The sequence below is a fragment of the Lycium ferocissimum genome, chromosome 6, assembly GCF_029784015.1.
Source record: "Lycium ferocissimum isolate CSIRO_LF1 chromosome 6, AGI_CSIRO_Lferr_CH_V1, whole genome shotgun sequence".
In the NCBI taxonomy this organism is placed as follows: Eukaryota; Viridiplantae; Streptophyta; class Magnoliopsida; order Solanales; family Solanaceae; genus Lycium; species Lycium ferocissimum.
The window spans coordinates 48,398,749-48,470,837 of NC_081347.1; the positions used below are offsets into that span (position 1 = coordinate 48,398,749).

A 72,089-nucleotide genomic window follows, 5' to 3' on the forward strand; every position below is an offset into this window, starting at 1 on the left:
CCATGATCACACCATATTAACTAGACCTTAATTCAAAATCTAAACATAGCAACACACACACACATGCTCCACACGGCCACACTTCATACATATAATCTCAATTCCAACTTACTATATTTCATGAATTTCCTTTGTTTTAGCATACTACAACATACATGCAACCTTCATAAAACACATAAAACACCATTGGTTCTTACCTTTCACATCACTACTTGCTGGCTAAAGTGATGATTTTGCAACCAAGAGTGATTATCTCCTTCCAACAATTATATCATGTTGAATAGCACCCTTGAATTAGTAGGAATACAACAAGAAATAAATTTTTGGGGCAAGTTTTCATGGAGGGAATTTTCCATCTCCATCGAATAAGCCATGGTGTCTCTCCTCTTCTTTCTTTTTTGTTTCTTCCTTTCTTTCTCTCCTCTTATACATGTATATATTCATTCATCTTGCATGCATGTGAGGGGCACATGCCCCTCTCTAGATTCTTCTTTTCTTTTCCTTTTTATTTTCTAGAGTTTTCTTCCTTTTATTTTATTAAAAAGATGACTTATTATTTTAGTCATCCTTTTTCCATTCTTTTTTTCTTCACATGGAATAATAAATATATGGCCCCTTTTGGAGTTTTCTTGAATTCCCGTGAAATGACCATTTTGCCCTAGCCTTTTTAAATATTTCCATGAACCATTTTGCGAATTTTCCTTTTTCGCCCTCAACCTCTCACAATATTCCCATACTAATAATGTTCATAAGCAACATTCATAGCCACTTGCATTAAAATAATTTTTGAAAATCATCTCGCCCGTAACTTTCCACGACGACTTCGAAATATCCAAACGTATAAAATACAGGCTATAACACGTTCCATGTGGAGTTTAGCCCACGTTGATGCAGATAAGAGAGTTATGACTAAGGAGGTTCACCGTTTGTCCAGTCTTGGAGTTCGACTTTTGGACTCCGAGGATGGCGGCGTGGTTGTTCAGAATAGAGCTCTTTCCTCCTTAGTGGTTGAAGTCAAAGAGAAACAGTTTAGTGATCCCTACTTGTTGCAGCTGAGAGAGGGGATTCACAAGCATAAGACGACGGCTTTTGAACAAGGGGGAGATGATGGTACCTTGAGGTACCGAGGCAGATTATGTGTTCCAGATGTAGATGGGCTCAGAGAGCGAATCATGTCAGAAGCTCACAACTCCAGGTATTCTATTCACCCAGGTTCCACTAAGATGTACCATGATCTTAAAGAGATCTAATGGTGGAATGATATGAAGTAGAATGTAGAAGATTTTGTGGCTAGGTGTCCGAATTGTCAGCAAGTGAAAGTCGAACAATAGAAGCCTGGTGGCTTGGCTCAGAATATTTGATATTCCTGTCTGGAAATGGAAAATCCTTTCAGAAATGATTGGGTACTAAGGTGAACCGCGGCATAGCTTTTTATCCGCAGACAGATGGTCAGGCAGAGCGCACTATTCAGACCCTTGAGGACATGTTGAGAGCATGTGTCCTAGATTTCAAAGGTAATTGGGATGATCACTTATCTCTCATTGAGTTTTCTTATAATAACAGTTATCATGCTAGCATCGGGATGGCACCGTTTGAAGCTCTGTATGGGCGAAGGTGTAGGTCACTGATTGGTTGGTTTGAAGTTGGTGAAGCAGAGTTGTTAGGGCTGGATTTGGTTTATCAAGCTATGGAGAAAGTCAAGTTGATTCAAGAGCATTTGAAAATGGCTCAGAGTCGCCAGAAGTCTTACACAGATGTGAGGCGAAGGGACTTAGAATTTCAAGTTAATGATTGGGTGTTCCTTAAAGTCTCACCCATGAAGGGTGTTATGGGATTTGGTAAGAAAGGGAAGCTTAGTCCCATATATATTGTACCTTACAGAATTCTGTGAAAGGTCGGTCAAGTAGCCTATGAACTTGAGTTGCCACAAGATTTAGCTGCTGTACACCCAGTGTTTCATGTATCCATGTTGAGAAAGTATGTAGGAGACCCGTCGTTGGCTATTCCTGCTGATACTATAGTAGTTAAGGATAGCCTTGCGTAAGAGGAGATCCTCGTAGCCATTCTTGATCATCAGGTTCGCAAGTTGAGAACTAAGGAAGTGGCCTCAGTAAAAGTGTTATGGAGAAGTCAAAAAGTCGAGAAAGCTACATCGGAAGCCGAGGAAGACATGAAATCCAAGTACCCATTTTTGTTTGAAGAGCAAGCAGAGAACGCTCAAGGTAACTTTCCATAGTCCATGTCATGTCATGTCTCATGTTTCACGCTCATGTCATGTATCCAGCGCTCATGTTCCATGTTTTGGTATCCATGTTTCCATGTAACCATGTTATGTCAATCCAGTCTCCATGTTTCATATCATGTTTCCTTCACGTTCATGTATTCAAGCCATGCCTAGCCATATTCTTAACCATGACCTATCATTCGAGGACGAATGATCCTAATGGGGAGATATTGTAACACCCCGTACCTTTAAACTAGGCTATATTCATGATTCCAGACTTAGAAAACCAGATAGAGAATGTGGGAATTGGAAATTTTGCTTCGCTGTTGTCGGGGATTTACCCTCGTATCATACGGACTATATTTCAATACACAAAGCCGTATTTCAAATCATAATTTGGCATCTAAATCATTGTGCATTCTGGAATTTGGCTTGGGGAGTATATATTGTTAAATACGGCCCGTATTTTAGTATACAACACGTATTTGATGATCGTATTTGGGAAGGAGGTGCTACAGTGTTCCTGCCCCATTGAACATGCTTAATTACGGTCCAGGTTTACGGACCATAATTTGGTCCGTATTTCCCACGTCGCGCCAGAAACTGTAAATACCTGGTTTCAGTTCTGATTTTTATTTTTACAAGTCCCAAAACCCTAGAAAGAAGGTATTCTTCTCCCAACAATCCAAAACTTTAAGGTAAGTCAATCCAAGCCCTTCCAAATCAATTCTAACATGTGTTCTCATAATGTAACCGTGAAATCATTGTTCTTAACATAGGGTTTTCAAGAAAGACCATTTAAAGGACTCAAGACTTAAACCTTGGAATTCTTCTTCCAAGTTCAGATTTTTATTTCAAGCTTGGAGCATTACCAGGTATGTAGGGTTGCTATCTCCATGTGGAAACATCATTGTTCTTCCCCACACTTCTTCTTCCATAAAGTATGAAGCTTTACGAAAACTAGGGTTTTTAACCATGTTCATGATAACCCTAGGTCCATGCCCTATGTTATATTATGTATTAAGTTGTTATAAATTCTTCATTGTGTTCTTGATACATCATTATGATTATTGAGAATCTGTCTGTAATCCATGAGAACCCATACCTTGCATTCCATGGGTTCTTACATGCAAGTTTATAAACTATTATGATATTTTCAAGAAAAGCTATATATGTTTTATAAGTTCATGCAAGAATAATATGAATGATATCCATGTACATGCAAGTTATGATTCATGAAAAGTCATGAGCAGCAAGTGCCACTTATTTTCCATGTTCATGTTTTATTGGGAGTTGCATTAATTGCGAGAAGGCTTGCGTGTTGTTCGAAACTACGTAGCCACCGTAAGATGAGGATCGCTCCACCCATGCTTAGGACGATCTCTCATAATGATTGGATCCTTTCATAATATTTTTAAATCTCATACCCTGGCAAGGTATGAGTGCTCTGCTGGTAGGGCGCAAGTACCAGACCATGTTGTCGGTTATATTTATTGCTCTCCCTACTCACGATACTTTACACATGTTATATATGTATATGTACTCATGTTCATGATCATGTTTCAGTGCAGTCACTATTATGTTATTTCCATATCCCATGTTATTTCATTCAGTTGCTTTACATACCAATACATTCAATGTGCTAACGTCGCATTTTTATTGCCCGGGGGCCTGCATTTCACGATGCAGGTACGGATTTACAGGACAACATATCTGCTCAGTAGGATTCGCTCGTATCAGCTTATTGGTGAGCCCCATCTCATTTGGGGTCTTAGTCAGTTATCTTTATTTTATTAGTTATGCATTTAAAAGTATGCTGGGGGCCTTGTCCCAGCAAGTACGTTTTCCAGTCAAGACTCATGATTAAAGGTTTCATAGACTAGTCAGTTTAGTTATGTTAGACATGCAAGGTGTTTATCCATCTTTGGCTCAACTCATGTTATTTCTGCATTCATGTTATAAATGTGAAACTGAATGGTTTGTAATTCTAACCTTCTACTATACGAAATTATACGGATATGCCCGTCGTTAAAAGGTGGTCTCACATATGCCCTTAACGTTACCTTTTTGATCACTCATGCCCTTAATTTAACGGAAACCTGAAAAAAATATTGGAGGGTAGATTTGTGCAGTTTCACATAGTATATGGACATATTTGATCCATTAAAATTCCTAAATATTATGGCACAAAAACAACAATGTGGCATAAAATATCATTGCATTGCAAAACATAAAAAACATTTGCAATTACAATCCATGCATCCACCATTACATTACATCTAAATTATACAACTAAAAGATCAAATGCAATTACAACCATCTTTTAAAGATTGTTTTCACAAATAAGAGCACCATTTTCTCTTTTCAAAAGATTTGTTTTACTAATGATAATATCTTCTTCTTTTTCAATTTGCTGATGACCGGATAGTTCTTTCTAGATGGTTTTCGTCTTTCCAGTCCCAATAGCTACACGATAATGCATGCAACAACTGCATATTGTACCAATAGTTCTCAGATTTTTTTTTTGTGGTGCACTTTACGCTAGCCAATGATTTTATGGTACTGCATTTTGGAACTCCACACTTATCGTGCAACCCACACTTTGCTCTCTTATTCTTTCACTTGCTTATGAAATGTCGGAAGCTTCGAGTTCTTCAAATAATTGTGGAAGGGTTCGTGGATGTGCAGTTGCTGCACTCCATCTCACATCATGGACTTCAAATAATTCTACTAAATTTATGTTATGCGTGGAATTCGCGAAAGGGCCAGACCACATTGAATTTTATGTAAGACCATATAAATGCCCAAAATGTAATATTCTTTATATTATTGTTATCAAAATTTCAGTACTGCGGGAGACGCTTGTTCAGGTGTTATAAGTCTAATGTAAGTTATCTCTTTTTACTTGTGATTTTTTTTTTTTTGTGGCAGATCTGTAATGAATTTTTTTATGTTTATGTTTTGTGCGGCAGTTGTTGCATGCAATATCGTGTAGATATTGGGACTAGAAAGACAAAAAATATCTAAAAAGAACTATTCAGGTCATCAACAAATTGAAAAATAAAAATGATATTATCATTAGTAAAACAAATCTTTGAAAAGGAAAAATGGTGCTTTGTTTGTGAAAACAATCTTTAAAAGATGGTTGTAATTGCATTTGATCTTTTTGATGTATAATTTAGATGTAATGTAATGGTGGATGCATAGATTATAATTGCAAATGTTATTTATGTTTTGCAATGCAATGATATTTTGTGACATATTGTTGTTTTTGTGCCATAATATTTAGGAATTTCAGTGGATCAAATATGCCCCTATACTATGTGAAACTGTACAAATCTAACCTTCAATGTTTTTGTTAGGTTTCCGTTAAATCAAGGGCATGACTGACCAAAAAAGTAACGTTAAGGGCATATGTGAGACCACCTTTTAATGACGGCCATATCCGTGTAATTTCGTATAGTAGAAGGATTGATCTGGACCTTTTCAGTTATATTTATAGAAAGAAATGTGTTGCATGCTTGCCACTTATCATTTTCCTCAAATTACAAACCATTCAGTTTCACATTTAAACATTACACTTTTGATCTATGGATCCCATCAACGTAAAAATTAACTTCAAGTAAAACAATCATATATTTGAACGAAAAAAAAAAATTAATAAATTTGTTTCTTTAGTTAAAGTGGATAAAAATAATAGATACTTGGAAATTTAATTGTAAAGAACAGAAAACAAAATTCATAATGCTTATTAAATTCCATTTTAATTTTAAGTGTAAAGGAATGTTTTCACGAATACAACGAATTCGTTTTTTTTTTTTTTTTTTTGTTCAAAATAGTTGATAAGTTCTCATCAATGCAGTTTAGCTGATTTTCATTCTCCCTGTAATTATTTATTTTTACCAAATAGCCGATCGAATTTAGTGTTTATTTTTTTAATTGATACACATAAATTATACACTAATTAAATATGACTTTATTCATATTATACATGGATTATACATATATTATGTATCTGCACTTATTTTTTATTTAACGATTGAGTAAATAGCTGTTAAGTTAATCCTTACTCCCTTTCATATCTTTACACAAATATACATATATTCATATCTTTTTACTTTATCACATGTGACATTATTTCAAAGGAATGAACATGTTCTTTATGATACCTTGTCAGTATATGATATATACTATATATGTGGATATCAAAAGGACTGAGAATCTTTTTATTGGATTTTAGTTTTTCAGACATGAGTTATGTTTTTCTTAAGGAATGAACCAATCCTCTGTGATAATATGTCAGTATATAATATATATCATGTGAGTATCATAGAGGACTGAAGAATGTTTTCTTAATGTTTTCTTTTAAAGGAATGTACAAGTCATTTATAATATCCTGTTAGTATATGATATATATTATGTGGGCTACCATAAAGGACTGAGGGTGTTTTCCTTAAAGGAATGAGCATGTCATCTATCTACTCTAACAGTATATGATATATATCAGGTTGGTATCATAGAGGATTGAGCTCTTTTTTGATACCCTATCAGTATAGCATATCTTCTAAGATACCTTGTCAGTATATGACATATACTAGGTTGGTATCATAGAAGATTGATGAGTGTTTTGTTAAGGAATGAATGAATCCTTTATGATACCCTGTCAGTATATCATATATATACTACATGGGCATCATAGAGGATTCAGTAGTATTTAAGGAATGAATCTGTCATATATGATTCCATGTCAGTAAATGATATATACCATTTTGGTATAATAGAAGACTGAGTGTTTTTCTTGAACGAATAGACAGTCAGTCCTCTATAATACCATGTCAGTACATGGTATGCCAGGTTGGTATGATAGAGGACTGAGTGTTTTTCTTGAAGGAATGAACTAGTCTTCTATGATATCTTGACAGTATATGATATACCATGTTGTCTTCATAGAGGATTGAGTTGTGTTTTTCTTGAAAAAAGAAAGTAGTCCTGTATGATGCCCCGTCAGTATATGATATATACGATGTGAGTATCCTAAAGGACTGGAGAGTGTTTTCTTTTGAAAGAACAAATCAGTCCTTAATGATACTCTATTAGTATATGTCATATACTATGTGAGCATCATAAAGGACTGGGTAGTGTTTTTTAAAGGATTGAGTCTGTCACCATTGATACCCTATCTATATATAATCCAAAAATAAATAAGCCAAAAGGTGTATAGAATTAGATTATGAAAAAAATAAAAAAGATAAAGTAAAACATAATCTGAAAGAAAAAAAATGAAGTCAAAAAAGGAGAAAAAAGTAAATGAAAATCACCAGAAAATAAAAAAGAAGAATAAAGAAAAAGAGCAAAAAAAGAATGAATGAAATTACATTATGGAGAAAAAAAATAAAAGAAAAAGAGCAAAAAAGGTGAATAACGTTAGATCATGGAGAAAAAATAGAATTAAATATGAAATCAAATTATGGTGAAATTTGTTACAAAAATAATATGGTCTGGGAAAAACAATTGAACAAAAAAAGAGAAAAAATTGACAAAGAAAAGAAGATTAAAAGTAGAGAAATAAAATAGAAATGAAGACCAAAGAGACAATTACCTACGAAAGGTACAAGAGTAGAAAAGGTAATTAGTTTTGGGGATAGGAAAGTCAAAGGGTAAGGTTGTGTATTGAGTTTGTGTTCAGTTGGTAATTATGTTTTTTTCCCATAACTTTTGCCCGAACTATGTATTTATATTCAGAATCCGTTAATAATACAACTAATAGCAAAGAAGAAGCCATGTTGTGGTGTTGTCATGCTTGATGCAGGCAGTCGCGGAGCCTCGAATTAGGCGAAGGGTGTGTAAATTTTTTTCTCACTTGTGTTAAAGGAGTGCAAAATTAAATATATACTCATAATAGCGAACATTTAACCTATGTATAGGATGTAATTTTCCGGCGAAGGGTGTACACCTGACCACAATTCACCTAAGGTAGCTCCGCCCATGGATGCAGGGTTTTTTACCTTGGAGGCATTTTAGCTTCTCTCAGCTTCTTTTTACAATATACAATGTTCTGTTTTTCTTTTTACGTTCCCACGGCCCCATTTGCCAGATTCTTCACTCTTCTTCTGTTTTTACCTCTTATATTATGTATTTGACTTCAGTCTTCATGTAGCTTAATAATCATTAATGTGTTCTGTTAAAGAATTGCTTGCAGACCATATCTTGTAGTGTTCTAATTACTTATTTTGTTTATTGTTTTTTATTTGTTGGGTTCTATTTCAATTTGTTTGCCATCCGATTTTTTTTTTCCGATTATTATTGCATATTAGTTTATTTTACTGGGAACCCACATGTTTAAACTTTTGGATCCGCCTCTGTCTCAAGCTTTAAAAATTGATACATAGCCCCCCAATAATTGTTACAACATAGTAACTCCTTTTTGGTTTTGATATTCTACTAAAACAGAGTTGTGGCAAGGTAGCTTTTGGTTTTAAAAAAAGGTGAAAACGAAATTGAAAATTTCCAAAATTCTTTAGAAAAACTCCTCTCTCATGGTATTTGACCTGAAAAAAGAAATGAAATATAAAAAATATTTCAGGAAAATTTTAAAATTTAGGGAGACGAGAATAGGGATGGCAAACGGAGTGGTGCGGGTGAGGAATGGGGCGGGTCTTAGGCTATGTGCGGCGGTGCGAGTTAAAGGATATGCTGGGTGCCGGAGGGGTTGAGGGTTTAAACAAAAAAGAAATTAAAAATTAAGTTCTTGATACTGAACATCGTTAGGCGTGCAAAGGCATTAAAATTAGATTTAATTGTTAACTTTTGTGTTCGAACCAGTAATTTAAAGAAACCAGTTTCTATTTTTTAAAATCCCAAAAAGCAGAAAAACGTTAAGAACAACTTAATAGAAATCTAGAAGAATCAGAAATTTCCAAACCCACAAGTTTCTTGTGTGTCCTTAAGAAATTCCTCCCAAGATAGAGCCGAAAACTATCCTACAATAGCGACAATGTAAATTGCAGAACTTCAGTGAACTTAAATGGCGGCAGCAAATCACACTGGACACTACATTTTTCTTTTGAAAACGATGCAGAATGCAAGAGTGAGAGGACATAAAAATAGGTTATTTTTCAATAGTTCAAAACTGAGGTGAAGCCTCGGAATTTATAGCCGAACGTTCGGGTATCAACAGGTGCAGACATGCTTGTTCGTAATGGCAGTGTCTGTTCGTTTGGGGAAAATAAAATCCGTGAAGCCGAGCCGAGCGACGATAATGGCTCGAGGTGAGACTCTTTTCTCAACTCTTTAAAAGCTAGAAGAAGTGATTCTATACATAAGCACGTAAGAAGTGCTTACCCCACCAATAAGGGACAAAGTGCCTTTGCAAAAATGAAATTTGTTTGAATTTCATTTCCCTCCATTTTATTTCCACCATTTCTCAATTCACACACACACACACACACACAATATATATATATATATATATATATATATATATATATATATATATATATATTAATTATAATAATAAAATTATTTTCTGTCATCTCATCAAAAGTAAATTTAATCGAAGTCACGCTTAACATTGACCTAACTATATATTTCACCATGTTTACTTTATGATAGAGTTTCATTTTCATCAAAATTCCTTTCATATATTGTGCTATTTTAACTTACCAAATCAAATAAATAAAATACAAACTGTAACTTTTAACAAATGAAATACCAATAATCACAACAGACTTTCGGATTTTTTATATTGAAAGCGCCCTAGGGAATGCAAAAGATTTTAAGACATAGATCTGTAATTTTGTCTCCGATATTCCAGCAACAAATAAACAAATGAATGAGAAAAAAAACTTAACTTTAGACGACAACAAAAAAAAATAAGAAGGATTAAATGACACTAAGGAAGAAAGGAGGCGACCTCTAATTTCATCGAGCAACTGAGAAGTCATGAAGGAGATGATAATAAAAGTTAATATTAAATTAAGGGATTACACTTAGCGAGAAAATGACTTTTTTAAAAATAAATCATGATTTAATAGTATATACTCAAATTGAGAAATAAAATAAAAAAATGTTAAGCGGGGCGGTTGAAAACAGTAAATTATGCTATGTGAAGTGAACGGGTTAAAGTCTCTGTGGGTCATATGTGAGTTTGTCTTACAATCGCACCGCACCGCACCGCTTACCATCCCTAGACAAGATATAGAAGAAAGTGTTCGCAATTGGGAGGGGTTTTAAGTTCAGGTAAGGCAAATTAGAATAGGAGGTTTAGAAAATAAACCAATTATATTGTATTATGGTCAAGGAAATAACATATTCATAAACAAGATCCATTTTTAGTATGTAAAGTATTACTCCCTCCGGTTCAAAGTGTTTATTTAGCCTTTAGCATACCCCTTAAGAAAATACTACTTCTAGAGAAAAATAGGTATTTTGAATAAACTACTCTTAATTAAATAGATATTGAAATATGGTCACTTAGCACTTAATAAGGGTAAATCTAAAAAGAATAAAGTTAATTCGTTTTTTATTATGTGAGGAGACCCTTATTTTGAACCAAAATAATGGAATTCCTTCATTTTTAATCAGATGTTTCAGCTTTGAGTTGTGTATGAAATTCCTTCATTTTTAATTAGATGTTTCAGATTTGAGTTGTGTATGAAAAATTACTTTTACGAAGTCCCCTTGAATGGTCGAGACCCCAATGCGGATACCAGAAACCGAGAGGAAAACAAAATAGAATTCGAAAAATTTGGAATATATACCAAATCACATTACCTTTTACTTACAGACGCCCCATTAAGTTATAGTAGTTCATAAGTTTTGATGATTGACAAAAGATCCACGGACCAAGTCCTCCATCAGGTCCCATGAAAGTACTACACGGTACTTAACTATAAAATCTATTTTGCCTTTGTTCGAGAGCAGAATCGCAGCTAAAGACAAACCCGTATGTAAAAGCCTCTGAGAAGTCACTAATTATGTCACATGTTTCTCATATGCTCTCGATTTTGTCTCATATTTATACAACATGTCAGGCATCATTTTAACCTAACACTTGCAAATCTAAAAGGATATATTTCTCTCAAGTGTGGCGGCTACCTTTCACAAGGTGCCCACAAGAACAAGATCTCAACAATTCAAGGGACCAGTTCCTGCCACTGAAGACATCTAAAGTCCTAGGATAGTTGAGTCTTCTTTCATGCTCTTAATTTGTAATCCTACATTGCTTGTCAAGAAGCATCATAGTAGGACTGTTTTCAATCTTTGTAACTTTGTTTTCTTGGCTAGAGTTAGCTAAGTATCAGTTGGGTCGTTGGCTAGAGGTAGTCAAGACTTGGAACTTTGCAATAGAATTATTGTAAGGTGTTTACAATAGGTGTATTGTAAGGGTTGGGGATTAAGAGTTTAATTCCTAGGTTGCAATAGGTTGTAATCTAAAGTTGCTCAGTTTAGTGAAGTTGGAAATCCTACTAGGGTGAGTCGTGGTTTTTATTTCCTTGAGCAAGGAGTTTTTCATGTAAATATCTTGTCTTATTTATCTTCTATTACTATCTGTGAAAACAGCTTAAGGACCAGGTCCCTTAGACTGTTTTGGTGAACTTTAAGGTGATGAACTCAAGAAGGGTGAACTCATAGGTTCTATTAATTAGTATCAGAGCGGGTGCTTTCTAAAAGGTTAACACCTAGAAAGGATTGTTGACACCTAATTTTCACCTCATAATGAGCGCAATTTAATTCTCAAAATTCCCGAGCCAAGACGGAATAAGGATACGCTTTCAAAATTCTACAATTCAAAAATCCCGAGAAAATTACAGAAATTGACAAAATTGACGATTACGAGAAAATTACTAGTTATTTACTTTCACAAATATGATTTGAAGATAAGATACGTATCCCGCTCCATCTAACTCGGGAAAATTGTTAATTAAAACGTCGTATGAATTACAGCTCATTTTGACCACAATTTTCACATTATTTAAATATTGTCCGGAACTATGTCGATATTGGGCTCGTATTTTTAAACTACGTACTACAAATTTCATTTCGTCCAAATGTTATTTTATGAGAGTGTCTTAAGTTAATACGTAGGTTTGGAACTATGTAAAAAGTATACTACATTTTAAAAGGGGGAGTTTAAGTTTTAATATTTCACTTAAACCCCCCCCCCCCGCCCCTAAACTGATCATCCCCTCAATTCTTTCCCTTTCTATTTTGGGAAAACCAACGACAGATGAACCAAACAGACCCTACAAGTAGAAGAACCAAAAAAAAAAAAATGACCCTTACGTACAACCACAACAGCAACCCAGACGATCCCTGTACGATCCTCCTACCAATTTCCAGCTGTCCAAACAAATTTTGGGAAAAAAATCACAAAATCTGACTTATCCAGCCGTTGTTGTACGATTTCAGCACTATTGGCACTTTTCCCTCATTATCAACGGTAACAAAATCTAACTTTTCATTTTTCCTTTAGTTTTGATACGAATTCAAGGTTTATCCAGCTAAGATTTGTCCTTTGGATTTGAATTTCAAATAAATTGAAAAGAGGGGGTACTGTACGGTGGAGGGGGATTTTTTTTTTTTTTTTTTTGAGTTTTGAATTTCAAAGGAATTTAGGAAAAGAGGGGGAAAATTGGAAAGTGAACAATCCCACATCGTTGGAGCTAAAAATAATTGGGGGTTTCTTACTTTCTATAAATAGAAGACTTTACCTTTCAACAAAAGAATAATGAACAATGGTGTTGAGACCTAAATTATGGTTTCCACCATAAAAATGGGTTTTTTAACCCTAAGAGTTGAGAATACTCAAATTTTGAGGAAGTTCTCACTCTAGTATAATTTTTGGAAATCGTTTCTGTTCGTCGGATTCGATTAAGGTGAAAGGTAAGTGTTACACCACGGAAATTTCCCGTTAGCGTACAGTGAATAGACTAATAGAGGGCATGACGTATACGATGTTTTGGTAAGTAAAGAATAGTCTTTAACGGTCCTAATTAAGATTTCCAAAGACATTCGAGGTAAGAGAGGAGAGTTGCTAAGGAAAGCGAGTTATAAGTTGTGTGTCGGGCAAGAATTACGCGTATCGAGTTAATGACGTTTTAATGATGCTTTGGGAAAGAGTTATAACGTCCCTTAGATTGATGTTGAAGTGTTAGACAAGTGTTAAGAAGGTTCCAAAAGGATTGGAGATTAAACGAAACGACAGAAGACGACTTCGGGAAAACTGTGAGTTGCACGGCCACTTCCACGGACCGTGTAACTTTGTACGAACCGTGGAAGGTTCCGTGGAACTCCCAGCAGAGTTGGTGGCTGGCTGGTGGTGAACCACGACCAGTTCCACGAACAACATAATGTTCCACGGACCGTGAAAGTGTCTGTGAAAGTCCCGTCGGGCTAGACAAGTTGTAAGTATAAATACATGTTCCCACTTTTATTTTCTCATTCTTTTCACTTCTCCACTTCTCTCCAAACTTCTAGACTACTCCATACACCTTTTCAACATAAAATCAAGAGAAACCAAGATCAAACACTAATAATCGAGGGGAATCAAGCATATGGAAGCTTAATAGGGTTATGGGAGTTAGAAATTCCTTTGGAATTAAAGCAAGGGTTTTCTCCAAGTGAAACAGCTCCAGCCAAAGCCCGTTTCTACATATTCCAAGGTGAGTTTTATGATCATTTCACGCTATTAAGAGTATTGGATGGTTGAGAAACTTGAATTATAGAGGAGGATAGGAAGTAGGGGTTCAAATGTGGGCATAGTGTCATTGTTGAGCCAGAGTTTGGAATAAATCATTGATAGGGATGTGTTATGATTATAAATATATTATGAATGGTATGTAGAATATGGAATGAGTATTATATGCGAAGAAACATGATAGTGAACTATGATCATGACTTTGGAAAATTGAAGTGAAATTGTGAAATGAGGATAATGCAATTGAATGATGATCGTTGTTTATGATATCGTGATGGTTGTTATAAATGTTTGGGAGTTGATATAGAATATGGAGGAAGTAGTATAAACAAACGAAATGTTGCCCAATTTTCTCTAGCTTTAGTAAGCGCGTTCTTATAATTATTTAGCTAATGTCGATACAAATCCTCTTGAAGGTAGAACGTGTGCGTTAAGGAGAACGAGCAAGCGATAGAATAATTAAACGACAAAGGTATGTAAGGCTATTCCCTTTTCTTTCAAAGGCATGATCCCTATGTTTTGATTATAGTATTTTTACTCCTAGAAATGCCAGAAGTCTATAGTTATTGAAGAATCTTATGATGACTCCAATCCTAGAGATTTTCAAGCCTAAGGTTCTAGATGATTTCATGACGTGACTGAGTGAGCTATATGACTTATGGCCTCAGCTTATGTCTAAGCGAGCTATATGACATATGGCCTCAGCTTATGTCTGAGTGAGCTATATAACATATGGCCTCAGTTTATGTCATGACCCATTCAAGGTGAGACCTAACGGTGATGATGACGCCATAACGTAATCGGAGGTTCACGACTTTACGTTACTCCGATAGAGCACACTTTTATTTGGGCTCTCATGCATGCTACGTATATTATATATGTATATGATATGTATATGTATATAGGGGACATGGGGAAAGGTAAGGCGCTATAGACGTATAGCCACCTGATCAGCTGGTATCTTATGATATCATCCCGGACGCGGGCCATATGGGTAATGGATCGGGCCGTACGTTCCACGGCAATATATTGATATATGATGATATATGGATCGGGCTGCACGTTCCGCAGCAATACATGATATGATGATATTTTACGAGTATGCATGCATGACTCCGCCCAAGAGGCAAGCAATCGCTATCTTCTTATCTTTATTTTTATCTTCTTGTTCCCTTGTTATTTTATGATGCATGCCTACATATACAAGTACATTGCTCGTCGACGTCCTTTTCTTCTTGGATGCCGTGTTCATGCCCACGTAGACAAGGAGCGACCCGCCCTAAAGAGCCGGGATCGGCTGCACCGCAGCACTTCCATAGACCGCAGGTGTCTGTTTCGATATATTCTTTGTATATATTCCCGGATATGGTGGGGTCTCCGTCCCCATCTTCATGACTTCGCAGTTTCGTGTAGAGGCTCGTAGATACTCATGTGTGGGTAGTGGATGTTATGTGACCCTCATTGTATAATCTGTATATTATTCTTTTTTACGCCACGAGGGCTTGTATATATATATATATGTGTATGTTTATGCTTTATGGAGTTTTCATATGTACAGGTTAAGATGATAGTGGTATGATATGTGGTGCTCGGTAGTCAGCTCCGGGTGCCCGTCATGGCCCACTAGGCGGGTCGTGACAGTAAGTCATCATCAACTCTCGTCGCCCCAGTTCGTTGCTCGACAAAAAGGTAATCTTTGAATCCCTCTCCCTTTTAGTTTCAGTTTGTAGTTTTATATAGTTACTGTGATTACAAAGTAGTTAGTGTTTGTTTGTAAGTAGTTAACATGTTATAACTTGTCCATTTAGTGTGAAGATAGGTTAGTCGTATATATATATGATGGTAAGTTACCTTTTCTATGAGATCATCATCATATTCGTATTCGTTGTTGCTGATTCTATGAAGAATGTTAGTTGGAAACCTGGTCAGGGTTAAATAACTAATCCATTTCTCTCTCGTATGTTAAAAAATGTTTTACTTGTTTGCTCTTAGTTGACCTGGACTGATTTAAAAATCTGTGATGGTGAATAAGGCTAGGGGGAAGATTAAGTTAAATGCTTGAGGATGTAATGTTTGGCATAACTATTAAGTGGTGTTTAACTATGTGACTGTATAGCTGATCTTGTTTGGATTGAATAAGCAAATTGTTGTTTCCTGTACAGCTGTCAGTTGCTTCTTTTTTTCTTTTTCTTTTTTTAGTTTAGCATGACCATGTTCCTATTGTAGTAAGTTTCATTTGATCTTCTTAATTGTCTATGAGTTGCCAAAAGAAAATGAGGGCAGATTCCATGATTAGCTTAAAGAATAGATCATTATTTGATGTATATCATGTTTGTGTATTCTCACTTGAAACCAAAGTTTGATTTAGTTGAATCAAGATGATTAGGAGGCTATCCTAGGCTTCACCAACTATTAAACATTTTCTTTAAATGAATTAAGGGCTTGACCATGCTAAGTATAAATCTGGTGTATGGTAAATGATCTTTCACATTGGATAAGGATTCACTAATCTTATTGGAAGCTTATTTCTCTTTTTAGTTGAGATATATTATAAAGAAGCTGATTATGAACATGCTAAACTAATTTAGTTGATTGCATATCATGAGAACTATAAGTTCTTTGAATATCAATGTCTTGTGTGCTGGTATTTAGATTCAGATTTTAGCCTACTAGTTTTGAGGGCAAAGCAGCCTAAATATCTGTTACATAAGTTCCCTCCCTCAACTAATATTTTGAGTCAAGTTTAGGTGTTTGAAGTCATAAAAAGTTCATCACTGTTTGGGTTTTGTTTTGGCCTTCTGAGGGTAGGATACGTTTCAAGGTTATCTCATTATGTGCTTTGCAAACAATTAAGTTTGAGTGTGTACCCTCTCAATAGCATGTATCTAGCATTTCAATAGTGAGTTGCTCTTTGTTAAAATCCGGTTCAGTAATGAGGAAATCTACCTTAAGAATGACTTAATAGCTATGCTACTTACAAGGTTATGTTTTAGCTTAGGTAATCTCTTTAAAGAATTATGTTCTCCAGATTCTCAACTTTTTAAAGACTAGCATGTGTTTTATTATGATGATTCCTGTAAACTCTTGATTAAGTTATGAGATTGTGTTGATGAAATTATTTATTTTTAAAAGGCCTTAAAACCTGAATCCTCTGTTTCCTTGAGCTGTTTTTTTTCAAACCTAGATTAAGTGGTGATATTTATTAACTAAGAGAAGAATCTTTATTTCATTTGGCTATCGTTTGTTGGGAAAACTATTGTTGGATACTCATCCTTTACCCCTTTGTTTTCTTGGCATGACTTGGGGAAATTTGCAAAACCGAGTTCGTTTGGTCTTCAATTAGTGATGACTGGAACAGTCAAAGAAGTATCGTTTAGCTGGACTTCTAGAAACGGAAGAGAAGACGCAGGGCTGGGATGTTGCTTCATTAGCACTTACATGGTATGGGAGAAAAATAAGAGAGCTTTTTATGGAATAGAGAAGGATTTTGTATACTTGAGGAATAGCCTCTTATCCCTTTATTTCTTTTGGTGCACCCATGAGGTTCTTGTAGGGATAGAAAATTGGGTGGCTTCATAGAAACCTCATTTTTTTGTAAGATTTTCTCCTTTTTGGTATACTACTTGTACACGGGTACTTTTTGCCCATTGTTAGTAAAATTTTATTACTTGATAAAAAAAAAATAGGAGGAAGAAAAAGAAAGAGGTAAAGTGCAAAGGCCTAATTCAAAAACCAATTAGTACTACATAGAATGAATAAGAGGTTGGTCATACCCATTCCTTGAAGTTTTAAGCAAAGCTTTAAAAACACACTAAGAAGTTCTGGACCATTTTTAAACTGGAAACCTTTTCCACTATTTAAAAGACTTCAATAGATTTTTTGTTTTGACATCCTGATAAGAAAATGTATACTATCATAAAAGAACCAACAATACATCGAATCCCAAAATAGTAAAAAAAAAAAAAAAGCACCAGAAAATACACATCACCATTTACTTGTAAAGAACAAGAAGCTAGTTTGACAAGCCAAAAACTTCTGTGAAAAACTATACCTGGTAGTGCGACAGGTGGTATTTTAAGATTTGGAAGAAGACACAAAGAAGAACAAGCACTTCAGCCAAGTTGTTTCTACCACATCCCAACTGAATAGTGTAAGCTGTAACTTTTTTTTTTTTTTTGGGTCAAATTAAAATAATTTATTTAACCAAATAACTCATTATACACAACTAGCTCTTTTTGGACTCAACAGCCAGACCCTCATTGATTCCCTATTGGGAAAAGGGTCAAATTTACCCTTCAAGTATAGTTTATAGTTTAAATTTGCCCTTCGACAAACTTTGAGATCAAATTTGTCCTTCCCGTTAGGATACTTGTTATATTTGCCCTTTTTTGGATGGAAGTGTGACTTGGACTAAAAAATTAGCCACGTAGGCTCCACGTAGACTCCCAAACCCAATTATTTTAACCCGTGACCCGTTTACCCATCATATAAAATAATACAAACCTAATCCTTTTATTTTAGAAAAGAGAAAAGAGAGGGAACGAAAAGCTCTCTTTCTACGTATTTTTTTTTTTGCATTTTTCAAGGTTGATCCACAACATACGTGCCAATTCCCGTACACTTCATACCCAACATCACCATTGAAACGGACCTCCAGCTTTTCAACAATAACCTCATAGTCCTTGTAAAGCTCTATTGCTGTAGGACTGTAGTTGGTAGCCCATTTGTGTACCTCACTTTCATTGGCTATCAACGTGTCCATTACCTACACAATATTAAAGTGTTAGTTTTATGTGTCAAAATTATGTGTCAAAACTAAATAGACAAGCTAAAATGGACAAGTGTTACCTTTAGCCTGACATCTTCAAGCATCCTAATAATTGGCTTATGTCTTGTCTCCAAAATCCAGCTATTAAATAACAGCAGTAGAGCTTTCGTTCCCTCTCTTTTCTCTTTTCTAAAACGATTAGGTTTGTATTATTTTATATAATGGGTAAACGGGTCACGGGTTATGGGTTAAATAATTAGGTTTGGGAGTCTATGTGGAGCCTACATGACTAATTTTTTAGTCCAAGTCACACTTCCATCCAAAAAAAGGCAATTATAACAAGTATCCTAACGGGGAGGGCAAATTTGATCCCAAACTTTGACAGAGGGCAAATTTAAACTATAAACCATAATTGGACGGTAAATTTGACCCTTGTCCCTTCCCTATTCTAAGCTATCACTAAGCATTTACAAAGATTAAGATAGCCTATACATGATAACTATGTCGCCTATTCCATTTACAAAATTTCTCCCCTCTAATGTCTAGTTGCAGTATGACATATCTGATGATCAGCACACTAGATTTGCATTTAGCCTTGAATCTTCTTGCATTTCTTTCTGCCCAAATTTGATATACTGCTGTAGCAAAGATGAACGTCTACTGTTAGTCACCGGTTTGGTTAGCCATTTTATTTCCTCAGCCCATGAACCAACTTGTCTGGTTACCCTCTTCCACTTGGGAAGAGTAGCCCAAATGAATCTGGTATACCTGCATTCAAAAAATAAGTGATCCAAAGTTTCCACAGCCACAGTATTGCATAGGACACATGAATCCCCCATTTTGCTAACGGAAAGGGGCCAAAATTACCCTTGAACTTTCAGAAATAGTTTATTTATACCCTTCGTTATACTGTTGGACCAATTGTACCCTTACCGTTATACTATGAGCCAAATATACCCCTGAACTTTCGGAAATAGTTTATTTATACCCTTCGTTATACTATTGGGCCAATTGTGCCTTTACCGTTGTACTATGGGCCAAATATACCCTTAAGTCACATGGTCTGCCACGTGTCACAATCACAATGGCCCAACCCATTTCCCCCTATAACTATACCCACATTAAATTAATCACCGGATCCGACCCATCACTTAATTTCACCCAACCCGTTTTGGTTTATTTCAAACCCAAATAAAGTACCTGTACCTGTTTTGTTTATTTCATTACAGGTTTTTTTTTGTAAAACATAGTAGCATACAAAATGAAAACCCAAAATGAAGGATTATTTTATGAATAACATGATGACTTTTTGGTTTTAACTGTCACATAAATGGTGATTCTTGAAACTGCAATTAAGTGATGGCTAGTATATGTTGGTATTTTCAATAAGGTGCTACTTGGTTGGTGGTCCATTGATGAATTAAGTCAAGAGGAATAGGCTCGACTATTCCATGATGGACTTCCTGGGATAGAATGGCTTTTTCCGTTTTTTTTTTTTTTTTTTTTTTTTTTTTTTTTATCTCCTCCTCTGCTTGAGTTCTTTGCATTGTTTTCATTTCTATGAAGAAAAGCTAAATTTATTTTTGTTATTGTAACAATCCTATTAACGTGGTGAAAATTTTTATTTGGGTTTTCATTTTTTTATACTACCATATTTTACAAAAACGAAACTTGTAATAAAATAAACAAAACAGGTATATGTACTTTATTTGGGTTTGAACTAAACAAAACGGTTGGATGAAATAAAGTGACGGGTCGGATTCAGTGATTAATTTAATTTGGGTGTAATTATAGGGGGGAGTGGGTTAGGCCATTGTGATTGTGACACATGGCAGACCGTGTAACTTAAGGGTATATTTGGCCCATAGTATAACTAAGAAGGGCACAATTGACCCAATAGTATAATGAAGGGTGTAAATAAATAATTTTTGAAAGTTCATGGGTATATTTGGTCCATAGTATAACGGTAAGGGCAGAATTGTCCCAATAATATAACGAAGGGTATAAATAAACTATTTTCGAAAGTTCAAGGGTAATTTTGGCCCTTTTCCGTTTTGCTAATCTATCCATAGTTGCAAGCCTATTCTGGACTGCCAGCCACGGTATGAACTGGTGTCTCTGTAAGTTGTAACTTGTAACTACCGCCACTTCTGTAACAATTCAACCCCTCCTTTTGAGAGTTTGTACTCCAAAACATGTTTTGAGACTTTGTATAAGTCAACAATACCATTTGGAACTTGTTGGCATGGTATGGGTTGAAAATTGAGGGTCTCAGGTGAGTTTCGGCACCACCGCACCAGATTTGATATTGTAAATTTTCCTGGTGCATCCTTCAGAGGGATCGCGACACAAAGAACCATTGAGTATCAAGATCACACACAAGGTGTCGCAACCACATAAAGTAAAAAGGGTGCGTTGACTTTATTCAATTGTTCAATGCAATGGCGGTGATGGGAGCGCGATCTCCAAGGGTAAAACTTCATCAGGATCGTGATCACGCAGAGTACGTCATCGCTATTGCCAACTGAATGTTTACCAAAAATCTGTGCAAGAGAAACCTGACTCTGTCCTAATTGTTGGATTGCCAAAATATGGTCCACATCTGCCCTGATCTGGAAGTGGGACAACAATATGCAATCATGAGTAAAAATGAGTCCATACACTGAAATGGAAAACATCTGCTGGGAAAAATCTAATACTTCCTCATTCTTTGGACTAGATAATAGGAAAGGAGGATAAAGGAAAACCAGATACAGTGTTAATGTTTTTGGGCATCTTGAGCCATTAGAGTGCAATATACCGGTCATTGATTTGGTTAAGTGTGCCTTGTTGACAATAATAGAATGAGAAGACTAGAGAGAAAGAACTTACAGCCAGCAGATATGATGATCTGTTCTCAATTTCACGGATCATGCTACTACGAACGTCTGCAACACTTGAAGAGGAATCACATTGTCATGACCCAACTCGTGAATCGTGAGGGCACCTACACTATCCCCTGGGGGCGAACCTTCCCTTATAACCCAACATTAAATCCGAAATACGAAAGTAAAGCCTGAATAACCGAGTCACAATAGATATATATAAATAACGTAAGTGCGGAAGTAAGGAAATACTACAACCCAAGGATCTAGTCTGAAATGGTACAAAAGCAACTATCAATAATACAAGTATGAATACTAGAAATAGTCTCATGAATACATAGTAATAACTGTCTCAAGAGTAAGGAAAAAGACAGGTAATCAAGAGGATCCTCGGAGCTGCGGATCAGGAACATGGCCCACCCTGGAGTCTCAATCAGGTAGCCTCGGAATCACTCGAGAGGACGGGAGCTGGAGCCAACAGTAAACTTTGCGCTCAAGAAAAAGTGCAACAAGTGTAGTATGAGTACAAACACACGTACTCGTAGGTATCATAGGCCGACAACGATTAGTTCATGCATATACATAGACAACAATTAACAGATAGGAGAGATAAGCAATCGACATAACACATAATAACGACAATCAGAAAAGTCACGCCATAATGATAGCCACAATGGAACTCAACAACTCAAGTCATAAGCCCAGGTGAAGCCTCTAATCCACAAGTCCATCAAGTCATCAAATAAACCCTCACAAATACAATAATTCAGTATGTCAACAACCACAAATCAATAAATAATGTACCATACGATGATGTGGAATGAATGTAATAATATGCTATGCAATGCAATGCCCTCAGGCCTCCTCTTCGTACCGTACGCACATGCTAAGGACAATGTCACAATAGTCATGACTCATGGGGGACCAGCGAAGTCCATGTACCATGCTCGCTCCGGTATGTACCTCGGAGCATGAGCACTTTCTTCTGCTCCGGTATGTTACCTCGGATCACGGGCACTCTCTTCCGCTCCGGTATGTTACATCGGCACTCTCTCTCTTTTACGATCTCTGGCAAAGACCTCGGAGGCTCTCACTTATCATCATTTCAAATGTAATCATGGCAATCAATAACACATGAAATATGGTATGTCTGCCATGCATAAATCAACCTCATCATTATCACATATCATAGAAGCCATAATAATTTCCATGAATGCAAATCATAATCCGAGTTATTAGTATCAGTCCTTCCACATTTCATAAGATCAATGAGATAAGTGAGATATCAAGAACTAGGGAGTGTCACACCAATACATAGAAATCACAAGTATGACGACAAAGCCCACATAACAACTGACAATACCAACCTAGTCAGAATACAACTCCACACCATGCCCGAAGGCGTATCAGCCTATCATGCTTTCTCCATCAATCACTACTATAAATATACGATTCGCTAATCGAAGTCTAGATATAAGTAAACCGTGACCTACCTCGAAGCCGAGCAGGTGCCACGAACTAATCTTCTAGAGCTTTCCCCTTTCGAAGAGCCTCCGAACGATCAAAGTCTATCAAATCATTATTCTACATTAGACTACAAAACTAACAATACCCATATTTCCACAAAACCATTCGGAATTAAAAACTACCTTTAAAAAGGGGACCCCAGGCCCAACTAAAAGAGGAATTTATAAGAAATTTAGGCCACCCAAGGTTTAGGAAGTTCAATAATCCATAATCACCAAAATCTAGTCTCAATTATGCATCAGTTGCACTATTTCATCAAAAAACCCCAATTTATAAGAAATCCTTATTTTCCATAATCACAATTTCAAGTAAAAGAGGAATTCAAGGTTGGCAACTAGTTACCAAATGATTTAATGACTAGAATCAAGGAAATTTCCCAACAAAACATGATTTAGAAAGAAAGATGGTTCCAAATCAACCTAGGATTTATCATCCCAAAACCCCCCAACTTAAACATGGTTTTCTAACATGATTTCTCCACTTTAATGGTAACACAAACACTTAAAAGAAGGTGGAAGACCTACCCAATGGAAGATTCCACAAAAGCTTCCCAAAATCGTCGCCCAAGACCTCTAAGTCTCTAATTTTGTGAATGGGAAGAAATGATTCGAATTTGGGAACTTAAGGTTCTGAACCCAGCGATCTCGTATATGAGGATCCCCCTCCCCCGGATGCGGCCTCGCATCTAAAGAGAAATATCCGCAGATGCGGACTCATTAAACAGCTCACTACCTCGCATCAGCGAACCAAGTCCCACATAGGCGGGCCCGCAGATGCGACCCCAATTCCGCACATTCGGACACTAGAAACCAGAAAATTCTGATTTTCACCAAGTTCAGCCCGACACTCATCCGAGACCTCCCGGATACAAACCAATCATACAACCACTATAAAAACACGCTACGAATGCATCCCCGGCCTCGGATTTCCCAAATGAGGTCATCTTGACCCGCTCAACCCCCAAAACCAAGTTTCCAACCCAAAGACCAAAACGCCCCCAAGTGCCTCGGGAATCAAACCAAACATCCTACCACATCATAATTGACTATCCGGACCTAATGGAACTGATGGAAATCCCAAAAAGACACAAATACCCAAAAGTCAACTATTGGTCAACACTTTTTCACTTTTCAACTTAAAATATTCTAAATTCCGTCAAGACTCTCCCGACTACTTCGGGAACCATGCCACCCATCCGCGCGGGTCAAAATCACTCTAATGGAATTAGTGGAAGGGTCAACGGGGGTAAATGGGTCAAAAAATGCCTAAACGACCAAACGGGTCGTTACACTTATCGGGTGCCTGCGATTATAACTTTGTGAATCCTCCCAACTATAATGACATTATCTGGGATCTCGACTAGTTGCATATCTTCATCGGTAATAGGCCATTTCTTTAGCTTCTTAACAAGGCTTAACCTCCTTGCGCTACTACATTTTGAGTCCTCATCACTATGATCATAAGACAAGCAAAGTAATTCCCTACTTTTCTCACTGCCATGAGGGCTAGAAGTCTTATCACATGTCAACTACGCAACTCTTGTCGCAAACATGAGTTAACCCACCTCAAGTAGGCCAGCTCTTCAACCTCATTCAACCGACTCATTTGGAAACCCTCAACTTGTTTGCAAAGGTTTTCATTTTTGTGTCTCAACAAACAAGCCTCTGCTTTAATATTCTCAATTGTGTCTCCCTGATAGGAATAAAGTGAAACAAGATATAATCAAGCCAACCAATTACAATTATTCGACAAATTCATTTTTCCCTAAACAAACCATGAAAAATACAAGATAAAGGTTGAACCACATTTTTCAGTACTCCCTCTGTTCCAAAATACTTGTCATGTTCCACCTTTCAAGAGTCAAGCTACATTAATTTGAACCAGCATTATAAAAAATATTGTTTTACCATATTGATATTATATGAATTGCAACATATAGTAATACTTCCATTTCCCTCCATTTTATTTCCACCATTTTCCAATTCACACTATACTCATCTTTAAAGCCCAACTCTAATGTTATATATATTTTATAATAAAATTATTTTCTGTCATCTCCTCAAAATTAAATTTAATCGAAGTCACGCTTAACATTGACTATATTTCACCATGTTTACTTTATGCTAGAGTTTCATTTTCATCAAAATTCCTTTCATATTTTGTACTTTTTTAACTTACCAAATAAATAAAATAAAAACGGTAACTTTTAACAAATGAAATATCAACAACCACAGCAACTTTTGGATTTTCAATATCGAAAGCGTCCTAGGGAGTGCAAAAGATATTAAGACACAGATCTATAATTTTATCTCCGATATTCCAGCACCAAATAAACAAATGAATAAGAAAAAAACTTAAACAACAAAAATAACTAAGAAGGATTAAATGACACTAACGAAGAAAGGAGGTGTAATGACCCAAAATATATGAGTCAAGTGAGAGGCACGTGCAAGAGTCACAAGACGATCTCCACCTCCTATAAATACAACAAATATCACTTTGGAGCGGTTATGAATATGGATGGTATGTTTACCCCTTTCCTCTCTCTCTTATCTTCCCTAAATCTGAATTCCTTTACTCTTCTCTTCTCTAATCTCTTCTAAATCTTTCTTCCATCTTCAGTTCTTCTTCCTCTCATAATTCTGGATAAGTAATTAGCTTCAGTTCAACTTTCATTTCAAGTATTGATTGTTTCGGATGTGAATTTGCTAGATGAAGTATTGGACTGATTCATGTGATAGATTTAGCAAGTATTCTTCTTATATTTCCTTTCATTTTCATTATTAGCTATTATATTTCCCATTTCCAGTTGTAATCGGTAGTCGGTTACGATTAATTCGAAAGACAGTTTTGTTTTATATTGTTAATTGTGGAATTGAATTGCGAATTGGTTTGTTAATTCGGGTGTCAAGTTAAGGGACATTACAATTGGTATCAGAGCAACGAACCTATCTCGACTGTGGGTAGTAAATTGAAGAAGATGTTTGAGGAATCGAGGAAGTGGTGCGAGGATTGCATATATAGCGTCGACTGTCAATGCAACTCTTGCATATACGGTTGCATACGCAGCGTTGACTGCCAATGCTACTTTTGTATTGATGATTGTTTGAGAAAAAGGAATAAAAGGGAAAACCAGGCTGAGGTGGTTTTAGACGACCATGCTATGGCTGAACTGAAGGTTGGAAATAGCAGTGAGATCAATTCAGAATTTGAGGACCAGGTGTTTGATGAATGTCCTCAACTGGTCAAATCTGAAACTCTAGTTGAACTTCACTCCATCCAAAATACAAACACTATGGAGGCCGAGATCCTGAACTTGCATCCAGATTCACGACTTTATGTTCTTACTGTTGAGGATACTGGACAGTTTTTTTGGGCTTGCTTTAATAGGGTAACGCTGGGTGTGTATTCATTCAACCAAGTCCTGCGTTTTGGTTATTCGAATGGTTTTCCACTTCTGAGTGTTAATGATGCTTCAGATGTATGTGAATTATTTGCAATGACCACTACACACAAGGTGTTTGCCGATATGTCGGGCAGGTATAAATATGCATATTCTTTTGATCTTGGATCAACTAGTCGGTACATTGAATCTCTGAGTGACATTTTAATTATAAATAGAGTCACATTGATCCACATGATTAAATGCTTACAACTTCCGTTTGATCCCGGGACTGAATCAAAACTGGTAGAGAGGTTGGTAGAATATAAAGATGTTGATATTGTTTTCGTTTATTATAATGATTATGTTATATGCACCTTGTTTCAAGAAATGCTTTTAAAGAATAAGAATTCATATGCAACAATAAAATCTGGATTTGTGGGCTTAAATAAGCTGGAGGATGAAAAGAAAGAATCTGCAGAAGTGTGTGATAGGAGAGGCCTAAGGCGACATCAGATAATGAGGTAGATGGCCATATCCTGGGCCATTGAGTTTGATAGTCTAGTTGTAGTTGTACCCTTCAAGAATTGGGAAATGGATTGCAGGCTAATATCCTTAGGGCAATACATGGAACCTCTGCCTATTGTTGTTGCTCTAAGAGAATTAATTCGGGTATATTGCTTGAGCAACAAAAGAATGAAAACATTGATTTACGAGTTAGGATCCTTGTTTCTCATGATACAACAAGGTGCTATTGCTGATAGCTTATCGTGGATGCAAAGTTACACTGTGAAGCTCATGTTTAGTGGCATGGTTGAAGGCGCAAAACACAAGTTCAAATTTAGCAAGGACTTTAGCGATCATTTCATGCCAGTAATATGGTTTCTACACTATGTTGCTGCTTATTCTCATGCATTTGAGCTTTCCTGGCTAGTTTTAGTTTTTAATAAAGGAAAAATTCCACGGGCTTATGTGAGAAAAATATATGTCTTTTGCCTTGAAAGCATAACTTCGATGTGTCAGTTCTTGGAAGCAAGGGTGTTGAATTTGAAGGGATGCCTAGTTGGGGCAAATTCGAATGGTCAAGGATAAATGTAGCGACAATGCATGAGCATCAGATTGCTCAAGTGCTCCATGTCAATTTTGCTTTAAAAGCCCAACCTGATGCAATCAACAGAGAAGACACTAAAAGAGTCGAAGCTCAAGTTAGCACCTGTAGGGTAGAGAAAATTCTGGGCATGATAAAGGAATCGAGATCAGAATCTAAAACAACAACATCTGCGAGGTCAATAGTTTGGGATCAGGGAAAGCGAGACGAAGAGGTTAATTTCATTGAAGAGTTTATGAATGTTGACTCTATGAAAAATGCAGAACGTGAAGAAATGGGAAAAATCCTAACTCTAATCTCTACACTTTCAGATATTGCTCATCAAGTCTTCGAGTCTTCGATCAGGTTTTCCGTCTGAACAAATCCTTTCTGAGTATGACATATTTGATTAACTTGAACACAAATTCAATAAAGTACATTTTATCATGTGTTGTCCTTGTGGCCACCGTGTTCATTCCACCTGCCTTGAGCATTTCTCCGAAACAAAATTTTGAGATTGTGAACCTGGCAAATGAGATTACTACAGATACATTTGTGAGGGATTGTTTGGTTAAAATGTATGTGACTGATGAGTTGATATACTTTGCATTGCAAATGTTTGTTAAAGGTTTTAAAAGAAACAACATTAAGAGTGTGCTTTTTTGAAATGTTGTATTAACTGGATGATGTAAAATGGGGCGGGCAAGTAAGGCCTCGGTATTGTTTGAGGAAATCTCGGAGAGCAATGCAGGGTCTTTCAATACCTTGCTTTGTGGGTTGATGAGTAATGGAAGGTTATATAAAGCAATAAAGTTTTCTGGTGGGATGGTGAAAAAGATTTTTTGTACAGCTATGATTCATGGGTTAATAGTAAATGAATTGCACCAAACAGATTTGGGGTTGTTATTCAAGATGGTGGAAGCGGGGATGAAGCCAAATGATTTAACTGTTGTAATTGCTTTTTCTGCTCGTATAAAAGCCGGGGCATTAGAGACAGGGAGAAAGATTCATGATAATATTTTTAACAAGGGTCTCTATTTGATTGCAACAGTTGACAATGCTTTGCTTGATATTTATGCAAAATGCAACGGGATGAAGTCCACAAACTTGGTTTTTATTGGATTGACAGAGAATCATATATGTTCTTGGTGTGTTATTATACTGATTGGACTAGAAGCTAAAGGATATACACTAGTAATCTTTGTGACATTAGCAGTAAAGAGCATGGAATTTGTTTCTAAGGGAAAAATCTTACACGTTCCATTTGACCCTGGGGGAAGCTACCTTGGAGCTACTGAATATCCTTACCACTACACAACTCGTATGAAGAGTGACAAATATCTCAGTGCATTAAAGAGAGCTAGTGTCAAAAATCTATAAGAATGCCTTATTGAAGTGCCTATTTGCATCTTGCTTAGTTAGTGGGAAAATCAGGATATGAAACATGTGTTCAGAAAGATCTTTTACTGCAATCTTAAAGGTATATAAGGCTGATATAAGAGTTGATAGGCAGCTCATTAGAACTTCATTGGGGCAGCTCTTCCATTTGCATTACTATCATTGGCATTGACACTTTTGTGGGTGTTCAATTTCATCTGCCATTAGCTAGTGGCAGCAACTAACATCAAATTCATTGCCTTGTTTGTGACCTTGAGGACAAGGTCGATTTCAAGCGGGAAGGATTGTAATGACCCAAAATAAATGAGTCATGTGAAAGGCACGTGCAAGAGTCACGAGACGATCTCCACCTCATATAAATACAACAAATATCACTTGGAGCGGTTATGAATATGGATGATATGTTTACCCCTTTCCTTCTCTCTCTTATCTTCCCTAAATCTGAATTCCTTTACTCTTCTTTTCTCTAATCTCTTCTAAATCTTTCTTCCATCTTCAATTCTTCTTCCTCTCATAATTTTGGATAAGTAATTAGCTTCAGTTCAACTTTCATTTCAGGTATTGATTGTTTCGGATGTGAATTTGCTAGATGAAGTATTGGACTGATTCATGTGATAGATTTAGCAAGTATTCTTCTTATATTTCCTTTCATTTTCATTATTAGCTATTATATTTCCCATTTCCAGTTGTAATCGGTAGTCGGTTACGATTAATTCGAAAGACAGTTTTGTTTTATATTGTTAATTGTGGAATTGAATTGCGAATTGGTTTGTTAATTCGGGTGTCAAGTTAAGGGACATTACAGGAGGTGACCTAATTTCATCGAGAAATTGAGAAGTCAGGGAAGGAGATGATAATAAAAGTTAGTAATATTAAACTAAGGGATTAGCTTTAGCAAGAAAATAACTTCTTCTTTTTTAAAATTTCACAATTTAATGTTATATACTTAACATAAAGAAATAATTAAAGAATATTAAGTCGGGCTGTTGAAAACAGTAAATTATGCTATGTGAAGTGGAGGGTTAAAGTCTACGCGGGTATATGCGAATTTCTCTTGCAATGGCACTGCACCGCACCGCTTACTATCCCTAGATGAGACATACAAGAAGTATTCAAGATTGGGAGGGGTTCTAAGGTCAGTTAAGGCAAATTAGTATAGGAGGCTTAGAAAATAAATCTATTAGATGGCATTACGGTCAAGGAACTAACATGTTCATTAGGGCTGTACAATGAAAACCGACAAACCGCACCAAACCGACAAACCGAACCAAACCGGAAAAAAAAACCCGAGTAGTGGTTTGTTTGGTTTGGTTTGGTGTTGGATAAAAAACCCGATCATAATAGGTTTGGTTTGGTTTTAACTAAAAGTCAACCGAGACCAAACCGATCCGATTAAATATATACAATTTATAAATATTTTTTATACATATATAATTTATAAATACATGTATAACTTTATCACTTTTAAGCATTGATTAGTCAGCTTCGTTCGTGATGCAATCCGTTTAAGAATTGGTACCACATCTGATTGTATAATTAATTCTTTTTTGGCAATTAAAAGAGACTTTTTCATTACAAATAATATGTCATTCAACGTCAAAACACTAATATAGAAACGGCCAAGCGCGTTGATCAAAACTAGCCTTTATCACATCAAAACAACTCAAACAATAAACAAAGCTGGTAGACTAAGGGTAGAAAATCGGCTCATCCAATTTTTTTGTGAGTGTTGTCCATTTGGGAATCTCTAACAAACACCTCTTGTATAATCCTCCTTGTAAGTATTTGTGGTGTATAATTAATTCTTAATGCTAAGTTTGAGTTATAATCTTTTTGTTCATTTAGAGATAGGCTTTTTAAGTAAATGTTTAAAAGCTAACTAAAAGTACTCATTTTACGGAACAATATTGAAGTTGTTTGTTACTACATTCTGTTTGATTGTTATAGTTATACATCACATGCATGTTTTATACCTATTTGATTCAATTGTTATGAATTTTTTATTTAATGAGTCAATGAATTCACCACACATTTTTCATTTTACATAATTAGAAATAGAAGGGTAAGATGCTTATTTTTGGTCAAGCAAATGCTATTATAAGATGCTTCGTATTGAACCAAAAAAAAAACCCGACTAACCCGAAAAATCCGAGAAAAACCGAGAGTGAAAAACCCGACTTTTGTTGGTTTGGTTTGGTTTATCGATTTAAAAACCCGATACAATTGGTTTGGTTTGGTATTTGAAAAATCCGAACCAACCCGGTCCATGTACACCCCTAATGTTCATAGACAAGATCCACTTTTACTACTATGTAAAGTATTACTCCCTCCAGTTCAAAATAAGTATCATCGAACCTTTAGCATAACCCTTAAGAAAATATTAACTTCTAGAAAAAAAATGTGTAATTTGACTGAACTAAACTACTCCTAATTAAATAAGTATTGAAATCTGAGCCTCTTAGCATTTAATAAGGGCAAATCTAGAAAAATCAAGTCAATTCATTCTTGATTATGTAAGTAGGTAGACACTTATTTTGAACCAAAATAATAAAATCCCCCCTTTTTAATCAGATGTTTCAGATTTGAGTTTTGTGTATGAAAAATTACTTTTACAAAGTCCCCTTAAATGGGTCTTATGTGGCGCAAATTCGAATTACTCGAGACCCCAATGCAGGTGTTAAAAATCGGGTGGGAAACAAAATATAATCCAAAAAATTTGGAATATGTACCAAATCACATTACTTTTTACTTACAGATGCACCATTAAATGCCACTAATAAGAACATGCACTTCAGCCAAGTTTCTTCTACCACATCCCAACTGAATAGTGTAAGCTGTAACTCTCTTATTTTTTTTTTATTTTTTTTTTTGGGCGGGGGGGTGGGTGTTTGTTGGGGGTTCAAATTAAAAGATTTTATTTAAGCAAGTAACTCATTAAACACAGCCAGCTCTTTTTGGACTCGAGCCGCTCCCTCATTGATTCCCTATTCTAAGCTATCACTAAGCATTTACAAAGGTAAAGATAGCCTATACAGAATAACTATGTAGCCTATTCCATTTACAAAATTTCTGCCTTCTAATGTCCAGTTGCAGTACGACATGTCTGATGATCAGCACACTAGATTTGCAATCTTCTTGCATTTCTTTCTGCCCAAATTTGACCCACTGCTGCAGCAAAGATGAACCTCATTAAAGCTGCTCTTGGTCTACTGTTGGTCACCTGTTTGGTTAGCCATTCTATTTCCTCAGCCCATGAACCAACTTGTCTTCTTACCCCCTTCCACTTGAGAAGAGTAGCCCAAATGAATCTGGTATACCTGCATTCAAAAAATAAGTGATCCAAAGTTTCCACGGCCACAGTATTGCACAGGACATATGCTTGTGCAACTTGAGTCCGTCATTTTGCTAATCTATCCACAGTTGCAAGCCCATTCTGGACTGCTAGCCACGGTATGAACTGGTGTCTGTGTAAGCTGTAACTTGTAACTACCGTTCTGTAACAATTCAACTCCTCTTTTTGAGCATTTTTACTCCAAAACATGTTTTGAGACTTTGTATAAGTCAACGATACCATTTGGAACTTCTTGGCATTGTTTGGGTTGAAAACCGAGGGTCTCAGGTCACCAGATTTGATATTGTAAATTGCACTGGTGCATCCTTCAGAGGGATCGCGACACAAAGAACCTTTTTGTATCACGATCACACACAAGGCATCGCAACACAAAGAACCTTTTTGTATCACGATCACACACAAGGCATCGCAACCACATAGAGTATAAAGGGTGCGTTGACTTTAGTCAATTGTTCAATGCGATGACGGTGATAGGAGCGCGATCTCCAAGGGTAAAACTTCATCAGGATCGTGATCGCGCAGAGTACGTCATTGCTATTGCCAACTGAATAATGTTTACCAAAAATCTGTGCAAGAGAAACCTGACTCTGTCCTAAATTGTTGAATTGCCAAAATATGGTCCACACCTGCCCTTATCTGGAGGTGGGACAACAATATGCAATCAGGAGTAAAATTAAGTCCATAGACTGCAATGGAAAACATCTGCTGGGAAAAATCTAAATAATTCCTCATTGCTGGACTAGATAATCGGAAAGGAGGACAAAGGAAATCCAGATACAGTGTCAATGTTCTTGGACATCTTGAGTCATTAGAGTGCAATATACCGGTTATTGATATGGTTAAGCGGGCCTTATTGACAATAATAGAATGAGAAGACCAGAGAGAAACAACTTACAGCCAGAAAATATGATGATCTGTTCTCAATTTCACCGATCATGCTACTACATACGTCTGCAACACTTGAGAAGGAATCACATACTCCTCCATTTAACGAATCCTTCCTAGAGTCTCTCATCATCAGTGAATGATAAAACTCTTCTACTTGAAGAGCTCTGTGTACCATGCCTGATTTAGTTTTTCCCATAAGTTTTGGAGGAGGTGGTGGTGGAGGACCAGGAACTTGAACAGAATTTTCTCCTTCTTGTTCAATTAAAGCAACAGATGAAGGCCTTGGAGGGGGATTAGGAATCCGTAAGACATGTTTCTCGACCTCCAAGGGATTGGTTAATTTATGTTGGGAAACAAGAGGCTCAATCTCCTTCTCCACTTCCTTGGAACACATAAAGCCATCTGATTACCTTCTCTTATTAAATATCAAGTCCTCCACACAAAATTTTGATCCACTTATCGAGTGCCTGCGATTATAACTTTGTGAATCCTCCCAACTATGATTAATGACATTATCTGGGATCTCGACTAGTTGCATATCTTCATCGGTAATAGGCCATTTCTTTAGCTTCTTAACGAGGCTTAACCTCCTTGCGCTACTACATTTTGAGTCCTCATCCCTATGATCATAAGACAAGCAAAGTGATTCCCTACTTTTCTCAATGCCATGAGGGCTAGAAGTCTTATCACATGTCATGGACGAGCAACTACGCAACTCTTCTCGCAAACATGAGTTACCTCAAGTAGGCCAGCTCTTCAACCTCATTCAACCGACTCATTTGAAGACCCTCAACTTGTTTGCAAAGGTTTTCATTTTTGTGTCTCAACAAACAAGCCTCTGCTTTAATATTCTCAATTGTGTCTCCCTGATAGGAATAAAGTGAAACAAGATATAATCAAGCCAACCAATTACAATTATTCGACAAATTCATTTTTCCCTACACAAACCATGAAAAATACAAGATTATGAGGGAGATAGGTGATAGATGCGGAGGATGGCTGGAGAACGAAGAGGAAACAGAACTGAAAAATCATCTCAGATGGGCTCGCATTAGGGTCAGGGGACCGGCGGAGATGATTCCCCAGTCAATCGATGTCGCCGACGGAGAGTTGATTTTTACTTTGCCGATATGGGTTGAGAAGCCGGTGATGTTTAGAAAGAAGAGCTTTGATGGTGACCTTACCTTGCAGACCTATGATGGAAAAAAGGAGGACAAGGTCACACTAGCACCAGGAAAGGACGAGACCTTTTTTCATGAGAATGGAAAAGAAATCGCAGATCTTTGCTCAACAGATATCGATGTAACCAATATAGTGGATAAAGAGGAGGGGGTACGGCACGTGGCCAGCAGCAGTACTGATGGGGAATTTTTAATTAAAATGGTGGGGTCGACCTATTTAATTTCAAACCCTAATGAGGGCCCAAGCAATTTAAATGAATCTCTGGTTCTTTTAAATAACCCTTCTGGGCCGGTGCAGTGCAAGCCCAATATCAAACTTACTCCTGAGCGTTTCATTAACTATATCAAAGTAGCCCAAGACTCTTCCATTATTCCATCTGAGTTTTCTTCGATACTTGGGGACCTGGAGACTTTCATGAAGATGACTGAGGAGCCAGTGGAAGGGACAGATTTGGAGGTCAATGACATGCATGAGGAAGGCCCAATTCAGAAACGTCTCTCATTGAAAACCAGGGATGAATCAGAGCCTCTGAATTTTAATGAGGAAGGAGATGAAGATGAGGAAAATTCTGATGAACATATGATGTTTCTCGCTGAACCTTACCCCTTGCAAATTGATGAGTCTAGCCACATAGAGGAAATCAAAAAGAGGGCCACGCTATGGGTACATCTTAATGTTATTAGGGTTAGCAAGAAATTCGGAGCATACTTCAATGGATGTGAAAAGGAAGCTTTTCTTCTATATATGAAGATAGATCAGAAGAGAGAAAAGGTGGATCAAAGCACTGAGAATTCAAGCAGCTCTGGCAACACAGCAACAATTCCGAAAGAATTGAGGAACTTGATTTTTGACATGAAATTCAAAGATGGAGAACCTAGAACTAGAGGGAGGAGCCTGCAATCAACCAACCAATGAAAGCTAAGATTGTGGCACGGAATGTTAGGGGGCTGAATGAAATAAATAAGAAGGGGGTGATAAAAGATTTGATTCAACATTGGGGGGCAGATATCTATGTTTTGGTTGAAACTAAATTAGAAGGGGAGGTTAACTCTATTTTGCAACAGATATGGGGAAATCGATGGGTTGGTGAAGCTCATCTGGAGGCTATTGGGAGAAGTGGGGGAATTCTTATACTATGGGATAAAAGGGACTGGAGTGTTGAAGTGTTGGATGTGGGCAGTCAGGTCCTAACCTGTAGGTTCTCTGGCATTAATCAGAATCTTTCATGGACACTTAGTGCAGTTTATGCAAGTTGCAACAGAATTGAAAGGAGGGAGTTATGGTGGAAGTTGGCAGCATTCAGAGGCCTGTGTGATGGGTCTTGGGTTGTATGTGGTGACTTTAATGTCACTAGATACCCTGCAGAAAGATCAGATTGCACTAGAATCTCAGGTGCAATGGCTGAGTTTTCTTCTTGTATCAATGACCTGGAATTAATAGACCCTCCTTTATTTGGAGGGCGTTTTACATGGAGAAGGGGGGATAATCACAGGAGTTCTTCTAGAATTGACAGATTTCTTTTTTTCCATTCCGAAAGGGGGCTTAGACAGGGGGAGTTATCCCCATTCCTATTCATTCTAGTCATGGAGGGATTCAACAGTATGATGAGAGTTGCACTTGAGAACAGATGGGTGATAGGTTTCAAATTGAGGAACAGGGAGGAGGAGAATCTAGAAATTTGTCACTTACTCTATGCTGATGACACAATCATCTTTTGTGAGCCTGAGGTTGACCAGATCAAGTATATCAGATTGATGCTAATAGTCTTTGAAGCTTCCTCTGGTTTAAGTGTTAACTGGAGAAAGAGCAGTTTATTCTCTATAAATGAAGTCCCTCGTATACAAACTTTGGCGGACATTCTGGGGTGTAAGGTGGAGACCCTTCCAACTGTGTATCTTGGAATGCCTTTGGGCTACAAGCATAAAGCAATGGGGATATGGGATGGCATCATAGAGAAGACAGAGAAGAAATTAGCAAAATGGAAAGCTCAGTATCTTTCTTTAGGGGGCAGGCTCACTCTAATAAATTCAGTCCTAGATTCTTTGCCCACTTATGTGATGTCTTTGTTTCCTATCCCTACCAAGGTGATCAAGAGGCTAAACAAACTGAGAAGAGAGTTCTTGTGGCACGGTAACAAAGAAGGAAAAGGCTATAATCTGGTTAAATGGAAGGTAGTCGACAAAAGCAAGAAACAGGGGGGGATGGGCATTAGGAACTTAAGGCTACACAACAATTGTCTTATGATTAAGTGGTTATGGAGGTTTAATGAGGAAGAACATTCACTATGGAGAGAGGTTGTTCAAAGTAAATATGAACAACACAATCATTGGTGTACAGATGAAGTCAACAACACTTATGGTGTGGGAGTTTGGAAAACTATCAGAGCTTTGTGGAACATGCTGAAAGAAGATACATGTCTTAGAGTGGGCAATGGCTCTAATATACTGTTCTGGAATGATGTTTGGATAAATGGAACTTCACTTAAGAATGCTTTCCCTGATTTGTTCTCCATTTGTTCAAATCCGAATGCTACAATTGGTGATTGCTGGACACCTCAAGGTTGGAACCTGCTTTTCAGGAGACATCTGAATGACTGGGAGGTGGAAAGAGTGGCAGAACTTTTGAAGGATATTGGTTTGTTCACTGGTACAACCAATATACCTGATGCTATTAGATGGAGACACAACTCTGATGGAGCCTTTTATGTTTAGAGGTTGTACAGGAAAAGAAACATGGTTGCTAGTGAAGGGAGACCAGGTTTATGGAAGAATGTTTGGGAAAGTATAGCACCTACAAAGGTGAGATGCTTCACTTGGTTGGTTGTAAGAAGGGCATGCCTAACTCAAGAGGTGCTTCAGAGAAAAGGCCGAACTGTTGTGCCCAGATGTTTTCTATGTATGCAGACAAGAGAAACAAACAGCCATCTCTTTCTTCATTGTAGATTTACAACACAATTATGGTCAATGTTCTTAAGTCTCGCAGAAGTCAAATGGACAATGCCTGAACATACTGCTGATTTATTGACCTGTTGGATCAGAAGAGGGGGAAGCAAGAGCCAGAAAAAATGGTGGAGGGTAATCCCCGCATGCATTTGGTGGACAGTATGGAAAGAAAGAAATGGGAGATGTTTTGAAGATACATCAAATTCTATTCAGAAAGTGAAGGAGAATTGTATGGTATCTTTCTATTTTTGTGTAAAGAACAATGTATAGAGAATGTAGATGACCTTGTAGATTTACTAGGAGCACTGTAAGTTTATCTTTATCTTTAAAATCTTTTTCTTTACTGTCCGTTTTTCGGAGGTCGCCAGCATACCCTTAATGCTGAGGAATACAACAGTACCAGTTTCTCAAAAAAAAAAAAAAAGGTTGAACCACATTTTTCAGTACTCCCTCCGTTCCAAAATACTTGTCATGTTCCACTTTTCGAGAGTCAAGCTACATGAATTTGAACAAGCATTATAAAAAATATTGTTTCACCATATTGATATGATATGAATTGCAACATATAGTAATACTTTCATATAGTTATTGAATATCTAAATTGTAATTTAAAATATTGAATTAATCTAATCCAATTTAGTAAAAGTGACTCAAGAAAACCGAAACATAACAACTAATATGGGACAGAGGAAGTATTTCACTACAAACTACTAAAGAAAACTTTGCATTATAGGCATCTATGGCCAATTTAACAAGGTTTTTCAAGTTCAAAATTTCAAAACTGGAGTTTCCAAGAAAATGCAAACTGGCTACTCTTATCCATATTAGATCAATAAGGCAAAGTAGTAAAAGTAAATACCTTTGGAACTTTTCCAACAATGGCTAGCTGGGATTCCATGGAAGAAGGCCTGCAAGCAATATCTCTTTTCTGAAGTTGTAGCTCCTTATTCAAGCACCTCAACTCCACAACCTCCATTTCCAAATCCAAACTAGTCACACTTTTGAAATCTTCCCTATTGGATATCTGAATCTTGTTGATGAGAAAGGACTGCCTTTTCACATTCCAGCAATTCAACTTTCTTGACAAAGCTATCAATCTCACTCTTCTTCAATTTGAGTTCCCTCTCCAGCTCAACCGTCTTCGGACTCCTCTTAAACTCAGATAATTTAGCTTCACAATTGAAACTCTAGTGCCTTCATACCTTTACTCATGAACTGGAAGTTCGTATTTAAAAAAAAAAGAAGCTGTAATTCTAACTAGAACCACTAGAATGTACCATATCATGGTTCTTACTTTCAATCATTTCGGCCTCTTTCTTGGATATTCAGGATCAGGGTTATCAAAGAAGGCCAACTCTTCCTCAGTCAAGGACTCAAACGGGCCATGAAATGGTGGCAGCCTAGTTTCTGGAGTACGAAACGGCCACCCATCATATCTTGGTGCTTCATTCTCATGACTAGCGTGGGTGAACCTTCAACTGATGGAACTTGATTGGATGTAAGCAGTGGATGTGAATCACGGTTACGTCTGGGACGCTTATTTTTAACCACATCGTTTGTTGCTTTCTGTCCATCAATAACTGTACTTGTCGCAACATGTTGAGGCTTAGGAGTGGGAACAATGGTTCCCTCATCATGCTTGGGCAAAGTGTATGTAACTGGATCAAAGCTCGACATCTTACAGGCCTGATCAAACAATTTTGAAAGAGTTAGTACGAGAGAGGAGAGAGGACAGTCCATATTTAATCTTCGTTAGAAATGCAGAAGCTAAAACACAATTTTAAATAAGGAGTAGTTTCTTTTCCCAATTTGTAGTTGCGAGCACAATATGTGTAATTTAAAAACTGGGCACATCAGCTTCTTGGAACCAGACTTCATACAAGTGAAACAGGTAAAAGCCAAATCCGGTATGTAATTATAAGTTATAACAGGCTATATCAATTGAAGTTCATCCAATTCTAGTTTCATATACTTTGTGTGGTGTCCATAAGAAACCACATAGCTGCAGCCCATCTAGAAGTATGTTGGTTCAATAAAGGAGGAACCTCTTGATTTACTTAACCAAGAGAAGCATTTAGCGCTCCTCAAGTTGTTTCATGCAAAGTTCAAAACAGAAAAAAGGGCATCTAGTTTATCTCTCGCTTTGGGGAAAATAGCAGGTGCCTAGGGATGCCTGCTCCAATTTTACTTTTCTTTGTTTCACAGAATGACGGATATACAGCCTCCTATTGCACTCTTTTCTTCATCCTAACAGTTGTATATGCTAGCTAACAGTCCATTACTAGTCTTATTAAGTGTGGACATCAATTGTCCTCAAGGTCGCAACATCATTATGTACACCTAAATTCCAATTTCGCAACTCTTACAAATAAGCAAAGTTGCTCGGACTCTTCACTTCCGGTGTCGCACCTGTGTCGACACAAGGTGGATGTGGGTGTGGGATCCGTGCTGGATCTAATCAATAGACTTTGGATACTTTAACCAAAATCTAGTGAGAAATTCGAGACAAATACAATCATTTCTGAATCAAAAAAAAAACTAGGGCGAAATCATTATTTATGCATACGTTTTTTCTCATTGTTAAAAGATATTTGTATTAAAGAGTCAGCAACCAAAAGGTGATTTAAAGATATTTATAGGTCAATTGAATATGTAATGAACCCAAGAAGTCTATCATGGCGAAATCATAATTTATGCATATGTTTTTTCTCATTGTTAAAAGATATTTGTATTAAAGAGTCAGCAACCAAAAGGTGATTTAAAGATATTTATAGGACAATTGAATATGTAATGAACCCAAGAAGTCTATCATGGCCTCTATATCATTTGCAATAGCCATAGTACACCAAAAAATAGTAAGGAGAAACATCTACTTCATAATAAGGGAAAAGGTGCAAATATATCGCTCAACTTTGCGATTTGGAGCAGATATACCTCTCGTTAAAAAAGTGGTGCATATATACCCCTACCGTTACACAAGTGGTGCAAATATACCCCTGTCGTTACAAAAATGATGCAAATATACCCTTTTCGCAGCCAGATTTTTTTAAAAAAAGAAAATCATTTAGCTTATCTTTTAATAAATAAAATGTCACATGGCTTTAAAAAAAATAAGTCTACCCATTTTTTTAATAGACTTATTTTTTAAAGCCATGAGGCAATTATTTTTTCTAGTGGGATGTCTCGTTTGTTTTGAAAAATACCTCCGCGGCTTTAAAAAAATAAGTCTAGCCATTTTTTTAAATGAACCAGACTCGACCACTAGAAAAAAAAAATTAACATATGGCTTTAAAAACAAATCTACTAAAAAAATAGGTAAAGTTAGTTTTTTTAAAGCTACGTGACATTTTTAAAATTAAAAATCAAGCTAAATGATTTTTAAAAAAAATTCTGTGAGCGAAAAGGGTATATTTGCAGCATTTGTGTGACGGCAGGGATATATATGCACAACCTTTTTAATGAGGGGTATATCTGCTCTAAATCACAAAGTTGGGGGTATATTTGCACCTTTTCCCTAATAATAATTACAGCGCTCAAAAATTTGTGCATTCCTTTACTTCCGTAACAGAATGTACATAGACACATTGTCGTAGATAGCATAGATAGAGATATTTTGGGATTTTCTGATTTTGTTTCCTTAAATCGTTGTTCAGAAATTCCATACCTTTCTTGGCACCCTGAGAGGAGATCTCGGCTATTTGGGTCCACCCTAAGGAGTGACCGGTTTATCTCACCACCACCATAAGAAGAGACAGAAGGAGATTTCCGGCAAGAGCCATCACCAGTTTCACTCGCCAGTGCGTGATCTGACAGAATGTCATGATCCAATTTTGATCTGAATTCTAAAGCAAAACTGAAATTGAACTAAACACTTTTGGGAAAATTTTCTGGATTTTCATAAACTGTAAAATGGAATTTGATTACGAGAGGAAACTAACTGAATTAAACTAAGCTAATGAGGAAGAGAATTAGAATGAGGAAGAGAGAGAACAGAAAGAATAGAGGTCAAGAAGAAATGAAGGAGAAATGATACCGGAAATTCATTCATGCTCTTTCCATAATAGTTTCAATGTCTTTATATTGCAGTGTCAAATGCACGTGCCTCTCATGTGACCACTAATTAAAGTGGGGTCATGACACAACTGTATCACGTCGTCATTCATGACGTATTCATGACCACTAAAACTCTGTTCGAAGGTGTTTTAAAGTGGGGTCACGACACAATTGTATCGCGTCGTCATTCATGACGTATTCGTGACCACTAAAACTCTGTTGGAAGGTGTTTTAAAGTGGGGTCACGACACAACTGTATCGCGTCGTCATTCATGACGTATCCGGGACCATTAAAACTCTGTTGGAAGGTGTTTTACTTCACTTCCTATTTTTGTCTCAAGTGTAGCTCTTTGATAGATCTTTTCTGCTCTCTTCTTCCAACCACCATTAATTTTGAGTGTAGGGCTTTGGTATTTGTTGGATTTTGTTATCCGTGGATCTCAGATTCAAATTCTATTTTGAACCTTTCGGGTGGTACTGTCTAGATTCAAGAATTCTATTAGGAGACTATTTATGACTATTTATTTCTAAGACTTCGGTAAAGTTTCATGCTTTCATTAATTCTTTTTGAGGTCTGTTCGAGACTATTTTCAGCCTTGGGTTCAGGTCTCACCATTGGACAAATCATCTTCTTGGTTTGTGAGGGACATTTCTGTTGGCAGAATACCTATTCATAGGTCTTGTTGATTTGGTTGCTGCTGGACATCTGTAATCTATTTTTAACTCTTTTTCGACTAAATATTAGTTGAAAATGTCTGGTTCTAGTTCATCATCTGAGAAAACAATTTCAGTTTCGGCTGCTGAGTTGGCAAATTTTTCTCAATATCAAAAATTGTTGAAGAGTTTCTCTGTTGAGTCAGATAAAACATGTTTTAGCACCTCTTCAAATAAATGGGTTATTGATTCGGGTGCCACAAATCACTAGTGTTAGATTTGGGACTGTCAAACTCTATTACCCAGTCATTTGTATTAAGTCTACCAAAGTTGGCCTTTAATTTAATTTCTGTTAGTAAAGTTACTAGAGACCTTAATTGTTACATCTCATTCTATCCCGGTCACTATCTGTTTCAGACAGGGGCGAATTTAGGTAGGGAAAATGGGTCACGTGAACACATGGTCACTCGACTAAACTCGGTATATTATGTATATAATTATTAAAATATATCTAATATTAACTGAAGGAACACATGGTCAAACAAGATTGAGTGGAGCACTGGTTAAGTGCTGGATTTAACTCCTTAAGGTTGTAGGATCGAACCCAACTAAATGCACTTTTGCGTCTTTTTTTGTAAAAAAATATTCTTAGCAAGCAATGGTGAACCCATCCTCTTGGAATCCTGGATTTGCCTCTGGTTTCAGGATCTTACGACAAATCAGGTTATTGGTAAAGGACATGTATCTGATAACCTTTACATCTTTGATGAATAGGAGTCTCACTCTGTTGCCTGTTCCCGTGTCGTGTCTCCATTTGAAGCACATTGTCGATTGGGACATCCTTCTCTACCTCTGTTGAAGAAGCTTTGTCCTCAATTTCAAAATATTTCCTCATTGGATTGTGAGTCATGTCGATTTGCAAAACACCAGCGTATCTCGGTGGGTCCAAGGGTTAATAAGTGGGTTAGTCAGCTTTTGAGTTAGTTCATTCTGATGTTTGGGGGCCATGTCCTGTTGTTTCTAAAACCGGTGATAGCTCCATGGGCAAGGATGGTAATATAGAAGTTCCTAAGAAGACCATCTTCAAGGTCAAAAGCTAAGGAGATGCAAGCCTGTCATGGACTTCAATTGGAAATCAAGAAGATACTTATCATGGAAAAAAAGAGCAAGAACGAGTTCAAGAATTGTGAAAAGGAATGGGCTAAATGCTACACATACTTTATGGTCCAAGTCCAAGCTCAAGAGGAGGAAGATTGGGACCCACATGGAGCCCAAATGAACCCCAAATAGCCGAAAATCGACCCAAAGTGGCTGAAATTCGACCAAAAAGTAGGCGAAGAACCCTCACGTTTGAAAGTGCCCTAATATTAGGCAACTTTTCCCATTTTGATAGGGAATAGTTTTGGGGAATTATTTTACATGCTTTCTACTTAAAGTTTCCTAGTTAGGTTTTAGTATTTAATTATTTCCATAAAAGTAGATTCTAATCCCATTCTATTTGGGATAAGTTTCCCCTATATATATAGAGGCGGATTTTGTTATTTTCATTAGACTATTATTATTATTATTGAGAGTTTCTCTTCTTTACACCTTTGTGTTGATACACCCTCTTGAAATGGAGTTGTTAAGAGGAAGAGGAGGCATCTATTTGAGACAGCTCGGGCACTTTGTTTCAAATGAAGGTTCTTAAACAGTTTTGCGCAAATGTGGTCTCTACAGCTTATATTTGTTGGGCCTTTGTACTTTGACTATCTTATTTATCTATGGTAGCTAATGCTCCTTTCTTTCTGGACTGTTCTATCATGACTTTCTCGCTTTTGTTATTCCTCGTTTTCATATTGTTTTTGATATGCTTGTCCCTATCCGACTTTTTGTCTTGTTTTCCTCTTCGAGCCGAGAGTCTTTCGAAAACGACCGCCCTACCTTTCGGAGGCGGGGGTTAGGTCCTGCGTACACTCTACTCTCCCTGCACTTGGCTATCAGGGAATTCTACTGGGCTTCTTGTTGTTGTTGTTGTTGTTGCTGTGGTCTCTACAGCTTGCTTTTTTGATTAATCGCAGCCCATCTACTATGCTTGCTGGTAATATGCCTTACAATGTTTTTTCTCCAAACAAGTCATTATTTCCGGTGGAACCTAAAGTGTTTGGAAGCATTTGCTATGTTCGAGATGTTTGACTATCTGTTACCAAGTTGGATCCCAAGGCATTGAAGAGTGTTTTCCTGGGCTATTCTTGTCTTCAGAAGGAGTACCGGTCTTATTCTACTGAACCTGGAAAAATATCTGGTGTCTACTAATGTGGTATTTCAAAGACTACACCATTCTTTTGTGCACCTTCTATTTATTCAAGTCAGGGGGAGGATAATGAATGGTTAGTCTATCAGGTTACCCGTGCTGTGACAGAACAATCAGCTGATGTTGTTCTTCCATCTCCTTAATTGAGCATCATTCGACTATTGTGCCTTCAGAACCTACTCCATCTATGCCAGCAAGCACGCCAATTGTTCAAGTTTACTCGAGGAGGTGAGAGATTGATGACATGTCCTACATCAATTCCTTCGTCCAGAAAATCTCGACCTTCCTATTGTTCTTCGGAAAGGTACACGTCAGTGCAAATCCAAATATTCTATTGCTAATTTTGTTTCTTATGACCGTGTATCTCCAGCATCTAGTTGCTCGACTGCCTGTCTAGACTCTATCTCTATTCCCAAAATAGTGAAGGAAGCCTTGAACCATCCTAGATGGCATGACGCAATGCTTGAGCAGATACATGCTCTGGATGAAAATCATACTTGGATTTGGTGGATTTACCCAAAGGAAAGAAAGCAGCAAGGTGCAAGTCGATTTTTGCAGTCAAAGTTAATCCTGATGGCTCTTTCGCAAGACTTATGGCCAGACTTGTGGTTAAAGGCTATGTTCAGATTTATGGGGTGGATTATTCTGATACCTTCTCCTCCCGGGTAGCCAAGCGCAGTTCAGCCCGCTTGTTTATTTATTTGGCTGCATCTCAGCTTTGGCCTTTACATCAGTTGACTATCAAGAATGCGTTCATTCATGGTGATCTCCATGAAGAGGTGTATATGGAGAAACCATCTAGGTTTGTTGCTTAGGGGGAGTATGGAAAAGTTTGTCATCTGAGGAAGTCTCTATATGGTCTGAAGCAGAGTCCTCGTGCCTGGTTTGGCAAATTCAGCGATGTAGTTCAGGAATTTGGATTGAAAAAGAGCAAGTGTGATCACTCAGTCTTCTACAGACAGTCAACGATTGTACTATTCTTCTAGTTGTCTATGTTGACGATATTGTTATTATAGGAGATGATTGTGCAGGTATTTCTTCTCCCAAAAAGTTTTTACACGCCAAGTTTCATACCAAAGACTTGGGGCAGCTAAAACACTTCTTGGGCATAGAATTAGCAAGAAATGGATTTTCTTGTCCCAAAGAAAGTATGTACTTGACCTACTTGCAGAAATTGGAAAGTAGGGAGGCAAGCCATGTGGCACAACAATGGTTCCTAGTGTACATCTTACTACGGATGATGGTGACCCTTTTGATGATCCGGAAAGATACAGAAGGTTAGTTGGAAAACTAAACTATCTCACGGTGACCCGTCTAGTTATTGCTTATGCTGTCAGTATTGTTAGTCAATTCATGTCTGCACCGACAGTCAAACATTTGGCAGCCTTGGAATAGATCTTGTGCTATTTGAAAGGAGCTCCTGGTCTTGGTATATTGTACAACAATCAAGGACATACTCGAATTGAGTGTTTTGCAGATGCTGATTGGGATGGATCAAGAATTGATAGAAGATTTACTACTGGCTACTGCGTCTTTGTTGGTGGAAATATGGTATCTTGGAGGAGTAAGAAACAAAATGTTGTATCTCGAACTAGTGCAGAATCCGAGTACGGAGCAATGGCTCAATCTACATGTGAACCACTATGTATACATCACCTTTTAGCTGAGGTTGGATTGAAGCAATTGTCTCCAGCAAAACTTTGTTGTGATAATCAGGCTGCTCTACACATTGCCTCAAATCTAGTGTACCATGAACGGACAAAGCATATTGAGGTTGACTGTCACTTTATCCGTGAAAAGATTCAAGAGAACATGATTTCTACTGGCTATGTGAAGACGGGAAAGCAATTGGGTAATATAGTCACGAAGGCTTTAAATGGAACCCGAGTAGAATATATGTGTAACAAGTTGGGCATGATTAATATCTATGCTCCAACTTGAGGGGGAGTGTTACTGTTACTCAAATACAGAAATTCAACAAGAATTCTAGGTTTGAGTACTCGAATTTGACAGTTCAATGTAACCAGAAGAATTGGAGTAGAATAGAAGAGAGAATAGAAGTTTAGAGAGAGAATTTATGAATCTGTATATTGATGATTGAAATCCTTCAATTACAATGCTTTATAGTTGTTGAATACAATGAAAATATCTACTAACTACTTGACTAATTACAGCTAATTGACAGCTAATGAATCAGCTACTGAACTAACTTGAAAACTGCTTAACTAACTTCTTCTAACCAAGCGCCGACATGGCCAACTAACTTTAAATGCTAACCGATTCCCGGACTTCACTCCTGCGCTATAATTCTCGCTATCAATACTCCTTCCCAAAAGAGATCCTCGACCTCATGATCAACCGAGTCAAACTGTTGAAATCGATCTTTAGAGCATTGTAGTATTCCCATGTAGCCTCATCCGATGGCAACCATTTCCAATGAACCGTCAAAGACTTGTGCAACGGCCTTATTACCTTTCTTAACCATCCTCCTCTGAAGAATAGCTTCAGGTTCAGGACAATGTGGATGAGCAATGTCAATAGAAGGAGGATAAGTGATCAAACTAGGCACCTCATGACACCTCTTGAGTAAGGAAACATGCACAGTAGGATGAATCTTCACAAAATCTGGAAATAGGAGAGTATAGGCTACAGGACCCACCCTCTTGATGACTTGGAATGGACCATAGTACTTGGCAGATAGCTTGTGGAAAGACTGATTTGTAACGATCCCTCCGCTCGTAAGGTTGAATTTTAAATACACCCAATCACCAACCTCAAAACTCCGTCACTTCTACGAGCATCACCGTTGTTTCATCCTCAACCGAGCTCTTAACAAATGGTGTTTGAGTAATTGTAACTTCAATTCGTTGAGTAGTGTGTGATCCACTAACGCGTGAGACTCCACAGTAAGTATGGCAAGTGTAAGGGAGGTGGTCCGCCGTATAGAGCCTCATAAGGTGTAGTGTGAATGGGTCGAATGATGTGATGTGTTATACCAATACTAGCCCATAGCTAGACAAGAGAACCAATCAGTAGCATCTTCATTACAAAAACACCTCAAATAAGTCTCAAGACATCTGTTCAGCACCTCAGTCTGACCATCAGACTGAGGATGATACGCAGAAGAAGTGTTTAGTTGAACTCCTTGTAAACTGAACAATTCTTGCCAAAAAGAGCTCAAAAATACAGCATCTCTGTCACTAGTTATGGTATCAGGGAATCCATGCAACCTTACAATAACATCCATGAATTCCTTGGCTACAGATTGAGCAGTGTAAGGATGTTTCAATGGAATGAAATGTCCATACTTACTCAATCTATCAACTACCACCAAAATGACTTCAAAGCCTTTGGACTTGGGCAAACCATCAACAAAATCCATGCTTATTTGTGACCAAACAACATCTGGTATTGGCAAGGGTTGTAGCAGCCCAGGGTAAGCTGCCAAATCAGATTTGTTCTTCTGACAAATGTCACACTTCAACACAAAGTCCTTGACATCGATCCGATGCCTTTCCGGCAAAAAACAAGGTCAATAATCTCTTCGAGTTGCTTGCTTTTCAATGCCGAATGCCCACCTTGAGGAGATGAATGCCAAAGAGTAATGATCTCCCTTCTCAAGCCTAAATTTCTTCCCACCACCAGTTTGCCTTTCCTCCTGAGTTGTTGGTGTTGCCAAGTGTACTGTTTATGAGAACCAGCCTGTGTTTGCAACTGGTGAATCAAGGATTTTAACTCAGTATCTGAGTCCCAACTATCAGATATAGCCTGCAACAGATCAGTTTTATTGGCGTAAAAGAACCAATGACATCAATTCAGCACCAGTTACTCTGGAAAGTGCATCAGCAACCTTATTTTCCACCCCTTGCTTGTACTCAATTGTATAGTCAAATGGCATCAACTTAGTGAGCCAAGACAATTGAGAGTTTGTGTGTAACTTCTGTTCCATTAAAAACTTCAAAGCCTTTTGGTCAGTTCTGATAATGAACTTTTGACCAAGCAAATACTGAGACCATTTAGTCACAGCTTGGACAATAGCCAATAATTCCCTGTCATAGACAGACATAGCAGCATGTCTTGGTGATAAGGCCTTGCTGATAAATGCAATAGGATGACCTTCTTGCATCAAAACTCTATCCCATAGCCCGCTTGCATCGGTTCCAATGAAAGTCTTGTTTCATGCAGTAATGCTAGAGCAGGGAGCTTGAGTAAGCATCACCTTCAATCTCTCAAATTCATGATTCTGTAGATCGCCCCATTTGAATTTATCCTTCTTTAATAAGTCAGTTAATGGCTTGCTAATGACTCCAAATCCTTGTATGAATCTTCTGTAATAACCAGCTAACCCCAGAAAACCTCTTAACTGTTTGATGGTAGTAGGAAGTGGCCATTTCCTAACTGCTTCAATCTTTTGAGGGTCAGTGGATACTCCCTCTTGAGTGATGAAGTGACCCAAATATTCTATCCTTTGTACTCCAAAGAAACACTTACTTTCTTTTGCAAAAAGTTGATGTTTCTGCATTTCTCCAAATACAGCCTTAAGATGGACTAAGTGATCATCCATTGACTGACTATATATCAATATATCATCAAAGAACACTAATACAAATTTCCTGAGAAAATTGTGAAAAACAGTATTCATGAGGCCTTGAAATGTGGCAGGGGCATTTGAAAGGCCAAAGGGCATGACTAAGTATTCAAAATGTCCTGAATGAGTTCTGAAAGCTGTTTTTGGTACATCTTCTACTGCCATTCTTAATTGATGGTAACCTGATCTAAGATCAATCTTAGAAAAGATTTTTGAACCTCCCAACTCATCAAGTAAGTCTTCAACAATAGGGATAGGAAATTTGTTCTTTCCGTGAACTTATTGAGGTCTCTATAATCTACACACATTCTCCAAGACCCATCCTTTTTTCCTACTAACACAATTGGGGAAGCAAAGGAACCTTTCATCGGGTCGAATAATTCCACGATCCAACATCTGCTGAACCATTTCTTCAATGATGTCCTTCTTAACAGAAGGATATCTATATGGTCTCTTATTGACAGGTTCAGTACCACTTTTCAACACAATTTTGTGGTCAAAAACACCTCTAAATGGGGGTAGTTGTTTTGGTTCTTCAAACAGTTGTTTAAACTCATGTACTAAGTCTAATAATCTAGTATCAGTAGTTGGATCAGTTGTAGACTCTAAGGCATACCATTGAAATTCAGTGTTCATAGATGGGACAACTTGTATCATGCATAACTCAGATTGATTACCTGATATTTTGGCTATTTTTCCAGCTCCTGGAGAAATGATTTGGTTTCGCATCCTCTAAGACAGTGCTTCTTCCCTTCATACCAAAACTCCATAGTAAGGTTCTTGAAGTTCATCTTGATATCTCCTAATGTCAATAGCCATTGGACCCCCAATACTATACTGCAAGAGCCTAAAGGTAAGAGTAAGAATTCAGCTGAGAATTCCACTCCTTGCAGCAACCAAGAAATGGTGCACATCTGATCCACCTTCATTGCATTACCATTAGCTGCAGACACCACATTTGGTAGAGTAGGTTTGATTTGACACCCTAGCTTCATAACTACATTAGGGTCAATGAAATTATGAGAACTTCCAGTATCAATCAAAATGTGGAGTGGTTTCTTTGAATGATAACCAGTTACCCTCATAGTCCTATATCCCAATGTTCCATTCAAAGCATGAGTTGAAATCTCCATTTGCTCCAATGTGTGTGGTAATTGTAATTGTTGTTCCTCTAACTCCATTACCTCCTCTTCACTTGGTTCTTCCACTACTGGTACCACTTCTTCCACTTCTGTATACAACTGCTTCAAATTTTTACATTTATGACCAGGAACATATTTTTCATCACAAAAATAACAGAGTCCCTTGGCCCTTTTGTCATTCATCTCTTCCACACTTAGAGTTCTTCTATTAACCCCTTTATATGGCATTGTATTTCCATAAGTTGGAGTTGGTAATAATGGGGGTTTGGATTGAAACTTCTGATCTCCATACCTTCTTGTGTTAGTTTGAGTCTGAACTCCAGTGCCACCTCCTTGCCTTATGGCTGCAAGATAAGCTTCTTGCATCCTTGCTGTCTTGTAAGCCTGAGACAAGGTCTGTGGTCCCTGCATCTTTACAGCCATGTTAAGTTCATGTTTCAACCCTCCAAGGAAACAATGATAGCATTTTCTTGAGATAAATTGACCCTTGTCAAGTTTTTCTCAAAAACAGCCTGATAATCCTTCACATTTCCAGTTTGTTTAACCTTCTTAATCTCCTCCATTGGATCATCATAATCTATCCCAAATCTTTCTACCAAAGCCATTACATACTCAGTCCATGTTGGAGGTTGTAAGTACTGTCTATACTTCATGTAAGAAATGTGCCTTTGCATCGCTTCTCCTTAACCGCATTGATGCAATTTGCACTTTATCTTCCTAGGATATTATCCATGTGGAAAAATTGTTCAATTCTGAACAACCAAGATCTAAGATCCTCCCCAGAAAATCTCAGAAACTCCAATTTTGACCACCTTGAAAACTGAGAACTGTGGTTTGTGTAGCTGCTAGCACTCCTTTCTCTTTGGAATCTTTCCTCAAACTCGTCCGGTAGGTCCTTCAAATTGTCTTCCACCTTGACTGCCTCGAGGTTCCTTCAAACTTGACCCCTTACCCTTCTGGAATTTCCTCTCTTGCTATAGGGGATTTATCCCTCAAATTGACCACTGGATTTGTCAATTTCTCCTTCATCTCTAGCACTACCTGATCAAGTTTCTTTAGTGTTGAAACTTCACCAGCTAAGGTGCTCATTTCTACTAACATTTTCTGCATCATCTCACGAAGTTCACCCACTTCATTGTTAGAGTTCTCAGTTGCACGAGTTGATTTTGTCATTTTGATCCAAGGATTCGAAAGCTCTGATACCAATGTTACTCAAATACAGAAATTCAACAAGAATTCTAGGTTTGAGTACTCGAATTTGACAGTTCAATGTAACCAGAAGAATTGGAGTAGAATAGAAGAGAGAATAGAAGTTTAGAGAGAGAATTTATGAATCTGTATATTGATGATTGAAATCCTTCAATTACAATGCTTTATAGTTGTTGAATACAATGAAAATATCTACTAACTACTTGACTAATTACGACTAATTGACAAACTAATGAATCGGCCCATCGAACTAACTTGAAAACTCGCTTAACTAACTTCTTCTAACCAACCCGTCGACATGGCCAACTAACTTTTAAATGCTAACTGATTCCTGGACTTCACTCCTAACTGCTATAATTCTGCTATCAGTTACAGAATGTACGTAGACACATTGTCGTAGATAGCACAATCCTAGATAGAGATATTTAAGGATTTTCTGATTTTGTTTCCATAGATAGATTTGCCAATACACATATAAACAACTCTCATTCGTGGAATAATATGTGAAGAGAGGCTACGCCATTATCTCTATATTTTACACCTGCCAAATAGTCTCACCATTATTTAGGCATATCTTTATAACTTTATTTTCAGATATACTTTGCTGGTAGCAATGAGAAAGAACCATGATACTCCATTGAATCTATTTAACAAATTAGATCAAAAGGTAGGAAAAATCGCGAACATCTTAATTAAAAGTTGCGATGAATAAATATTTCTACGTTATGCGATGAACCTTTTTATTTGGATTAAAAGTTATATGAAATGACCTTGTAAGTTTAAATAGTGTAAACCTAATCATTTCTGACTTTAGTAGATATTCTTCCTTATGATGCAACCAGCTTGTAACAGAATGCCATGGTACGATATAAAACAATTAGGAAGACTGGCAGTGCACACAGGTATAATCAAACTTAATAAATTTCACCAAATTAAAATTTAAAAAAAAAAATAGAATATTCAAATCCAACATAAAAACCAACACAACCCTTGTTAAACAAAATCAATTTTCTCCCAAACTACACAAATTTTACTCTATTAATACTAAAAGAGGAGTAAAGATTGTGAGTTTACCGGAAAAAACCAGGCAAGAATTGTTTGAGTTGAAATTTGGAATGCCAACCATTTTCTCTTGTAACAATGAACAATTTGCACTGAAATAAATAACCCATCTTTTTCTTCTTCAGTTTCCATAGTCTTCATCTCGTTAGAATGAGAAGTGACAAAAAAGTCCGATAATTAGAAATGGTGACAAGTTTGACCAGCCAAGGTCAAACTTGTCTTAAAAATGTGATTAACTAAAATTGGGACTCGAATTATAATTTTTAAAACTTATAATCTTTTACAAAATACACAAAAGCCCATACACATTATACAAAAACTTCTTCCAACCCACACACATTATACAAAAACTCCATCCAACCCACTCCCCCCCACGATCCCAACTACTTGTTCATCTTATTTCAAAAAAAAAAAAAAAGCGGTTCGCCTCCGTCTCTCTCTCTCTCTCTCCGTTCCGCAAAAAACCGGTGACCACCATTGTTGTCGTTCATTCTCTCTCTCCATTGTGCCATTGCCGCGTCTCTCTCTCTCTTCTCTCTCTCTCTCCATTGCTGTTGCTTCTCTATTCATTCTCCATTGCTGTTCCTCTCCACACTTTTTTTTTTTTTCACTTGGTTCAAAAGTTAGGGTTTTGAAATCAGAGTGTGAAAATGATGATTTTGGTTAGAGAAGATGAAGAAGAGCATGGGTTTTTCTTGAATGTTGTTTGTTTTATTGTAGTTTCGTGTATTTGTTGCACTTTTGGGGTTTGTGAGTTTGTAAATAGTGGTTGTGGTTGTGAAATTATGATTTTTGGTATTGTTTTTGTTCTTCTTCTCCTTGTTGTTTCGAAAAAAAAAGGCTTGCAATTTTGTTGATGTTTTCCAACAATCGAACAAATTCAAGACTTGTTTGATGCTTGCAAACATCCGCCGAGGTTGCATGGTTTGGTGTATTTTGTTTAAGTTGTGAGTGAGATTTGTGATGGTTGTGTGTTTGTAGTGAAATATAGATGTTTTGTAGTTAAATTTAAATGTTTTTGTCGTTGTTGTTGTTGTTGTTGTTAAAAAAAAAGCAAATTCAAAGATTTGTTTGATAAATGTTTTGCAAACATCCGTCGAGGTTGCATGGTTAAAAAAAAATCCTATTTGGTGTATTTTGTTTAAGTTGTGAGTGAGATTTGTGATGGTTGTGTATTTGTAGTGAAATGTAGATGTTTTGTAGTTAAATTTAGATGTTTTTGCCGTTGTTGTTGCCGTCATGCTATGGTTTAGGAAAAGTTTTGATTTTATCCAACATACCGCCGGATAAAATCAAAACAATTGTTGAGGTTTTTTGCAAAGAATCGAAGCAAAGCTTGTTGTAGCATATTAACAAGTTGTTGTAAAAAATCAAAACAGCTTGCTAAGGATTTGCTATCGTTTTTCTATTTCCAATGATTAAGATTCTGTACGCAACATGTAATAAGTTGTTGCAACATATTCTTAACTGTTGCAACAACCGATTACTTGTTGCAACATATTCCTTTTCCTTTTTACTTTGAATGTTGCACTAACCAATTAAAACCGTTTTTCTATCTCCGTGTGTGTAGATAAAATGGCTCCAGCTTAAAAGAAAAGAGAGAAACCAACCGAGGGAGAAAGTAGTAAAAGAGCTAAGGTGCAAACACCATTAGATAAACTTGTGATCGCTATTTGTCAATCAACATACGAGGAAAGAGTTAGTGAACCGGGGCTTCAGAAAGAGAGGAAACCCACGAAACCCTCCGTGGGCATGAAGAAGAAAGTGATAAAAATGAACAAAGTGAAGAAACTAGAGAAGAAAGTGAAAAAGATGATGAAAAATCATTTCGAAGGAGATGAATGAAGAAAATGTCGAAGGAGATGAAGAAGAAGGAGAGAAGAAGAAGTAGGTGAAGAAGAAGGAGATGAAGGGGATAAAGGAGCTGAAGGGGATGAAGGAGGTGAAGAAGATGCGTAAACCGAAAATGATAATGAAGAAGAATCAACGATCGACTTGGCCGAGTTAAGAAGAAAAAGGAAACATAATATGGATGCCAATCTTGTCGAGTCTTCTAGTATTGTCACGCATCCCAATAGACCTTCGATTGAGAGGTCGTCAAGAGTTTCAAAGCATTGAAAAGTACGGCGTGACGATGCCGCCGAATGGAAATAAGGATTTGTCCGGTGATTTTGTGGTTAGATCAACCATGGGCAAGGGCTTTGACACCTTCGGGGGCCTCCTCTACAGTTACAGGGTTGGAGAATTTCTTTAGGGCTAGCCGCTTTTGGGCCCTATTTAGATTTGCTCGAAGATACCGGTGCCCGATTTCAAATGACAATGGTTTTCGAGCTTTTGAAGCGTAAGATTATTTGTGATAGAAAGGATGAGATTTGGATCAATTATCGTGGCATGCCGGTTTGCTTTGGCATGAAGGAGTTTGCCATAGTTACCGGATTGAGATGTTATCCTTGTGAGCCTCTTCCTTGTTGTATTAACCAAGCCAGCCCGGACACCCAAGGCAGCCAAGAAAGCAAAGGGTTCCAAAGCTAAGAATGATGTCTCTTTGGTAAACTTAGTGGGAAAGAGCTACACTCAAAAGAAATTGTTGCAAGATTTGGAGTCCAAAACATTCTCAAAAAAGCACAAGGAGGCACTGTGCTTAGTTTGGTTTCAGGACGTTGTTCTTTGGGCAAGAGACGTAAACTACAACATACCGCTTGGATTGATTAAACTTGCTGAGGACTATGATGCCTTCAACAACTATGCTCGGGGTTTTCAAAGCTTTAGCTTGACTGTTGAATATTTGATGAAGCATTTGAAGCCAACGGGGAAGACACAAAACCTATATGGCTTCCCTTGGGCTTTCATGGTAAATTTTCTTCAATGTTTTACCTTTTTTTTTTTTTTTTTTTAATTATTTCAATCACTATTTTAATTTTTGATGGCATCTTTTTTTCTAGGCTTGGGCATTTGAAGCCATTCCTCACCTCGTGCATCAAGTCAAGGAATACTCCGAAGAAGTTACCTATCCAAGAATTCTTAGATGGCTCACTGCCAGGAACAACACAAAATTGAGTGTTGACCTTTTCAACCCCTAAGGAAGTCAGTAAGCATTAGAACACAACAGATGACTAGGTGTTGCAAAAAATTTTTATAATCGCTGCAACAACACATGCATCCGTTGCAACAAGTTACCTATCCGTTGGAAAATGTCCACGTATAATTAACCCGTTGCAACAAGTTACCCAACGTATAAATTTGTTATAACATGCAACTAATTTTTTACAACAATGTAGTAACCCGTCGCAATAAGTTACCCATCTGTTGGAACATGTCCAGCAGATAATTAACCTGTTGCAACAAGTTACCCAACAGATGAATCTGTTATAACATGAAACTAGTTTTTTACAACACATGAGTAACCTGCTGCAACAAGTTACCCATCTGTTGGACAATGTCCACGTATAATTAACTTGTTGCAACAAGTTACCCAATGTATGAATCCGTTATAACATGCAACTAGTTTTTTACAACAATGATTTAGTAACCCGTCGCAACAAGTTACCCATCTGTTGGAAAATATCCAACAGATGATCAACCTGTTGCAACAAGTTACCCATCTGTTGGAAAATTTTCAACGTATAAGATACCGTCGCAACAAGTTACCTATTTGTTGGACATTGTCCAATGTATGTGTAACCTTTTGCAACAACCTGATAATTTATTTTAAATAGGATTTGTTTTTTATGATTTAGCACCATTATGATATATCTACTTTCTTGTTGCAGGTTGTGAACCCATGGCTTGTCCCAACAATAAGAGAGTTGGAGATGCCATGCCTTGTCACCTTTGTGCCCAAAGAACTGCGGTACCGACAGATTGATTGATGGGTTTCGGGAGTGATGTACCATCACTAGGGTTGATGATGTTGTCAGTGGTGGTGGTGGTGGTCATGTTGTTGTTGGTGCTGATGGTGATGTTGCTGTTGGTGGTGCTGATGCTGTTGGTGGTGTTATTCAGCCTGTTGATGTTGTTGGTGGTGGACTTGGTGATGATGTCCCAGCAAGTTTGGCTGGGGAAAAATTAAGTGGTGATGATGCTAATATTGGTGGATTTACTCCAGTTCCTGGATTAAGTGATTTTTCCGGATTTGGTGGTAATTTTAGTGGTGGTGGATTGAGTGGTAGAAGATTTGCTGATGTTGGTGCCGGTACTTCTAAGGTGCCCTCATGTGCTTGTGAGTGCACCACTTGCAAGGACAAAATGGATAATCTGATTAGAAAGGTGGAGGAATTGGTGCAGCTCAAGAAGCCACAAACACTTCTACGCAGAGGTTGATATCCAAGAGGGGTATCAATCCATCAAAGAATCTTTCCTCACCTTATACTCCTCGTTCATGTTCGGAGGAGGGGCAAAGCAATTGCCAAGGCACTTGCATCGCTTAGATCAAGAAGACCGTTGCTACTCCCGCAAGTCAATCGAGACTCCTCTTCTTGATGTTGGGCCAAAAGTGCTAAAGAAGGTGGATATTTTCAAGCCTGTACATGCCCAAAGAAAGAAAAAGGTTGAGACTGCAATCAAGTCCAAAAAGAGTGGGAGAACCATGTACTCAATGCATGAATTTGGAGCAAGCAGACTTCAAGGCTATGACAAGTATGGAAATTTGGTGGGAGGATTGGGTAAGTTTCAACACTTGTATATATCTATCTAATTTAGTATATTGTTGCAACAAGTAGATAATCTGTTAAAGCAAGTTAATCGGTTGTTGCAACAGCTTCCTTTATTTTGTTGAATCCGCCGCACCAAGTTAACTAGTTGTTGCAACAAGTAGATAATCCGTTGAAACGTTGCACTAAGTAACTAACTGTTTTACTACTTTTACTTTAGTATGTAGACGAAGTCCTCGCTTCTAATGCGTATGAGGCAAATCAATTTCCCCGAGTACTATGATTCCACCGACATAATCTCGGACCTCAACTTTTACAACAACATGTCCAAGAGGTACGCGTAATTGACAAAAGAGAAGCTCCAAATGCCGTGCCTCGAAGGTTAGACTTGTCAATTCAAGTGGGATGATGATATGGTCGACTATTGTAGGGTGTCAGACCCTACCCAGGGGGCTGCTCATGGGCTGGTGCAAAGAGGGTTTTAACAGTGATGAATATTAATGTCACACATTTTGTCACTCTCGAGTTCATGATTGAAGAGGGAGTGGTAAATGTGTATGACTGCAACGTTCCTGTCTATGAAGAATCTGACTTCTTTTGTTTCATGGAGCCGGTGATGGAATTGTGGCCCAAGTTATTGCAATGAGTGGAATGTTCGCACACTTGCCTCGCAAAGTTACTCAATGAATCGTGGGAATTCAATAGGCTACGAATCTGCCCCGCAATGTCACTAGTAAGGCATGTGGTTCGTGGTCAATTGCTTTTATAGAGGCTTTGCTTACTGGCACAACTGTGACAAAACCCGAAAGTTTAATCAGCGACAACTCTGTAGGGAGGATGCAATGGAGATGGGCATTAGGTATCATTGAAAAGGTGTTGGAGCCCTAAGATGGGTTGATAAACAGTTCATTGATTTTGCGTTTTTTGGAGCCAAAATGTGGCCTGTTGAACAATTTAAGTATATATTAGGAGTTTTTTTTTATGACATTATGTAATTTAAGTATATATTAGGTGTTCAGTACTTTTCTAAGACATTTTATTAAGTATATATTAGGTGTTCATTATTTAAGTTGTGTTCAATATATTATGTTCAGTGGTTTCAGTAGTTTTAAACAAGTCACAAAATCTAACAGCTGTTGAAGAAGTTGCAACAACTGACCCATCTGTTGCAACATGTTTTTAATATGTTGCAACGGATGAGTAAGTTGTTGCAACAAGTTGTTAATCTGTTGCAACAGATGGTTCAGTCGTTGCAACATATGGGTCAGTTGTTGCGACAAATCTAACTGTTGTTGAAGAAGTTGCAACGACCAACCCATCTGTTGCAACAAGTTTGTAATCTGTTGCAACAGATGCGTCAGTTGTTGCAACAAGATGTAAATTTGTTGCAACAGATGGTTCAGTTGTTGCAACATATAGGTTAGTTGTTGCGATAAATCTAACCGTTGTTTTAGAAGTTGCAACAAGTTGATAATCTGTTGCAACAAGTTTGTGATCTGTTGCAATGCATTAGTCGCCTTGTTGTAACAAATCTTTCAATTGTTGAAGAAATTGCAACAACTAAACCATCTGTTGCAACAAGTTTGTAATCTGTTGCAACAGATGTGTTAGTTGTTGCAACAAGTTCATAATATGTTGCAACAAGTGCATTATCTGTTGTAACGGATGAGTAACTTGTTTAAAAGCTTCATATTTAGTAAACAATAAATATCATTGGTTTTCGTTGTTTACACCTAAATATGGGTAAATCAAGTAATTCTCATCAAATTACACCAACGATCCCTCGATTTGGGAAGTATACGCTTAGTTGATCATATGTCCTGACTCAGAATACCATCAAATTAGTTAGGAATATTTAGTAAACAATAAATATCATTGGTTTTCGTTGTTTACACCTAAATATGGGTGAATCAAGTAGTTCTCATCAAATTACACCAACGATCCCTCGATTTGGGAAGTATACGCTTAGTTGATCATATGTCCTGACTCAGAATACCATCAAATTGGCTATGAACATTTAGTAAACAATAAATATCATTGGTTTTTGTTGTTTACACCTAAATATGGGTGAATCAAGTAGTTCTCATCAAATTACACCAACGATCGCTCGATTTGGGAAGTATACGCTTAGTTGATCATATGTCCTGACTCAGAATACCATCAAATTGGCTATGAACATTTAGTAAACAATAATTATCATTGGTTTTCGTTGTTTACACCTAAATATGGGTGAATCAAGTAGTTCTCATCAAATTACACTAACGATTGCTCGATTTGGGAAGTATACGCTTAGAATTTCCCATCAAATCAATGAAATTACCGTCTAATCCATTAAGGATGTTAGTAGATAAATATATTGATCACTAAATATCATTGAATCCCTTTGTTTAACACTAAATATCGTTGGTTCCCTCTCGTTAATAACTAAACATATGTGACTTATATCCTAGTTGTTAAAGCAATTTCATGATATGTTGCGAAGAATTACATAACTGCGGCAATTGCATAATCTGAAAGAATTGAATAATTGAATAATGCAGTGTTAGATTGCATAACATGTTGCAACAAGTACATAATCATTGCAAAGAATTGCATAATGCTGTTAGTTGCATAACCGTTGCAACAAGTACATAATCATTGCGGCAACAGTAACATAGTCATGAACAAGTCATATCACTTGGTGGATGAAACATCTCATTCCATTTGTTGGATGAAACAACTTAAGGACTTTCTGCAACAACTCATTCCATTTGTTGTAAAAACTCAAAACACTATAGGAACTTACTGTAACAAGTCATGTCACTTGTTGGAAAACCAAGTTAAGTTAGTTGCTGCAACAAGTTTGATTACTTGTTGGCAAAATCCCAACAAGTTACACAGCTGTTGCAACAGAATTTTTACTTGGTGGAAACTGTTCAGAAATTACAAAACCACATAACATATATTGGTGATTTGAGCAAGATCAACATATCATTTAAACCAATTTTACTAACAGAAACAACATAAAAATGTCATAAAATCCAATTTCACAAACACAAACAATAGTAATTATTATTACAAGACATTGAAAATTTAACAACTAGGGAACAATTCGGTTGGGGCATGTAGTTTTTTTATGGCCAGCTGTTTTGCATATGGAGCATTTGTTTTTCCTCGTTGCAAGTGATTCCCCAATTCCACGCCTCCTCTTTGTCCGTCTTCTTCCCGGTTTGCTCGGATCAACATGCGGAGGAGGTATTTCTCTCTCTAAAATCTCCATAGGAACTTCCCAAGATTCTTCAGAAGGCACGGGATTCATTTCCTCACAAAGATGCAATTATGTAATTCTCCACCCTATAATATGGAGATGAGTAGTCATAAATCCGCCTTCCAAAGTCTTCACCATATTGGACTCGAAGTCACGCCATAGCATGTGGGCAAGGTATTTTGTCCAGGTCAAAAACTCTACAAGTACAAGATCTTCTTTGCAGATCGACTATTGCAACTGAACCGTGACCGATGACGCTGAACTTGTAGTTGGCAATTTGATGGGCCAATAACTTATTACCCAAGTTGACAAATTTTGATATTTTTTTTTCCATTAAGGGAACAAAGATGGTTGGTGAGTCGATGAACTCCATACGCCTCTCATGAAATTTCTCAAAACCTCCTGTTTATGGAATCAAATAGAGCAGTAATGGGAAATTCTCTTTCAACATTGAACATTGAATTCACCGACTCAGCGGCGTTTGTCGTCATAAAATTATACCTGACAAAACAAACATATTAGTGTTGGAACATGTGGCTGAGGCTCAGCTGTGTCAAAAATCACAACAAGTACAACATCTGCCGCAACAAGTTACCTATTAGTTGCAGCAGATGCGTTACTTGTTGGAAACAGAAATGTGCAAATACCTATTTTCGGGGCAGAATGCCCGCTCCATCTGTGGAATCCAAAGACGTTCAAGATGTTCGGCGGCCCCAGAACCAAATCTCGATTTGATTGAAATGGTCATTGAAGACATCAATATTGTACGCTTTTTGTCGCTTTATAAAATTGAGATACGACCGCCCCATTGTGAAAGGTGGTTCTCAAATTTTCCCCTGTGTGCCTCATGCAAAAACCATAATGACATGTAGGGAAGACAATTGAAACCGCCTTTTTTATACTTGGATGTCTATCGTAAATTATGCACAACTCGGGGTATCCTCTATATAGCTTCTCATTTGTTCAAAAAATATTTGTACGAAGCATCACACTCCTTGTCCACTACACAAAATGCCACTGGAAAAATATGATTCTCCGCATCTTGTGCGACTGCTGACAACAACACTCCTTCGTACTTGCTCCTCAAGAATGTCCCATCGACAACTATGACTTTTTTCATTTGCGCAAAACCAAGCATCCAAGCCTTATAGGCTACAAAAAAGTACTTGAACTTCCCATTTTCATCAACCTTCAATGCCGTCTTACTTCCTGGATTTGCAGAACGAAGCATATAACGGTACGCATCAAGCACCGCATACCCGCGCTCACGTGTCCCCCTTGTCAAAGCCTTTGCAATCTCCATGCCCTTCAGACCTTCCAATAACTTACCTTACAACCCAAATCGTACGGATTGATTGACTCATATCTTTTGTAAATGGGCCTTTACCGTAAGGAAACTTATCTTTGAAGTATTCACCAATGACTTTCGCAGTAGCGTGTGGATTATGGCTCGTAATATGCTCAGAACCACATGTGTGATGCTTTATGTAGGTTCCGATACAAAATCTATCAGAACTTAAAAGCTTCACAACCCTCAGCCACCACTTGCACTCCGGATGTACACATCTGAAGCAATACACAGTACGCGAATTAATTACCTTCTTGATTCTAAAATCTTTCTTCAAGCAAGCAAGTTTCAACCAAGTGGCTAGTTCTTCCTTGTTCTTGAATGACATTCCTTTATAAAAACCTCGTTTCATCATCTTGAACATGGCTAGACCGTATTGATTGTGTGTAGTGCCCTCGTATTGCTCGCAACTTCGGTATAGGAATCGGGTCGACCCACTTCCATTATCTGTGATATCCATATCCACCCCATCTAATTCATCATTTAACACATCTTGTTGGTCTTGAGATAAATTGTGGTTCTCTATCGGGCTTCCAACAACGTATACCCTTAAAATGGGCCTAGCTACATCATTCAAATAAGCACGCAAACGAACCTGATCGGTTATCTTAAATGGCAAGACCCTCGATTTTCAAAAGATTTGTGCATGTAAGTGATGGCAAGATCTTTTGGTTCACAAGTTAATTCGCAATAGGTGATGATTAGGTTCACAAAATCATTGAACATAACATCTCTTTGGACAACCATCGCTATCGTCTCTAACGTGTCACTACCCTTCCATCGCCAAATATATCGATTGTTCTTCTCGATCCATTCACCATGGCAATCAACCCCTATTGTTATTGAGTCCCCCATTAGTGGTGTTCGAGGTACACGAAGATATTTTGTTTAACAAAAAATTGGTCATGAGAGTACATACCAATCTATAACAAAATAAAACAAATTATAAGCCGGTTGTTCCAACAGATTATTGACTTGTTGGAACAAGTGGACTACTTGTTGCAAAGAGGTAATAAACTTGTTGCAACAAGTCACTAATCGTATTGAGTCGGCTTCGGTTTTCTTGGGGTAATGTTTGATCGTTGAAAATATCCAACAGATTATCGAGTTGTTGCAACAAGTGTATTACTTGTTGCAACAAGTAGTACACTTGTTGCAAACAAGTCAATAATCTATTGAGAAGCTTGATTTTTTGGGTTGTTTGCATAAAATCGAGCCGACTCCAACAGATAGTTGAGTTGTTGCAACAAGTGGAACACCTGTTGTAACAACTATACAACTTGTTGCAAAGCAAGTCAATAATCATTGAAGCGACTTCAGTTTTTTGGGTTACGTTTCAGACAAAAATTGAACTCGACTCCAACAGATAGTTGAGTTGTTGCAACAAGTGGAACACCTGTTGCAACAATTATACAACTTGTTGCAGCAAGTCAATAATCTGTTGGAAGCGGCTTCGCTTTTTGGGTTGTTTCGCACAAAATCGAAGCCGACTCAACAGATCGTTGAGTTGTTGCAAATGTGGAATCCGTTGCAACAACTCACTCAATTGTTGCGGAGTTATTTATTTAACAATTACAACAACTTCATAATCTGTTATAGAAGTTGCAACAACCACATTATATGTTGCAACAACTACAACAACTCATCGTAAGTTGTTGGAAAATCAAGAGATTTATACCCTGTGTGAAAAATTGAATAAAACAAAGACATTGTTGTACTTACCAAATGAGCGGAAAACACTTATGAAGTAATTGCCAGTGCTACACCAACAAAACCCAGTCAAAAAATTGCAAAATCGGGTGGTCACGTTTTTTTCTTTCTTGAGCAACAATGGCGGACGAAGAAGAAGAAGAAGAAAGCAGAACAATGGAATGAGTTATGAAGTAATTCTCAGTGCTACACGAATGAAATCCAGTAAAAAAATTGCAAAATCAGGTGGTCTTGTTTTTTTCTTTCTTGAGCAAAATCCAGTCAAGATGATGATGATGATGAAGAAGAAGAAGAAGAAGAAGAAGAAGAAGAAGAAGAAGAAGCGAGCAGCAGAATAAGAAGAAGAAGCAGCAAGAAGAAGAAGAAGAAACGAAGCAAAAAAGAAGAGCCAAAAATGGTGGAAACGGCGCAGGAGCAAACGAAATTTTGGCGCGTTTTTTTTTTTTTGGCTCCTAGGGTTTATATGGGTTGGGTCAAAGTGTTAAAAATAAAACTTGGGGCAAAGTGTAAAAAATAAAGCTTGGGGTTAAAGTGTTAAAAATATAACTTGGGAGCAAAGTGTAAAAAATAAAGTTTGGGGTCAAAGTGTTAAAAATATAACTTTGGGGTGAGTCAAAACTCCCTAATCACTAATCCAAAAATTATCACCCCTACTCAATTAAAAAAACTAGAGTTACTTCAACTCAATTTTAAAACTTATTTGTCACCAATAATTAAAAGGCCCTGGTTGGTTCCCTTTTAAACAATTTTATTGAAAAGCAAAAATAACAAGTTAATACCAGTTTGGTCCCTTTATGCACCGAGCTCTGAACATACAACCTCCTCGAGATTTAAAAACTGTCATGTAGCTCCCCATTGATTGTTACTACAGTATAGTAACTCCTTTATGGTTTTGATGTTAGCGTTTGGTGAAAACAAAATTGAAACTTTCCAAAAAAGAATTTTGAAAAACACCTCTCTAATGGTTTTTAACTTGAAAATAGAAATTGAATTATGGAAAGGATTTCAGAAAAATTTAAAAGTTTTGGACACAGGAGACAGAAGGAAGTATTCACAATTGGGAGGTATCTGAAGTGTCAGGTAAGACAAATTATAATAGGAGCCTCAGAGATAAATATGAAGTTGTTTACCCCATTTTGTGTATTTTAAAAACTCCACTTCATTCAATTTGGAATGAAAAATGTGATGTGGCATGTCTTTTTGGCCCGAATCTCTATTTATCATCTTTCCCAATTTTTTGAATTTTTCCTTATATTAGGTCTAAAAATGTTGCATCAAGTTAATGATAACCTATTTATTTCATTCCTCATTATTATTCTCTCCGGATCAAAAAAAGTGTCCACTTAATTTATTTTTTTTTGGGTCAAAAAAAGTGTCTACGTATTAAATCAAGAAACAATTAACCTTATCTTTTCAGATTTGCCCCTATAAGTGTTATGTGATCAATTTCCAATACCTATTTAATTAAGGGTAGTTTAGTTAATTTACATATTTTTTTCTTGGAGTAAATAGTTTCTTAAGGGGTGTGCAAATGACTAAGTAGACTCTTTTTTTTTATCCGGAGGGAGTACTCTTTACCACTATTAGCTCTTCTCCTAAAATTCCTTTACTTTTCTTGTGTTGCCTTACGTTTTTCTTAGTAAATAGGATTGGATGGGCTGGATGGGGTTGTGAGTTTTATATAGAATCAAATGTCAAAGTAGTTTTCTTGTAGCTGGTAAATGCATATTCATACGGAAATGATAGCTCTTGGTTTTTTTCTTGGACCAATCCGTAGTAGATTTCATCAGATACCTTCTCATTTGCTCCTAACACATTGACAGTTGATACTTAATACCAACCCCCCACTCTATAGTTTGATAAAAGGGATAAGTTATCCCATATAGATGGGATTGGGTGGGATAGGATGAGATAACTTATCCCACCTTTTATCCCATATAGATGAGATCGGGTGATCAAACATGGGAGAATTTCAATCCCATGAAATAATTTCATCCCATCCTATCCCTCCTACCAAACCAACTGATAATGCTTATCAATATATGCGTGTGTATATTGCAATTTAATAAGCATAGAATGCTCGATTTTAGTTAGCTTTTCATTTGTTGATATCACTATAATGTTCTAACGTATGCGTTAAGTTTTTTCTTTCAATTCTACGTTGTCCAAGTTTTAGCATATTTTTTTCTCCCTTTTTTTTCCTTTTCTGATTGTCTCCTATTTTATTTTATTTACTAGTTATATGAGGCCCATGCTAAGTCCGGTCCCAAACTCTAAATATAAAAATAATGATATTTTAATAAAAGAAGTATAATTCGTATTAATTTTCTTATTGCATAATTAATATAATTCAGTGGCGCATTAAACGTGTACTATTAATAAGTTTTCATAATTATTAAAGTGTCTTAGTCACCTAATTAGATAATTTTTAAACAAAACAATTATTTAGGAGGAAAAACATTTGACAAGAGAATTATCAGATATCAAACGGACGCAAGCGACTTTAAGTAACATTATTTAAATTATGTGAAATAATTACAAATCACTGCTAATGAAAAATGCTATCATTTTTATAAATTTGTGAGCATATAATTTTGTTCTTCATAAATAGAAATAGATTTTCTTGATACATATTAAGCTTTAGTTTTACTCATGATATTTCATGCGGCAAGAGTTTATTCTAGTTTAATGTGGTGATTTAAGCTTAGTTTTATCCGAAATCAAGGAAAAAATATAAATTCATTAAATGAACCTCAAGAATCAATTTAGTTCTTCATACACACAGCTTATGTTTTAAATATTATTTTTCAATTAAATTGTAATTTATAATACTTCTGTATAATTTTTAGTATCTAAATTTTAATTTAAATTATTAAGTCGATCTAATTTAATTTAAATTCTCAATTTAGTCAAATTGAGTCTTGAAAAATGAAAAGTGCCACATAAATTGAAATGAGGTGAGAGTAATTAGTAAGAATTTAAGATCTAATAAATGATCTAGTTGAAAATGATAATGTAGCTCCAAGGATATCTAAATTTTACTAAAATGTATAATGATAAATAGAAAGAGTAATCTAATACTCCATGCAATTCATATAGTTTTTAACTTGGGCACACCCTTTAAGGAATTACTTACTCTTAAAAAATAAAAAGTGTTTTCACTAAATTACCCTTAATTAAATATTACCAGTTTAATATGATTTCTTGGTTATGTAAACATTTACTTATTTAAATAAGGATAAAAATTTAAAAAAAAAAACTATTAATACCTTTTTAATTATGTAAAAAGGTATTTTTTTTAAATTAAATATAAAAGCTGAAAATACCAGAGGGACAAAGGGCACGAAAAAATTCACAAAAAATACTACTTCATATGTCAATACCAAAGCCCACGTGCAATGGACTTAAAGAAAGAGAATGAGGTAAAAAAAAAAAAGGAAAAAATGGGAATACGGGCAATAGGCAACAACCAACAGGAACAACCACGTGGCCATGATATCACGAAAGAGTCAAAGGTCTTTCCATGAGGGCAAAAGTAGGAGCATGCTGCAGCAGCCACGTGTCGCAGCTTTACATCAAAATGTCAAAACTCAGTACTACCCTGTTAGGACGACCAAATCTCGTCATTCCCTCTTATATATAATAGTAATTTGTCAAATAATATTTTCTTAAGTTTTGCATCAACTAAATTATGACGAGAAAATTGAGATGAAGATAAATTACTAGTACTGTTTAAGTGTGAATCAAAGAATTTTATCGTCCTCACATTAAACTTTCATCCTATAAAGCTCTTACACGTGTAAGATTTTTCGTTATACTCATTCATTTTCAAAGTCAATTCATTGGGCCTATAATTGGTCTATGCTGACACTATAGTATTTTTTTTGGATCTTACCATTAGGGTTGTTTACAGTTTTGGTTAAAACCAAAACTAAACCAAAAATTTAACCAAACCGAATAAAAAAACCGACATTTGGTTTGGTTTGGTTTTAAATTTGAAAAACCGATAGTAATTGGTTTGGTTATGGTTATAGTAAAAAATAACCGAATAAATAACCGAACCAAACCGATAATTATATACATAAAATTTATAATTATTTATATGTATAATATTAACTTTTCATAAATAATTAAAGATATTTTATACCTTTTAATTAGTAATTTAATTTTGGTCTACTTATTTTTAAGGCCCATGTCTTAAAAGAATATGTCCAAGTCCAACAATCCAAGCCCAACTCTAATAAGTCGAATGCATAAGGGTAAAAAGTAAAAATCCTACTATCTCTTTTCATTTTACATTGCCATCGCATGTATTTCAATATGCAAAGAAAGTTCGCCTCTGCGAGTAGTGAGGAAAAAAAAAAGAGCTTCATAAGAAATTTGAAGAATGTAGAGAGAATATTTGAATTGTCATGGCTAGTCATAAATTGAAAAACCGAACCAAACCGACAATAACCAAACCGGTGGTTATTATTTTACTTGGTTTGGTTATGGTTTTAGACATTTAAAAACCGACTAAATTGGTTTGGTTATGGTTTTAACCAATAACCGACCCAAACCGAACCATGAACACCCCTACTTACCATTTAGTACTTTCTCCGTTTCAAAATGTTTGTCTGATTCTAATTTGGTACGAAGTTTAAGAAGGTAAAAAAAAAAAAAAATTGTGGTCTTAAATTATATATATATATATATAATCTACCAAAATGTCCTTTAATCATATGGTCTTTAACTTGCCATATGGAAAATTGAAATTAAAAATTGCTAAAAAGGAAAAAGACATTCTTTTTTAAATGGACAAAAAATGGAAAGTAGGACAAACATTTTGAAACGGAAGGAGTAAATTATTTTCTCCCTTCCTTTTTACTTATTTCTTATACTAAAAATAAATTTTCCTTTTCACTTATCAATTTCAAAATAAATGACTTTTTATACTGTAAGGAAAGTATTAATGGATTTTTTTTAAAAAAAAATTAATCTTATTTAGATAAATAAATTTTTATATAACAAAAAAAACATATTAAATTGATACTATTTTTAAAGGATACTTTAGTGTGAATAATTCTTACATTCTAGGAGTTTGCTAAAAACACTGTATACTATGAATCATAGGGATTAGGGGGTATTTAGGGGTGTTAATGATTTTGTAAAAATTGATTTAATCGATCGAACCGAACCGTACCCAACCGATTATTAGGATTTTTTAATAAAATAAACGGTTTTTATATAAATTTCTAACTGTATCAAAAAATTGGGTAGATTTTTTATTTTATAAAAATAAGCCGAAAAAATACTGAACCCTACCGAATACATTTATATGTGTAAAATATATTGTATATAATAAGTTTAAAATTAATAAAACATTAAATTTTTCGTCTTGTGCCTCGGGTGATGGAAATGACTACAAAGTCAGCAACAAGTTGTTGACACCTAATTTTTTACCTCCCGTAATTTATTTTAATTACCCAGAGTCCTTGGATATTAAACGGAGTAAAATGTGTATTTTCTACAAGTCAAAATGATTTTATAAAATTATTTAGATAATATTTCTTCATTTCATTTGGCAAAATAACTTCGATAATATTATAAATCATTTAGAAATCAATTTAAATTTTTTATAATTAATATGGAGTATTTGTCAAATATTAATCAAAAATAAAATTTAAAACAACTATTTATTTAATTGCTAAAGTTACCAGAAAATAAATTACTAAGCATTCTACTCCGTTTAATTCAAGAAATCTGATTAATTAAATGAATTAATCATTTCTACCCCTCAATTCTTAATTTTGCATAGTCAATTTACATTTGTACAATTTTTTGAGTTAATCGTAATTAATCAAGTGTTTAATTATGGTCAATTTCATGAATTGCTTACTATACGGTTAATTAGGGCTATAATTGAAATAATCAATTTGTTGGGTAATTCTAGCTTTGATTGAAATGGACAATTTTCATGGTTTAAGTTCAATTGGGGTCATTATTACAAAATTAGCCTTTAATTGCTTGAATAGTTTGATTCTGGCTTTAATTGGAGCAATCAACTTCATGACTTAAGTCAATTGAAGTCATTATTGCAAATTAGTCCTTAATTGATTGATCAGATTAAAAATGGCTGTAATTGAAATGTCCAAATTTATGGTTTAAGTTCGATTAGGTCATAATTGCAAATTGCATAATTAGTCGTGTCTATTAATTTGATTAATTGGTTAATTAATTGTGTTTGGCCATAATTGAAGGGTTTAAATTAATGGACCTTCTTAATTATGGCCATTCTTAATATATGTATATCATGTGTATAGGCATTTATACACAAAGACTGCCCCATTTCCTTTTTATTATAACGGCCCAAGAAAAAGTTTAAGGAGGGTAATATCCTCTCATTTCCTCAGTCAGCAACCAAACGAGCCTAAGGGTGAAGGGAGGGTTTCTTGTGAAACCCTAGTGCCGCCTCCCCTTTCTCTTTCCTCTCTTCTCGTCACCGTTGCCTGAAATGGCAAAGTGACAGTGTACAATCACTTTATGCAGTCGTGGTTCAATGATTTGAGGCAATACATTAAATATTTGCCTCCTCTCTCTACGAAACGCAACCCAAATGAGGTATAACCCCTCCATTCTTTTACCGTTTTCTGAATTCATGGTCAAACAAGGAGGAATCCCTTAATGGGATTTGTCTTAACCTATTTTGAATCATGGATTTTCATTCGTTCATATAGAATCGAACGGATTGATCCAGTTTGGGTCAAATCTGACCCTCTATATGTGTATTTGTTTGAATCCCAGTCGTTGCATTTTGAATTAGAGAGAAAATTTCCAAAATATGAACTTGTCCCACATCGGCTTGGGATTAGGTTTTCTCAAGTTTGGGGGTTCTATAAATAAGAACCCCATTTCTACCATTTGAACAAGACCTGGATCAAATATTTTACAGATATTCACCAAAAAAAAAAAAAAAAAACTCGACTTCTCTTAAGTTTTGGCAAGAATTGCTTGGAAACTTTGAAATTCGGGTCAAGTAAAAATTTTAAATACTTTCCTTGTGTTATGTGGCTGAGTTGTGAAGTTGAGGAGCAAGGAAGCATCCAAGTCCATTCTCGACAAGGTTGCACCTCAAAAAGGTAATTTTTTTTTCTTTAGTTAATTTTTCAGTAATTATGTGTTAATTCATTGTTTTATGTGATTTATGTCTTATGTAGTTAATTAGTTTAATCTTGCTTTAGTGTAGCCTAGGTCTGTTTTGAGCTATTAATTATGCCCTTTAATTGTAATTGGCTTAGATTATTTACTTATAAGTTATACTTAGTTGTTTAGTTTAAGGTAATTGTTAGCTCATATTAATCCTGTTTTTGCCAGTTAAGTAGGATTAAAGATGTAGGATCCCTAATCAATCCTATCTAGTATGCTTATCTGTTCAAGATAGTTTGTATGTAATATAACATGATCAAGCATTTGCCTCACCTAAAATTGCTAAATCCCCGTTAATATGTGTAGTCTATTGATTCATTTAAGGCTTAAACTGGTAACTATATAAATATCTACTTGTGTTGTGAAATTAAGCTAGACTTAAACTGTTTAGTCTTGTCTCTGTCTTTTTTTAAATCTACCTAAGTGGTTGAATTCATGACTTTGCTATACATTGATGTTGAGTACATAATATTCCATTGTGGAGTCTGAAGAATCATTATTGCCTTAATCTGTGCATTCTTTTTCCAAAAAATTCATGTCACTAGGTTCAAAACTACAACCATGTTGTCAAAATGCCTCATGTATTTCCCACATAAGTAAAGTCCCTAGCTTATTTAACTAAGTCTTTGTTGGTATTGCTTGATGTTGTCAGATGTTTTGAATCACATAAAACACTTATGTTACCTTTCAAAACACTTTTGAAACTAAAAAATGAAAATGATGTCCTGTGAGTTTTGAAGTTTAGATTTGTGTTTAAATATAAGTGATTTAAAGTCAGTGTCCCCTTACTAAGCTGAATCTTGTTTGTTTGAAACAATCTGTGGACAACAACTCTCGCTTATGCAATATTTGGAATCTGTTATGAGTTAAGAGGCTAAAGTCTGGGATTTGTAATGAAATATGAAGTTGGAAAGAGGCTAAACATGCTAATCAAGATTTCGTCTATTGTAAATAACTTGGTAGTTGTTTTATTTGGTCTCCATATGTTAGTTTATGTGAATCTGAGGTCCGAATCATGTTATTTAAGATCATTAGTTTAATTTGTCAAACTTGTTCATGTCTATGTGTTACATTTAGAATTGGGAAGACTTTAGTAAAATGATTTAGGCATTTAAACCATTTCAAAAGATAGGCTGTCTCTTTTTATAAAGGTCTTAAAGTTAGTATAAAATTGGTTATGGACTGTTGTGCTTGAACTGTGAAGTGCCATTTTGCTGAGGCTGACTTTTTCCTAAATTATGTATCTTCTCTTCCTCTATGTGTTGCAAAAAATCATGTGTTAGGTAGGGAGTATATGAAGTATACATTCTGCATACACCAGGGTGTATACAAGAGGTACTTCATATACCCCTTTGGATGAATGCTGGAATTTGTCATGAGAACAAAGATTTGGGCCAAATTTACCCCTTTTGAATGTTTTTGTCATATGGGCCTATACATGAATTATGGTTTGGGTTATGAATTTTCCTTGATTGTTATTTGATGTTGGGCCTCCGCCTCAAGCTATTATATCTCCTCTGCTTTGTTTTCTTTATGTAGCTGCTTGATTTCCTCTCTGTATTTTACTTGCTTAAGTATGAATTGTGTGTGCCTTAGTCCAAATACTTAGACGAATACTAATCTTTATCCCTTTATGT

General features: G+C 36.5%; 1 protein-coding gene, 1 long non-coding RNA gene and 1 pseudogene across 2 annotated transcripts in view; 2 read left to right on the forward strand and 1 right to left on the reverse strand.

Moving 5' to 3' along the window:
• Positions 1 to 28,243: 28,243 nt before the first annotated feature.
• Positions 28,244 to 28,930, forward strand: LOC132061345 (pentatricopeptide repeat-containing protein At1g04840-like). The gene has a single exon (XM_059454182.1). It carries the CDS (start codon positions 28,244 to 28,246, stop codon positions 28,928 to 28,930), a length of 687 nt encoding a protein of 228 aa, XP_059310165.1.
• A 2,930-nt stretch (positions 28,931 to 31,860) lies between these two features.
• On the reverse strand, positions 31,861 to 38,989 carry LOC132061346 (protein CHUP1, chloroplastic-like; annotated as a pseudogene).
• A 30,610-nt stretch (positions 38,990 to 69,599) lies between these two features.
• Positions 69,600 to 72,089, forward strand: part of LOC132059745 (uncharacterized) — a 2,867-nt gene continuing 377 nt past the window's right edge. Inside the window, exons 1-2 of the long non-coding RNA XR_009415722.1 lie at positions 69,600 to 69,867; positions 70,331 to 72,089. The exon at positions 70,331 to 72,089 is cut by the window's right edge and continues 377 nt beyond it. This is a non-coding gene — a long non-coding RNA (uncharacterized LOC132059745). The remainder of the gene's footprint in view (positions 69,868 to 70,330) is intronic.

What these genes read in the sequence shown, in the direction of transcription:
- LOC132061345 (XM_059454182.1), top strand. Translation starts at nt 28,244, where the DNA reads ATGGGGCGGGCAAGTAAGGCCTCGGTATTGTTTGAGGAAATCTCGGAG.